The sequence below is a fragment of the Spea bombifrons genome, chromosome 9 (assembly GCF_027358695.1).
Source record: "Spea bombifrons isolate aSpeBom1 chromosome 9, aSpeBom1.2.pri, whole genome shotgun sequence".
Classification (NCBI taxonomy): Eukaryota; Metazoa; Chordata; class Amphibia; order Anura; family Pelobatidae; genus Spea; species Spea bombifrons.
This window is the reverse complement of record NC_071095.1, coordinates 32,238,863-32,310,951: the sequence shown is the minus strand read 5'-3', so window position 1 is coordinate 32,310,951 and position 72,089 is coordinate 32,238,863.

The window sequence follows — 72,089 nt, the reverse complement described above, 5'->3', positions numbered from 1 at the left end:
ACATTCAGATGGCAGGGTCAAACTTTGGCGTAAACAACATGAAAGCATGGATCCATCCTGCCTTGCATCATTGGTTCAGGATGGTAATGGTGCGGGGAATATTTTCTTGGCACACTTTGGGCTCCTTAGCACCAATTCAGCATCGTTTAAACACGACATCCTACCTGAGTATTGTTGCTGACCATGTCCATTTCTTTATGACCACAGTGTGCCCATCCTTTGTTGGCTACTTCCAGCAGGATAATGCACCATGTCACAAAGCTCACATCATCTTTAACTGGTTTCTTGAACATGACAATGAGTTCACTGTACTCCAATGGCATCCACAGTCACCAGATCTCAATCCAATAGAGCACCTTTTGGATGTGGTGGAACGGGAGATTCGCCTTATGGATGTGCAGCTGACAAATCTGAAGCAACTGCGTGATGCCATCATGTCCATATGGATCAAAATATCTGAGGAATGTTTCCAGCACCTTGTAGAAAGTATGCCACAAAGAATGAAGATGTACTTTATAAAATGCCCAATGAGTGTAATTAACCAAAATCTGGCAAAATTCCAACAAAAGTGCATCAAGAACTAATCCAGAAGGACACAAAAGAGTCCACACTAATTCCACAATAAGAAAGAGACTGTGCAAAAATAGCACCCATGGGAGAGCTGCAAGGTGAAAAATCAATGCTGACATTTGTCAAAAACATCTTGATGACCCCCAAAGACTTTTTGGATAATATTCTATGAACTGATAGGTCAAATGTAGAACTTTTTGGAAGATATACATCCCATTACATCTGTCTTACAGCTAACACAACATTCCACAATAAGAACATCATACCACAGTGGTATGGGGCTGCTTTACTGCTTCAGGACCTAGTCGACTTGCCAACATTGATGGAACCATGAGTGCTGTTCTCTACTAGAAATCCTGAAGGAGAATGTCAGGCTATCTGTTTGTAACCTAAAGCCCAAGAGCAGTTGGGTTTGCAGCAGGACAATGATCCGAAGCACACAAGCAAGTCCACCTGAATGGCTAAAAAGAAACAAAATTAAAATTTCAGAGTGGCTTAAGTGATTAAGATGCTGTGGCATGACCTTAAAATCCCTCCAAACAATTCTGCCAAAAAGAGTGGGCCACAATTCATTTACAGAGGTGTAAAAGACTCATTGCCAGTTATTCAGACATTTTTGATAAGGGTGGCAAAACCAGTTATTAGGTTTTACACTTTTTCACATGGGTGATATAGGTTTTGATTAACTCTTTTACCATCAATAAAAGCATTTTGCGTTTACTCATATTGTCTTTGTCTTATATTAAAATAGTTTGATCATCTGAAACATTTTAGTGTGACTAATAGGAAAACAAAAGATATCAGGAAGGGGCAACACTATTTCACAGCACGCTAGGTTGTGCAATTTCTGACGTGACAAGTCAGTTAGTACAGTATCATTGAGATCCTGTAACTGTGCAATACTGTTTCAGTTCCTCTTGGATGCACGTTTTTGATGGACAACTAAGTTCTAAAGAGTAAGTGGCGCCCTACTCTCTAGTACAACGCCTAGATGAGCATTGTGCAATCCAGTTTGAAGAGCCCTTGCAAAAGTTCAACTCTTACGGTTACAGGAAAAAAATGCTGAATAAATAATTCTGGATCTAAATCATCGGTCTTTTTAGTTGTAAAAATACAAGATTGCCCAATGAACGCTAGATGATCATTTGTCAACATTACTTGAGAAAAAATATATCTACAGCAAAATTTAAAAGCGGATAAATTGACTGTGTATGGTTAAATGATCCAGGGGTGCAAAATACCTCTAATCCCTATGAACTGGGATTAAGATAATTGTGTTTCATAAATTAGGGTTGAAATCTAAGCACAGGGATGGGCTGGCACCGGGGAAGGTAAAGCACATTTGACATACACACTTTATAACATCTTAATTCCCTAACAACTCAACTACCTTGCTTTGCCTGGAGCCTTTCCTCTATATATCTAATTGCACACAACGCAAGTGCTTTCTCTGTTTGCACATTGCGTTCTGTGACCCAGCTGCGTTCCTGCCTCCTTGAAGGGACGGGTCCTACTTTGGCCCTGTTTAATGAATTTGGGAATGACCTCCGGGACAATTGTCCCCTGTCCCTGGGCCAGCCCACCCCTGGGCAAGACCGCCCCCCTCCGCTCCTGGGGTAGACCACCCCTCCGCCCCAGGACCAGGCCACCCCTGTATACTATGTTATACAGAGTTTGTTTGCTTTATACTCCTCCCTAGGCATATCTGCTCCATAAGTGCTACAAACTGACAATTTAGAAAATATATCCCAAGCAGTGCACCAAATTCTATCCAAATTCTTAATACAACTTCCTTCACGGTGGGATACATTATGCCTTTGTATCCTGGGTGACATTACAGGAAACATAGATAAACAGAGATAAAATGAATTATACTTAACACTATTTTTTTTTTTTTAAATTACACCGATTTCAACATTTTAACAATTTTGACTGGATAAGCGGTAATTAAGTCAAATTTTTTCAGATCTCAATAATCAAGGGAAAGAACGAGTAAACATTTCAAATTTGCTTTTCGGGATGCTCGCTTTTTGAGGTTGCTTGCTTGACATTTTGTAGTTACTAGATGTCTCGGGTGCTGAAAACAGTATAGGTTGCATGGTAAATTATGCTAAGGTGTGGAGAAAGTCCAGGAGCTAAACTTACTCATTTAATATTATTGTTGCATTGACAAAAAGTGCCAAGGCAAATTAGTAAATCAATTGTGCATGTTTTACTGTCTCAATATTAATCAGACTGTTTGACAGATTAATAAAAATGTTCTTGCGATTTTAAACCACAAATGAACACGGAAATTTTAAATGAATCACTAATTTGAAAAAAAAAGGAATGTGTAGTTGCATAATATGGGTTCATTCCCAGGTCTGTTGGGGTCATATTTCTATGACATACTCTTATTACTGGGATATGTAATGTGTATATATATATATATATATATATATATATATATATATATATATATATATATATATATATATATATGGACAAAGGTATTGGGACATCTGGCTATTACACCAGCAGTGACTTTCATTGCTTTGCATTCTAAATACATAGAAATGAATATGTAGTTGGTCCCCCCCTTTACAGCTATAACAGCTTCCACTCTTCTGGGAAGTCTTTCCACAAGATATTGGAGCGTTTCTGTGGGTAGTTGTATTTCTGTTCCCACAAAGTTGGAAGCATAGCATTGTCCAAAACATTTTGGTATGGTGCAAGCATTAAGATTCCCCTTCACTAGAAGTAAGGGGCCCAACCCCTGAAAAACAGCTCTATACCATTATCCCTCTTCCACCAAACTTTACAATAGGTACAATGCAGTTAGGCAGGTAACGTTCTTCTGCCAATTGCCAAACCCATACTTGCTCATCAAACTCCCAAAGAGAGAAGCTTGCTCCAGAGTCCAGTGGAATAGTCCAATTTGTTAAGGGTTATTGGAAGTTATGGTGATAGGGCCATGTATGCCTCCTGTGCATCCTTCCTGCATGTACTTGCTTGTTACCCTAGCAGAAAACGCAACCCCCAGCTCCTGAGCGCTAGGTCCTAGCTTCTATGTATAGTAGGACTGATAAATACATATTTTATTTTTTGTAGTGCTATATGTAGGTATTGCATTGTGTCAGATGTGACAGTTTCACCTTTGAGGTTAGATATTACATATTGATTTTCTTTTTAAGCTAAGGAGGTCATTTTACAATATACAGGGGACCCCAGGCGGAATTCAACCCATGGCATAAATCACCTAGTAATAAAGGAGCCAGAGATACGTGTCATATAACATACTCCATGTGTACCAACCAGTTTTGTCCAAACCTCTTTACAGAAAATGAATGCATTGAAAGCCAATCAAGGAGCACATAGCCGGTGCAATCAGGATTAAATTGTCACTGTGAGTCCTTATTATGCTGGAGATACTGGTGGATACCTGTGGAATTGAAAATAAAACACACAAAAAAGCTTCAGGTAGTACCAGCACTCCTATAGGTGTCACAAAGAAAGATGACACTGCACACTCCATTATTTGTTGTAAAATATAATCTGTGACCGGACGCCCATATATCCCCTAAATGTCTCTGTCTGCAGTAGACACTCAGATAACGGCATGGATGACATCTTTCCTGTGTATCTATTTTAAAAAAAAACCAACAATTGCCACCCACGGATTCTTCAATTACTACAAATCTATAGAATGAGTGTGAGGTAGGGACAAAGTGCACTGTATATTTTAGATAACCTACCTCTCTGTTAGTAATGTCCCCTCTCTAGTTTTCAAATGTGTTTTCCTTGAATGGTCTACTGCTCGAGAATTTATCTAGAATATTAAAAGTAAAGTTTATCTTTTTTTTTTCTACAAAGGTTACCATTTCCATCTTTAGCAAACTTTATTTTTCCACATTGTATCCCTATACCATTATAGTTATTGTATCTTAAATCATGGTAACGTGTTTTACCCCACTTCATTGAATCGTGCGCAATATCTCTGAATGTAAATGCTACAGGGAAATGTATACACATAAGCATGAAAATAAAATATTAAATATATTTTTTCTAAATCCCACATACTGTACAGCTCCAATTTTATAGAAACATCCAGACAGAGCCTAGATATGAAAAACTAACGAGCCATAAAAGAGGATATGAATTGCATTTGTCCCATGAATGAAGCTGCAAAAAATATGCATACGAACGCAGCATTGTGATACAATCTTGGCAGACATACAGAAGGGCAACTTCCCTAACTTTTATAAATAGGTAACTGTGGTTAGTAATGATGTCAGACAGATATTTCCTGCTGTAGATAAGGTTACCTAAAGGATACAAAAAATAATGAAACAGACAAACACTGTGGTCAGTATCTGAGGACACATCTCTATATCAGTAAACTCATGAACTATGTGGTACGTTCAAAGGATACTGTACTTATTATGAATGTTTCCGCAGGCTTGTATATACTTTTGAATGTGTGCTTTGGTAGAGTTGTGTTTGCCGGAGCAAAGACAAATAGGACAATTAAATACAGACCAACCCTCAGTATGGGAGGTAATCAAGCAGATAATTTCATATCATGTTCCACCCTAGAACATTTTCTAACAGCAGTTGTGATTTTGTTATGTAATGTGTTACACTTAAGACTTCCATAGCTAGGCACCATTTATCTACGTGAACCATTCTTCTAAACGTAGTTGGAGATATCCTAGAAACATCTGGAGGTGAAATGTTGGCAATCACAATCAAAACCACAAACTCTGGGGCATAATATACATTATTACTTTTAAAATGTCTTGTTGCGGTGCTATGTATTTCCCCCATGACAATATGATGGATTATTTATATCTGCAGATTAATAAAGTGAAGGTTGAGATTTACACAATCTCTGTTAGTGCCACTCTAGTACAAAATAACTAGGGGCCCATGACTGTGAAGCATAGGTAGACTAAATAGTTCTTATCTGTTGTCTGCCAAGGACAGAGTTCCAATTTCCTGACAGGATTTGCCAGTAAGAAGCTGCTTTATTGATCACATGTTACAATCAGTAAAAGCAAAAGCTGCAAAAGAAGAGCCAGCCCTTACATGAGTCCCAGTGGGTCCATAGGACCCAAGTGACAATATGACATGTTCTTTTGCACCTCTCTTTCTCCATGAACCTACCTATATAGAGAGCCTCTCCCCCGTTCCTCCGAGGGGAGCCCAAAAGCTCTGCCCTTTTGTGGAAGTACATCGGGAGCAGTGGTGTACTGCAGGGGGGACTTAAAGGTGGTAGGGGTAGGTATTGCTTGTTTTAAATTATTTCATTGCTTGCCCTCACATGCCCTTGCCTGTAACTTGTGAAACTTGCGAAACTTGACTGACCACTTGATTTCTAAGTGAACAGACCCAAATTTATTTGCTAACATCTTTGCTCCAAGGAGAGTAGCTAGAAATAAATAGTATTCTCTTTTATCCTAGTCAACAAATGGTCTATATAATAGTCTATATGATATAATCTATATAATAGATTATGCTTTAGTGATAGTTTTGCTTTTCTGTTTATGGACTATGGGCCCTGGCCTTGGAAGGGTTCTGTTTTTGGGGAGGTGGGTACAAGGGGTCCACTGGGACTACTTCTTCCCCATTATACGGATGCCACATTTCCCCAATTACCAGAGACTCTAAAGACTGTGGAGCTCAGATGCAGATTTGGGGCACCTGCATTTTAAGAGAGGGGTTTATGTGTGGTGTTCTACTCTCCATCGGCTTAAGACCTACAGGACAGAGACCTCCATGGCCAGTATTTGCACCACAATCTAATATCCAGCACGTTTCAGCCAGAAATCAGGGAACCGCCCTTGTTTACCATGTTCCCAACAGACTACAACAGCGACCCCCTACTAGGCTAATGTGGGCTGAGTGCAAATACTGAGCTGTGTGAAAAGGAGGCGTTTGCTGTGACTATTGTATGTCAATTACCCCTCTTGTACTGTTTAAATAGGTCCTGTTTTCACCTCAACATTTGTGCTGTCTGATGCTTGGGCTGCTGTAATAATTCACTGTTCTTCTCGGGACAGTACACCCAGCGGGTGGGTATGTGCCTGGGAGATGGCGCAGCTGGGAGATGGCGCAGCTGGGAGATGGCGCAGCTGGCCCATCCCCCAAGCGGCAGCAGGAGCACCAGGAATGGGTTGCAGGGGGCGTCACTCCGTAGCAGCTGAGTAAGAGCCTGGGAGATGACATAGCGGGCCCATCTCCCCAGTGGCAGCAGGAGCACCAGGGAGGGGTTGCAGGCGACATCACTCCCCAGTGCCTGAGCGAGTGCCTGGGAGATGGCGCTGGGGAGTGACGTTGCATGTAAATTACCCCCTTGTATTGTTTAAATACTGGTGTGTTTTTAATAAAACTCAGTCCTGTTTTCACTTCAACATTGGTGCTATCTAATGCTTGGGGTGGGCAGCAGGGTCATGTATGGGCAAGCAGCTAGAAAGAAGGCTTCAGGAAGGTAAAGGGGTGAAGAAATAGAGAAATGAAGGAGTGGAAAAAGGGCTGAGGGAGGTTGGAAATGGTTGGGCCAAAAGCCCAAGATGATTGCGTACACCTGGGAGGTATGGCTACAATAATTTTACATAACATGGTGTAAATCACATCAAATTTGGATTTACAGAAATATTTAATGACATTTAGCCTTCCTGTTTTAGCATTACACAATGGCAGCTAAGAGTAGGCACAATGAAAACATACAAAAAAACCCTTACTTTCCTGCTCTCTGCAGAAATTCTTGAAGTCTGGAGATTAACTACCCAACATTTAGTGTAGAACATTCAAAGTACAAATGTTAAAATTATTGAAAAGAGAAATAAGGTGTTTCTATCCACACCAGACCTAAATTTTAAAAAATCCATGTTGCATTCATTTCTATTATCTTATCAGGAGTGATTCCTGGCCAGCTTGGATTACAGAGAAGTAAATAGAACAAGTAAAAATGCAAGTCTACATGCTATGTTTGTTTAATTGTGTGAAAATACTTGTGTGATTGATTTGACATTTTTGGGGAAAAATAATCCTTTATTGTTTTTTTTATACATTTTATCTTAAAATATATACATTAGAAACAAATTAAAAACACCTTTAATGGTACAATTTAAGATGAATCATCAGACTGTACATACAATTACATCCTATGTAGAAATATTGTATTGGACATTTCAGAAGAGTTAGTCAAATTTAACAGATTTCTACCCAGGATTTTGAAATCACGGCTGTGACGGAGACCTGTACTTGGACTGAGTAGCTCCGCCGTAGAGCTCTCCCTTGCCGCTGAAAGCTTAATTGCTCAAGGGATTAACCCTTCATATTCCCCAAGCACTAGCTGAGATTTAGTGTAGGGGTAAAACAGAACTTTCTTTATTGAGGACAGCCTAGATATTTATACACCGAACATAATGGGATTAGGGGTTTAATCCCATCAACTACCATACAGCCCGGCGCCTCCATACAGTTTGATAGCCAGCATTGACCACCCAACAAAGAGTCACTATTTTGGGGTGATCCTGAGGGAGCAGCATCAATCTTGAACTACCAATGGAGAGCTCAGGGCCAGAAGATGTTATGATCCAAAAAGCGGCGCAAGCCGACGTCAGGACCCTGAGCAACGGCGCCGGAAGCTTCCCTGGGAGATAGCCCAAGCGGTACCTGGGGCGGAGTTCCATAGCCGCGGCTGGGTAAACCCCAGTCCTAAAGATTGGTAATAAAACCAGCGTTCCCAAATGAGCTTCCTCTCCGTAACCACCATCGAGTGTTGTCCACCACGAGCATAGTGTAACCCCAAAGTGCTGGGACAACAGGTGTCCGTAGTGACACAGTTCTAATTGTGGGCAGGCATTGCCGTGGTCCCTAGTTCCATGAATGTGCGGCTAGGTCCCGGTCAAGTGCATTCAGCGTTTCCAGGCTTGTAGAGCACCCATAGCCGGCTAGTTCATCGGAGTCTGGTTCCGGCAGACCAGATGGGGTTTCCTGGTCACCCTATGCCCCCCAATTACCACAGGGTTACTTAGACATAAGAGGGGACTGGGCAGGCAGGTAAGGAGTCTCCCCAGAAATCCTCCAGTGCCCCCTCCCAAACGCAAAAGGGTTACAGTGACAACTGCATTTTATAATATTTGTCTACATTTTGTCTCCAAAAATTCCAGTAATCATTTAACAGCTAAGAAGCAGTAGTGGCATCCAATTTATTTTAGCTGTGATAACTGACACAATCAGAGACAATTTTATTGAAATATATAAGAAATTACCCTCTTATGGTTAATAGGTTTATAGGTAGGTAGGAATATTTGCTTACATGTTGGAGAACCAGATAGCAGTTGTCTTCACAGATAAAACACCACCTAAGGCAAACATTACTAAAAACTCCTATACACTCGTAAAATATAACACCAAAAAACACTTATAAGACACTGGAGAATTCACTAGGTGTCAAGCAGGTTCCTATAGTCACTCTGTAACTAATGGGTAGCTTGACTGATATTTTTTATTTACTGTAAATGTTTGCTAACCTAGTTTGTTTAGTGGACTCTTTTCATTGGTTGCTGCATGAAGCACTAGAGTGTCCCTTTAAAAGCACAGAGTATATCATCAGTTGTTATAATAGGCTTCTTGATTATACTTTAATATATTTTTTCTAGCAAATATGTGTTTTACAAAAATGCAAAGTTTAGCTTCTCTGGAAACTGAATTCAATTATTGTGTAACAAGCTATATTGTATGTTATATAGGAAAAGCTAGTAATGTAAAGTAAACAATAACCTTATGTATATCTGTACTCCACAAACCTTTTTCTTTTAAGTTTAAAAAAGGTTAGCTTTTTCATCCATGCTTCTGAAGGCAGGTTAATATTCTCTCCACAAAAATTAAATCCTTGTCATTGTTCGAGTTACAACTGCACCCTCACCTTGACTGCTTTTGTGAGCTAACCCACTCCATTCTGCACACCCTATAACACAACCAATGACAAACAAAGAGTTAACATCCACAAGCAATCAGATGCACAGTATTTTCCTGATCACAGATTGAGGTCTTCTAGATTGTAAGCTTGTAAACTAGGCTGAATTGGTTTGTCTTAGTATTACAATTCTAGCTTTGCCATACCATTTGAGTGTATGTATTGTAAGAATAGCTGAATGCTACTACCGCTACTACTAATAATACATCTGCACAACCAACATAATAAAATAATCTAATTATTACTAGCTATATGTTCATGATGTCTTTAGTTTGTTTTGTAGCCTGGCTGATTGTACCAGCTACAATCTTTATTCAATTGTATTCAATTACATATGGATGCTGTTCTATTTGGATAAAAAAATACCTCTAGTATGTTGAACAAAGCCTTAGCGGAACTACCATTTTATTAATTTCTCTGATGGTTTAGCCACATGACACATAAAGTTGTTTATGTCACGTGACAACGTTCCCAGCAAAGTTATGTGTCAAAAGTGGTGTTGCTGGTGGGGGGGGACAGAGGGAGTCATGGTCCTCCTACAAATTATTGTGCCCTTTAACTGAAGCGCAGCCGGCGCCTGCCTGTCAGCAACTGCCCGCCAACAACTGTACATTGGCAGCGTTGGAGGGGCATGGCCCTTTGGGGAGATCATAGATTTCAACCTAACTGGCCTGAAATTAAGGGAGTGCAAGGTTTGTTTATACAGACCTCTGTCTCCCTGCTCCCTCTTTAAGCGTGCTGGCTATTAAATCCCAAGCACAGGGATATGATGTCATATTTTGCCACCCATCACTGAACCTGAGTGCAGCGGAACAAGGAGACACACCATATCTAAAGAATGTAAGTGAAGAGGAGAAATAAATAGTGACAAAAGGGAAAGAGTTAGAGAAAAGGGAAAGAGATAGAGAAAAGGGGAAATAATTAGGAGAGATGGTGGAAACGGGAAGAGGTAGCGAGAAGGGTGGAATATTGAGAAACAAGATTAGATGAGCAATGGGGGAAATAATAAGAAAAATATGAGGTTGGGAAAAGGTGAAGAGATTATGAATAAGTGGAGAGATAGGGAGAATGAGGAGAGATAATGATGTGCAGGAGAGATGGGGACAAAGGGGAGAGATAAAGATGAGAGACAGAGAAAGAAAAGAGATAGAGAAAGGAGAGAGATAATGAGATGAAAAGAAGATGAGAGATAACAAGAAAAGGGGGAGAGATGAGATAAAGATATAGGGGAAAGGTAGAGAGAAAATAGAGAGAAATGGAAGAGATGAGATAAAGAAAAAGAGGAAAGCTAATGAAAAAGTGGTTTCAAAGAGGAAAGGGAGAGATAAAAGAGAAAATGGAGAGCTACTAAGACAGGGGAGACAGAAAAAGAGAAATGGGGAGGGATAAAGAAAAGAGGAAGACAGAGAGATGCAGAGAAAGGGAAGAGAGGTAATAAAAATAAAAGGGAGAGGAGACCATAATGTACAATCTGAGGGCTGGGTAAATCCTGTGAATGCAATCTGGCCATTTCTTGTGTATATATAATCTGGGTGCTGGGGCAAATCACGAGGTTGCAAATCCTGTGTAGGTGCAAGTCCTGTGTAGGTGCAATCTGAGTGCAGGGGCAAATCCTGTGAGTGTAATTTGGGTTCAGGGGTAATTCTTCATGTATATATTATATAGTTAAATGGGAAGTCAAAAGTAGCAATACATATGCATATTAAATATAAATATATAAAGTTGTATAACTCAAACCTACTTTTATCCCTGTCCCCCCATGTGCCCCCCCCAAAATGATTGCTGGAGACATCACTGGGTGTCAAAATTTTACCCTACTGGTTTAACCATTACAAAGTGCCAGTTTCAGAAATGATGTTTCTAAAGCTGCATTTAGTCACAAAAGTGTTAAACTGAGCGGATTAGGTAGCCCTAATAAACGTCTGAAATGCTCTGCCACAACCTAGACAAACACGCACAGGTTGTGTTTGGGAAAAGTGAACAAAAAAAAAAAGAGATATATTCAAGGTTACTGGCTTTAGGAATTTAACATTTGCTGACATACATTATCCTCCCTATAGAATGGAATGTTCAAAGTCAAATTGGGTTGTTCTAGCAAGCTCATCACAGCCACACCTGCTCAGTGCTTACATCTCATACATGCCATCCAAACTACTCTCCTGTCCATAGGAAGATTCAACAAAAATCACTGTGTAACTGCTTGTCTACACAGGTACCAAGAAGTTACCGAATATAAAGAAAGTTCGATTGAATAAAAAAAACAAAATTTATACTAACAAGGCGCATATTTTATTAGATATTTGTAAGTGGTACAAATTAAGTGTTCTGTACTTTACGTAAAGTGCAGCAAGGTGTTATCATATTAACAAACAGGTTTGTAAACTACTCACAGTTTGTGAAGGCCATTTTTAAGGGTTTTTTATGCTTGTTGAAACCATCTTAAACGGGGTCCCATGGAAAATATTTTTCTTCTTGATCATTAAATACAGTGCTGTACCGTAATACAGGTCTCATTTTGTTCTAATGCACATTACTTACCTGAAAACCTGGGGGCTGTGTTATCGTCAGTGGTATGATATTTTATGTGACTTTCACTGGTCAAACACTACACTGAGCTGATTCTTTCTGCCAACGCTAATGAACTCCACTATACATTCTATTGTTTATCGCAGAGAGTATGATAAGAAGTCAGGGTGTCTAGACTGGACTAAGATACCAGAACTAGAACACATGCAAATGGCAAATACGCAACGGTTTGAAAACATTGTATAATTCAAAGACTAGTACTGTACAATATTATATAGTGCTCACATTTTAATCTGATAGTATTAATACAATTTGGGGTTGTTGCCCTTATAATTTATGGTTGTTCGGATTAAGTATTTTAATAGCTAGTATATGCTCTAACCTCACATTTTTTTTATGCAAAATATATAGCCATATTTCCAAATTGTTAGAGATCATTTACTTATAAGAAAACCATTGAGTCATGGGTAAGGCTATGATGGGTTATCATATTTTAACTATATACATTTTATAATAAATAGCTTTAGATTCTGAGCATGTTTTGCTTTATCTCTTCTACTGCATGTTTATTGGGAATTTTTTAGGCACCAGCAAATCAGAGGCCTCCCTCTTTGGGTAAAGTAGCCTCATGAGATGTGGGGCTATCTATGAATGTGGGTGGGGGTATCAACATACATGGGCACGGTCAGTCGTGTATGTGGGTGGTCGCCGTCCCAGCCACCTTAAATTTTTATAAGGGTGACAAGCAACACACCATGAAAAATGTGGAAATACAGTACAGCACAAAGCAAAAAATGTAAATAAAAAAACGAGAACAGCAATAAAAAATACAAGAAGTTTACCAACTTTCGCAGTTCTCAGCATAGAAAAGAGAAATATACTTTTAAGTGGCCACATAGCCATGCACAAAGAACACGTACAATATGGGTACATACATGCTATAAAAGAAACAAATAAAAAAAAATCACTTTATGCACATAACTTTAGCATCTATTGCTCAAAGGAGAACTCCTACCATTTTTATATCAAAAAATAACTATTCAGAAATATTGTGCTGTTCAGCTTTAGTCTTTGCATAATATATCCTAGTCTAATCTTTGCCTGTGGTAAACAACAGAATGGCTCAGTGTTGATTACCTTACTGGATATTGTGTTTAATGAAATGTGGGAATGGACTTCATTGACATAAAGAATCACCAGTTGTGTGACCCCGCCTCCTCTTCCTCCCCTCTATCTCAGGGGAGCAATTTTCCTGTTGTACCCTCCCCCCACCAGATCCGCCAGTGTGTTGAGCACCGGCATATGCCAACGTCGGCAGAATCGCAAAAGGAGCAGTAAGGGCCTGTTGAAGGGAGGGCACGTTCACCCCGACCAACTCTGCTATTCCAGATCTGCGTGGGGGAGTCTACATTGCAGTCTACCGCAGAGTAGGCACCTCATGTAGATCTGCCCCATAGGCCAGTGCCTACCTTGCCTCAAGGTAGAGACAGCCATGCACCACAACAATTGTGGCCACCAGGTTTGTACGTAATGTTATCTATAACCAAGTTTTTGTTCAAGCTAACCTACATTACTGTATACAGCACTGTATTTTATGCTCAAGGAGAAGAATACTTTTTTCTGCAGGTCTCCCAGCATAGCTACGATAAATAAATTGCAAATGCCATAGAGACAAAAAACAGCACTGCTTCCGGTAGTATGGAAAAAATACCACAATATAATATAATACCACAAATACCGTATTGGCTCGGATATAGGCCGCCCCCGTATATAGGCCGCACCCTAAAAGTTTGGTGCTTTTTTAAAGAAAAAGTTTTTTTTCTTTAAAAAAGCACCAAAAAACATGCTGCCACTCTGTCCTCCCTCCCCGAGATACGCTGCCACTGTTCTCCCTCCCCGAGATCCGCTGCCGCTGTCCTCCCTCCCCGAGATCCGCTGCCGCTGTCCTCCCTCCCCGAGATCCGCTGCCGCTGTCCTCCCTCCCCGCGATCCGCTGCCGCTGTCCTCCCTCCCCGCGATCCGCTGCCGCTGTCCTCCCTCCCCGCGATCCGCTGCCGCTGTCCTCCCTCCCCGCGATCCGCTGCCGCTGTCCTCCTCTTCCCCCCCCTCCTCGACTTACCGGAGCAGACTCCCGGGTGTCTTGCGGGGCCGGCGAGGGACATGTACGCAATACGCGTATGCAACTTCCGGTACCGGAAGTTGCATGAGCGTATTGCGTAAATGTCTCCCGCCGGCCCCGCAAGACACCCGGGAGTCTGCTCCGGTAAGTCGAGGAGGGGGGGGCAGAGGTAAAACGCTTAGATAACCTCCCGTGCCGGCACCCCCCCCCCGTGGGAAGTGCTGGCAGGGGAGGCTGTCTGAGCGTATCGGGGATAAGGATGCAGGTCCCCTGCACCGCTGCGGGGGATCTGTATCTTAACCCCGCTGCCTGCCCGGCGCCCGGGACTGCATGTCCCGGGCGTCGGGCGCTAGACCCCGAATATAGGCCGCACCCCCACTTTAAAAACTTAAAGTGGGGGAAAAAAGTGCGGCCTATATTCGAGCCAATACGGTAACTAGCATGTATGAAACAACTCAACAAATACAAAAAAAAAGGGATCTCCGAGTTTTCCAAATTTTGCTATATAAAGAAAATATACATCTTCATTCTAAAAATAGAAAACACATCAAGATGCCTAAGACGATTTAATACGACAATGGTGGTAGCATATAAAATGTAGTTGCTTGAAATCAAGCAGTAATCTAAACAAATAAAAGTAGACAATTGATTCTTTTTCTAAATGTGTCTACATTTATTTATGTACAGGCATTTATACTGTTCATAAGATACCATAGCATTGGTCCCATATTGTAACAACCTGCAGGTGGATGTTTTTTAGTCTGAAGATTACTTTTCCCATTGTTGTTTATCAGTTGTGGAGCATTGTGTTACATAAACTGTTGCCAGGGACCACTGATTTCATTTGGCAGGACCTGTTCAATTCCATTGTTCCCTGCCAAGCAGCGTTCCTTACCTCCGGTGAATGTGCAATGTTTCAGAGCATGCTATTGCTTTAGTTTGCTATAGCAAGTTCAAGTTAAAAGTAATGATTATAGGGCCATTTTTTTTGTAAATGATTTAGATTTATGCACAAACTTTATACCGCACATTATGATCATACATTACAAAATGTTTATACTGCTAATTGGTGTGCTTAAGGTTCAAAATTTGCCATTTTACTCCCGAATGTGTATTCAGTGGGTCTGGATAATAACTGCCCAGATCCCATTGGCTTCCTATATGGTACAATCAGAGAACATATATCTATATTTTTTATTATATGTAATACATAGAAAAGTACATGTTTTCTTTTTTGTGCACGTTGTTGCTGTGGTTAGTCTGTATGAAATGCCTGGAGATATTTAGATAACTGGTGAAGATTATCTGATAAGATTATCCAACTGCCACCTTAACAAATGACAAAGGTCTTGTATTTGTCTTAGATTTGGGATAGCTTTATGCCTATCTCATGCATGTTTAAATTCCCTAACTGTATCAGCCTCTACCACCCCTGATGTGTGGCTGTTCCATTTATGTACCACCCTCTTGGTAAAGTAAAACTTCCTTACGTTACATTTAAACAGCTGACCCTCTGGTGTTAGACTATGACCTCCTGGGTTAACATTTCTCCTCCTTTTAAATAAACTTCCCTCTTGTACTTTGTTAAATCCCTTTAAGAATTCAAATGTTTCTATCGCATCTCCTTGTTAAATTTGAAAGCAATTCTCCAAGCTTAAATCTTTTTGGTAAAATAATGGATCATTTATCTATATTTTTCTCATATACTGTATAAGTCAATTGCTTTTCAATCAGGGATCCGTTCTATTCAGTTTGCAACACATTTGTTTATTCAGTCTTTTGCTATTTTCAAACAAGTCTGAACCAGTGTCAGAGCTTTTTGGATTTAGCACATCTGGTGCTGGCAGAATGTTGGAGGATCTCCAGCCAATAATTAAAGCAACGCCAGAAATGTTACACGCGATATTAAATTACTACAAACATATGGAAACGGCAACGTTTCTTACTTATACTGTGCCACTGTTCATCATGATGATATTTATCCATTGTAATTTCTACATTATAAAGGCATTAGCAATGTTGTGCTCTTATTTTATTTTTCGTATGGTTTCCATCTGCCGGGTACTTTTTTATTTTTTTATTTTTTTTTTTTACATTGTTATATCATTCCAGCCTCCTAGACATCACTCCTTAAAAGGGACACTCCTGCCATATATGTGAAACAATGTTTGTAAAAGCATTGCCACTATGTCTACCTAACAAATAACCTTTTGTGCAAGTGGCCGTCAACCCAGCTAGTGATAAATGAAGTTTGCAAAAGTCAACTTTTAAAAGCCGTATAGATTCTTAACAAAAAAAAAAAAATGATTTTGAACCTGAGGGCAAGGCCAAGAAATTTAAACAAAGAGTATACAACATGTTTGAGAAATAAAAGAGCCTTAAGTATGAATAGAAGACTTGGTGGCATATATAACTCTACAAAGTAGTGTTCAGTAAGGGTTAGTAAAAGGGTTAATAAAAATGAAATAATGAAATGAAACAATAGAATATGAGCAAACGAAAAAAAAGTATACATTACGTGAAAAAGACTTAAAATTGTGTATAAATTAATTTATTTCATTTGTATGTAAACTGTTGCCCCCCCAACAATAACCTGTGTTAAAGGCAAAAAAAGCAATACAGCCTAACTAGTTATTTCAGCCTCAACCTTACTCATTTGTAAGCTTTCTTATCAGTTATGCTTAGGTAATCTTAGTATAGTTATGAGCAAAAGAGTTACAGGGCCCAGGTTCGCATACGGCATATTAATCATAACATGATTAATAGAACTTATTATAATATATGTAGATTTATAACATACTAATGATACATATGATTTAGTATTCTTTGTTTGTCTTTGTTAGAAGTTATTTATCGTGCTTCTTATTGCATGGCACAGACAAAAATGTGTTGTTTAACTACTTGGCAATGAAACTTAAGCAAAGTTTGTCAAGTACTTCTCTCGCCTGTCTTAAGCAGGTGGGAAAATAATAAATGTCCTATTTAGAACAAGAGCAGATAGATTCTTTCCCTTGAAGAACATTGTGTTTGCTTGCCAAGTGATAAGGAATGGCAATCCATGATTGTCTTAGGGAATGGCATTTCAGAAATTCACATATATGGAGCTTCCGTTACCGGCGAGGAGGTTTTTAGAATGTGTTACGTAGGCAAAAGCTCCCTTCCAAGAATTTTTTTTTTGTTTGTATCTAGGATGCCTCTCTCTGTTAGACTAGTTGAAACTACAACAGAACATTGAGCAATCATGACTTGCTGATGCATATGTTTGTCAGATAACATCTGAACAACATACAACATGCTTCCAGGCAAAACAGAAAGGAGTAATGTGACTACAATCATAGGATTATTGCTAATATACCATATCTAATGAATTAAAAGAGTAGCACCCATCGGTGAACCTGTGTACTTGGTCCCCTAAGGTTTGTGTAATGCTGTCTGCATACCAGGGCAAATGCCTTGAATTTTTTTTTCAGTTTGAAGGACTATGAAGAGGTTTACAATCCATGTCTGTCAAACGAGTCTCTATGATACAAACAACAATAAACTTTCTTCTTTCATCTTAAGCCATTACTAGATTTGAAGGCTAATGAAGAACTTTTTATATGCAAGCAATCAGTACATAGCAGAAGATATATGTTGTTATACATAGTTGAACATTCATACCTCCTGGCTCAGACACGCCATTGGACACACCTAATAAATATTCTGTGGGTCATTGCTTGACAGCGCCTCCAACTTGCCTCCATTGGCTGAAGCCAATAATGTACTTCAGAAGTGTAAACGGCTGCTATTTATGTGTAGGGTATGGCTGCACGGATGCATTGGGTGGTTCCATGCATGTGATTTAGCAGCCACTGGCCTTAAACTTGATTAAGTGACAAAATGACACAATCCTAGATAATGTTAATTGAATTGTTCCAGAATAAGGCCAACATTGTATATACCAAATTTGCCCAGAAAGTGGCAAAATCATTACTGGCTACTCAGAATAATCACTTTACCAACAAAGGTTTCAGTTACAATCTGTACCCCATTTAATCTTTAAAAGCCATTCTAGTACAGGTCACCGCATAGTTAGGTTGTGCATCCCAGAGCATTTACAGATGCCACAGTTAACAACATCCATCTTTGTTTAAGATCAAACCTTGGCTACCCCTTGTTATCTTCTCTATCCATGGGGTAAAGATTTCCCCAGGAAGGACCTCATACTGACTTGAAATGTATTTGTGGCCAGTCAAATTTAGCTAAATACTCATTGCAGCTGAAGTCTCCTTAACGTAAAATTGTCTCCCTTCTTTACATTATATACAATTCTGTCACATGTGATGTGTGTTTTCTGCCAAATTATTTCATTACATTGGGTTTCATTAATGGCAGATGACATTCAATATTGCTAAATGTAATGTGATGCACTGAGTAGTAAAAACACATGATGCTAAATGGCAACTAAATAGGGTCAGATTGAGGGAATCATTACTGGTGGTACTAGCTAACTCCAAGCACATTTAAGGCAAATTATTAGCATGCATTCACCAGATATATCAGTGAAATATAATAAAGTGATTATTGCCTCCATACAAGCATAACATCAATTTTTAAGCCTACAGAGGTGTAATCTGACAAAATAGAAATTTTACTACCAATAACCACTTCTAGGCCATTTTTGAGTACTCAATTATAGATGTAAACTAAGGCCAAAACAAAGATCACACTAATAAAGTATACTCTACTACAGAATACATTTAATAACCATGACAATTCAATACTTTTTGTGTAGGCATATGACCTGTATAGGCATATAGAAAAGGCTTAAATTTGTTGTGGCTCTTTACTCTCATGCTTTTGGGAATTGCTTGACAAGTATAAGGAGCAAAATGATGCTGGCTGACAGCCATGGGTCTCTGGTCATTTATAAAGATAAGGAATGCAGCTGCGCTTCTTACCGTAAATATGAGTATTTCTTGTGACTTAGGCGTAAGTCATAACAGCTAAATGATTCTGTCAAGAAGATTTACTACAAAGTAGTTTTGCATGTATGAACAAAACACCACAATGCCATATCAGGCATTGGATACATTAATGCATTAAAGGAAAAGTGGACTTAAAGCTAGCTCCCAAATTATCTCCCTTGACTATGTATTAATTGGTTGTCTGTTTAACTACTTCAGTCCCAGGGTTTTCTCATCACTGCTAGATATTCCATGGGAAATTGTAAGTGACATTATTGGAAAATAGAAGCCTTTAGGAACAGCAGCAACTCAGCCATGAAGCTGAAGACCAAGTAAAGTCACAGGGTGGGGTCACTGAGTGCTGAAGCGCATGGTGTGTAAAAGTCGCCAACCCTATGCTGATTTCATAGACATGTGGTCACGCATTTAGACTGGAAGAAAGGAGATTTAGTCTAAGGCAAAGGAAAGGGGTTTTTTTTACAGTAAGGACAATAAGGATGTGGAATTCTCTGCCTGCAGAGGTAGTTTTATCAGACTCCGTACAGACGTTTAAACAGCAACTTGATGAATACTTGCAAAAACATAATATTCAGGGATATAATTTTTAAATTATGGGGAAACAGTTTCTAGATCCAAGGAGAGATCTGACTGCCATTCTGGGGTCAAGAAGGATTTTTTTACCCTAGTTTCTTGCAAAATTGGAAAAAGCCACGAACTGGGGGGGGGGTTGCCTTCTTTTGGATCAACAGCAATTAACAGATAAGGGAAAGACTGAACTTGATGGACACATGTCTTTTTTCAGCCTATATAACTATGTATAACTATGGAATAATAATTTGTAGGTTATTTGTATACTATGTATAACTATGTGAGGGTTGAGTTAAAGAGAGAGATAGCATTGTTAGGGTTTGACATGTTTGAGAGGGATTAAATTGGGTGAGAATGTGGAATACCTGTAGATGAGAGAAGAGAGATGATAAATTAGTTTCTGATGAATGAATTCTACGGTAAACTCCTATTCAGTGGCACTTAGATAGAAAGTGGCACACAGATGGAAAGTGGCCTGGGCCTCCAAGAAGCTTGTGACTCCAAAGTCAGTTGGAATTACATTATAATATTTATTCTCTCGCAATCTTCACAATACATTTATTCTTGCGATAACTCTATCCCAAAGAGCACAGATCCCACTAATCTTTTTTCCTTCTTGCCCAAAAGTGGAGCAAAATGTGACAGGATACCCAATGTCTAAATATCCATGCAGTGGTGTATTGATGCCGGACACTGCTCTAGACTTGACACGGTTAGTAAACTTACTACTACTAGTTACTGGTTGGGAACCTCAGGGGACAGTACTGAGACTGATTCCTTTTTTCATAATATTTTATTACTGACATTGTAAATGGTCACAAACGTAAGGAATTAATTTTCACAGAAGAGAAAAAAATATGCAAAATGGTAGATCACTAGTGAATAACATGGCAGCCGCAATTCAGTGTTGATAATTATAAAATATTCACTTGGGATTTACAATATAATATTAGAGGTACTCTGCTGTTAGCAACAACAGAGGAGAGGGACTTGGAAGAAATTATCTCTAAGGTAGGCAGGCAACCTAACAACGAAGCAGAAAAAACAAGAAAGGTGCTAGGTTGTTTAACTGGAGGCAGTAGAACATAGAGAGGGAGGTGGTTATGTTATTGTACAGATTTCTGGTCACATAGACTTCACCTTGAGTATTGTGTACAGTTCTGGAGACTTCATGCCCAATGTATACTCTGGAAAGTATTCAGAGATAAATTACCAAAATAGAAAAACAAAATGAGGAAAGACTAATGGATGTCAATACAAATAGTTTGGAAGACAGATAAGAGAGGGGGTATAATATTATATTTAAATACATAAGGGGACTTAACTAGTACAGGAGGGAAGTATATTTCAAAAGAAGGAGACATGTTAGAATAAGAGGTCATAGTCAGAGGCTGAGATTGCATATACGAAAGTTTGACTTTACTGAGATAAGTACATAAGTGGAAAAGTCTCAGAAGAAGTGGTAGAGATTAATATAGCAAGGGAATTCAAACATGCATGGAAAATGCATATGGCTATCTTGAATCTAAGATATGAGTCTTAAAGCAGGAAACATGGTCAGTCTAGATGGACTGAAGAGTTTTTATATCTCTTCAAATTCTATGTTTAAAAAAATATATATGGTCTTCTCCTGGTAATTTTACACAGGGACGTAGGCCAGAATATGCCACATATTAAAGAAAAAAAAAAAGAATAAAGAATTATTTAAAAAATCTGTTTAGGAGCAATTTCACCCTTATATTAATGCAATCACCATTGAACAAATTGTCATTCAAAGTTTTAATGAATAAAAAGGGTCGACTGCAACATCACTGCTTCTTGGAAATATTGCTGAAGGGCAACAAGAGAGGCAACGATCAGGATGAAAAATAATAATCTGGTTCAAAACAGAAAAACAAATACTGGCCTTATTCTCAGGGTACAGAAAAACTGGATGATCAACTATCATCAAATGTGACACAGATGGAGAGATGAATAGATAGGTATGTAGGTAGGTAGACCTAAAAGACTGGAAGCTTGTAAGAGTATTTGTGGTAATGTGTAGTCACTGGTAATGTTGTATTCTCCGTATTTGTATTAGAGCTATGGAATTTTTATAAAAAAAGTTAATGTTTGTAAGAAGAAAGATCTGCTACAACTACCTGGGCTTTACTACTTTGTTTACCTACTTTCTTTTGTATGACTAGGAATAAAAGTTAAGAAGCGAAGTGCACAGTTGAACTCAAGTGAGGAAAGTGCATATAGCTGTATTGGTCCAATAGAAGATAAGGTCTTTAGTGGGAGGGAACACCTTCTATTGGTTAGCATAAAAATATATATATCTGAAGAAAATACCTCTAAGGTTTCAAAAGCTTTTGTGACTCTACATCTTTTATTGGCCAAATAAAAGGTATCACCTTCCTCTTAAGACACCATGGTTAGCTTTGGCAATGTATGGATCTTGCGACCATGGACTTTTAAACCCTACTATCTGATTAAAGTTTGCTCTTTTACGTAGATTCTTGATATTAATTGCATTTTTGAATTGTTTCTAATTTGGTTCTGAAATATAACACTGTTCGTGTGATTAATGTTCCACATTTCCTTTACAAGAAGGTTAGTATGTAGTGTAAAGAAGACAAAAATTAAATGTTTAAATAAGGAATGTTAAAACTGATGGGTGAATGTGTTTTAAAGACAGTAGATCTATTTGATTGACATTATATGGGTCGAAGTATGCAGTCTTGCTTAAGAGCAACCTTTTACTCCAACGGTTTTGGCCAGGTGTGTGGATTGAAACATAACCTTTGGCAAAGAGGTTTTCCAGCCTATTTAAATAAGTAAATTAGGCCCATGTTAACATAAACGTCAATCTTTAAAAAATTGCGTTTTATGGAAATTCAAAACAGAAAATGTTTTTGAGCAGATTTTGGACCTTAATCCATGGAATGAAGCAAACCTGTTGGATCAGAGCCCACTTGAGTTTTAAATGCATTATACTGTACAAGTTCTTATGTATGACATTGTACACCTGTGTAATTTGTAAATGGATCATTGTAATGCTTGCTGACCTTTAGATAAAGCAGTCCTGTCAGTATTAGACAATAGACAATTTTCATTCATCAACTGTGAATTAATTTCAGCTGTATGGTATGGCAACATTATTTTGAGAACATGCTCTAGATAAGCCCTAGAACTGAGCATTAATGAAAGGGCTACATGACGGAGCATGGGAAAGGCATGCCAAACTATACATAGTGTAGGAAGTATATTTTTAAGGTAAGAGTCCTCTGTGATTTGAGCCGTACTTTGGTATTTAAACTGTAAACTGTCAGAGGGCTCAGTGAGATCATATGTCAAGTATAAAGATGCCAACAGAGCTTTCAAAAGGGCCATTAGACTGGCTAAATCTAACAACGAGAAGATGATAGCCAAGGAGAGCAATACAAATCCAAAAAGCTTTTTTAAGTACATTAATGCCACAAGATTTTGAAGTGACAATGTAGGTGTTTTAAAATCTGGAGATGATAAGTTAATTAGTGAGGATCAGAAAAAGGCAGCAATACTAAATGTCTCTGTATATAACAAAAAAGAGCCATACCTGCTGATTGGCAATTCAGCACTACAAAAACCTTAAATCAATTGTGGGAATGGCTGACTCAAGATAAAGTTTTTAAACATTTAAGTAAACTTAAAGTAGACAAAGCTCCAGGGCCAGATCAGAAAAACCCCGATGATACTACAGGAAGTTAGTCAAGAAATAGCCAGACCACTGTTTTTGATTTTCAAAGATTCTTTCCAGTCAGGAATTGTACCAAAGGATTGGCGGAAAGCTGATTTTTAAAAAAGGATTGATGGAGAAATTGCCTGTGTTTGGATTAGAAATTGATTTAGTGACAGGGTGCAAACAGTTGTTGTTAATGGTAAATTCTCAAGATAGACAACCGTGGTAAGTAGGGCTGCAACAACTAATCGATAAAATCGATCATCGATAATGAAAATCGTTGCCAACGAATTTCATTATCGATTAGTTGAATCGATTTTTATCGATTATAAAATGAGGGTTTTTTTCAGAGCAAACGCTTTGAAAAATACCCCTCATTATATAATCCGTTTCAGTGACGCACAGTAGCAGTTCCTACTTACCAGTCCCTCCCTGTAATCACTGTGACAACTGGCCCCGCCCCTTCCTTCTTCCAGAACCACATGGCTGTGACACTCATCTAGCTAAGTATAAAATTAATATTTGGGCTGCTGAAAGTTAGGGGAGGTGGGGGTTATTTAGGGGAAGTTATGGTTAATGGAGTGTTTAGGGTTAATTTAGGGGAAGTTATGGTTAATGGGGTGTTTAAGGGCAGTTATGGTTAAAAGGGTGTTTAGGGTTAATTTAGGGGCAGCTATGGTTAATGGGGTGTTTAGGGTTAATTTAGGGTTAGCTATGGTTAATGGGGTGTTTGGGGTTAATTTGAGGCAGTTGTGGTTAATGGTGTGTTTAGGGTTAATTTAGGGGCTGTTGTGGTTCATGGGGTCTTTGGGGTTAATTTAGGGGATGCTGTGGTTGATGAGGTGTTTAGGGTTAATTTAGGGGCAGTTATGGTTAATGGGATGTTTAGGGTTAAGTGGCATGTCTGGGAGGCATGTCTGGGAGGCAGTGTGACATGTCTGGGGAGGATGGAGTAGTGTATCAGGGGGTAGTGTGACATGTCTGGGGAGGATGGAGTAGTGTATCAGGGGGTAGTATCAGGGGATATAAGGCGTATCAGGCACAGTGACATATGTGGGAGGCAGCGTGGAGTGGCATATGTGGGAGGCAGCGTGGCATGTCTGGGCTCAAATGTGCATAAATTGGGGGGCTGGTTGGGAAATAAAGACAAGAAATGCATTTTATCAAAGTTTTTTATTCTGCTGTTTGTATTTAACATCATTTGTTTATTAAATTATTTTAAATAAATGAAAAATTTACATTCATTTTTTTTATCCGATTAATCGGATATAATAGGTAATAATAGGTAGATTAATGACATTTTTACATTGCACAGTCATGTTTTCACTACCTTACCTTGTCTCTTATCTATATTTAAAATGTATCAGCACTTGCAATATTTTGCAAAGTTCAAAGTTTGCAGTGTATTTCTATATATCACGTGTCGCTGTGTGAGGTCAAATTTTCCATTTTAACTGCATATTTTGGTAGTTATTTGATGCATATTTTAGTAATGAAATAGAAGCATTTTGCTTTAAATAACTGAACTGTACCCTGACCCTCAATATCATAACTTATTATTGCAGATGTCTGTAAACTTTTTTTTTCTTTAAACTTGTACAGTTTTCCGAAGAACTGCCTTTGCTGTTTAAAAACATTTGATCTTCATTCCTAGATGAAAATGCCCAGAATCTGTTTTTATCAAAGTTCAATTCAGACATCAACAAATCATCAAATGCCAACACAATTAGTAATGAATTAGTAAACTATAAGTAAAAGCATGCTAAAGTATGGTGTCTGCCATGCAGATGTTCAGCTCCCACATGTTTTGTCTGTCCTGGGATAAACCAGAATGTATACTTTGTGTTCTGTCATTTCATAACCAGCAATATTGAAAGACATATATTGACACATAGTGCTCTGAGCTAAATTCTATTTGGTGGTTAACCTCTTGGCCTTTTAGCAGAATTTTAGCATGCACGCCATGCTCTACCATTTACACACTCACACGTAAAAACAAAGCCTCCAGCTATATGTACAAATACTAAAACATATTTCATAGTATTTTTAAAGTGATGGGACCACAACCAAACATATGACCAATATTTCCAGTTTACCCAATTTTTTTTTATTTTTTTTTAAATAAAAGCTAGTCCCCAAATGTTTTGCTGCATACAAAGTGGATCATGCGTTGTTTAGATATTGAGTTAGAAAATTAGATTTCTGTCATTTTCCACCTCCTCTGCCTACCTGAAACCAGGAAACATTAGCATATACATTTCTTGCATAAGACCAGTAATGGGACCTCATAATAGTTTGACACTTATTATATAATTTTTTTCATTTTTCACCTTTTTTTGAAGCGAGTTTGATACTATCGCTCCTGGTTCCGCAGTATTTGTTTCCAAATACGCATTCCTCAGTTTTTTCATTTGGATGTTTTGTGGTTACCTCATCAACTGAACCAGTTTCTGAGTGATCTGTGAGCCACTAACCCCCTACTCCTCACTCCTGCGATTTTCCTTCAGGAATTTCTCTACACTTGTTTTTCTAGTTCACACCTGTTCAATTGCTTGTTAACGCAAATAGCTAATTAGCCACTCACATGGCAGCAACTCAATGCATTTAGGCATGTAGACATGGTCAAGACAACTTGCTGAAGTTCAAACCAAGCATCATAATGGGGAAGAAAGAGGATTTAAATGACTTTGAACCTGGCATGGTTGTTGGTGCCAGACGGGCTGGTCTGAGTATTTCAGAAACTGCTGATCTACTGGGATTTTCACACACAACCATCTTTAGGGTTTACAGAAAATGGTCGGAAAAAGAGAAAATATCCAGTGAGCGGCAGTTGTGTGGAGGAAAATGCCTTGTTGATGGTAGAGGCCGGAGCAGAATGGGCAGACTGGTTGGAGAAGACAGAAAGGCAACGGTAACTCAAATAATCATTTGTTATAACCAAGGTATGCAGAATACTATCTCTGAATGCACAACACGTCGAACCTTAAAGCATATGGGCTACAGCACCAGAAGACCACATTGGGTGCCACTCCTGTTGGGATGTGGTGGAAAGGGAGATTTGCATCATGGACGTGCAACTGACAAATCTGCAGCAACTGATTGAAACCATCATGTCCATATGTACCAAAATCTCTGAGGAATGTTTCCAGCATCTTGTAGCAAGTATGCCACGAAGAATGAAGGCAGTTCTGAAGGCAAAAGGGGGTCTAACCCGGTACTAGCAAGGTGTACCTTATAAAGTGGCCAGTGAGTATGTATATATGTTGCTTATATAGATATATATATATATATATATATATATATATATATCTATATATATATATATATATATATATATCTATATAGATATATATATTGTGACACAAGGTCTGGTAAAGTGGTAGATGGCAGGTATATTAGACCAGCCTTGGTCAATAGTAGTCTGCCTTAAAATATGTCCCAGGGAAAGATGTTTGACTACAAACTGCACTACTGGTAAGGGTCCCTGGGGCGGAGCATCTGGAAGAGCAGGGTGGGCCAGTGCTCCAACAGCACTAATTGCTGTATTGAGCCAGTCCAGAGTCTGCATTCTGGACAGGAGCTCCACAGGTGTGGACTAAGTAGCAGCTCACCTGTGGTTGATTAATTAGCAGGCAGAGGGTAAAAGGAACTGAACCTGATTCAGAGAGGAAGCCACTGTTATGCCAGCTAGGAGAGCTGATAAACTGAGGGGTGGTTTCTTTTTGCAAAGCCATATTGATGGTAACTTGTGACCTGTTTTGTTCTAAGCAAAGACTGTTATTCTGCTTACAACTGCTGCTGTTTGTTCCTTTAAAATAAACATTGAAGCTGAGCTGGATGTGTCCTGGACTTCATTTACCCTAGAAGACTGTGGTTACAGCCAAGATCCTTGACAAAAATCCCAAGGAAAAGGGAGGCTTGTCACAATATATATATATATATAGAGAGAGAGAGAGACAGAGAGAGAGAGAGTGAGAGAGAGAAAAATTGCGAAGCCCCAGGTTAATGAAGAGTCATGGCTGAATATGCTGAGAGTGCATTAAAAGTTACTTGAGAGCATTTTATGTAAATAAGGAGGTGAATAGCTATTTCTTAATTAGAAAACTCTAAATGCAAGAAAAATCGCATGTAATAGTGAGATAGCCGGATCAGCACATCCTCCTCACTGTCAAAAGAAGAGACTAGAGGGAATATAGGGGTTGATCAGTCAATAATGTAATTAATGGATTATCCAACTATTGTATTTATTATTGTGCATCGGAGTGGTATAGTATCACCTCATCTTTCTTGTATCCTATTCTATCCCAGTCTGAGATGAGATTGTGGGAAAGGTACTGGGTCAGAACTTCCATATCCAAAGACTATTCATTTTATCTGTATTTCACAGTGACTTTATTGTTTCAAGAGAATTCGTATTGTTCTTGTTTAACGATTTAATTCTTACAAACTTCTTCTTGTTCATTTAAAATATTTGGTTGCTTATTTTGCATTTTATTTAGCATTTTGTTTATTTGGATTTCTGTGGAAGCCTGTATTACATCTCCATTGACTTTAATCCACCCAATAGACTTGAATGGGGCCCGCTGAAGTCAATGGAGACGGAATATAGCCTTCTAACACCTTAGCCGCTGGTGTGCCTTAGTTCATTTTAGAATTGATAATTTTTCTTGTGTTATTTTTTTCAGTGGGTCTTTTTGAATGGTTCCTTTTCACTGGGGTTTGTGAGTTGGATATAAAGTCCAAGTTGCATTTAAAAACTCACCAGCATTTTGCAAATCAATGACTGTTTTAAAGTTGCACACACTCATGTCTTTCAAGCAAATATATCCATTTTTATTTGCCATTGCTAACAAGAGTAGGCATAATTGAATTTGCAAGTTGTGGATTTGTCCAACGTGTGCAAGTTTGCTGCTGCATCTTGCATTTTGTGCCAACTTACAAGCACATTTTAGTGAACTTGATCCAAGGAGAAATCCGATTGCCTCTTGGAGTCAAGAAGGAATTTTTTTCCCCTGATGGCAGAAAATAGCTTAATTAGGGGTTTTTGCCTTCTTTTGGATCAAGAATAGGAAGGTTAGGTAGAAGGGTTGAACTTGATGGACTTAGATCTTTTTTTCAACTTTATGAACTATGTAACTTTCCAGAACCTGTAATTGTAGCAAAGATAACTTATTTTCAATCTATACATGAATTAATTGGACATTCTGCAAAAAGTTCCTTCCTCTTGACTATTATGTTGTAATTTGCTCATTAACACCTCACTAATCAAGTTGAGCCTGTCTCATTTAACTTTGTCTGTTTCAGCTGCAAAATACCCCAAAAAACACACGCAACAGAAGATTGAACCTTTTTCCCAATGACTTTCACTGGTTTGCACCATAATTTCTCTTTACTCATTAACCACTTATATGTTGGATACATCCTGAGACAGTACATTTTGAACATAATTATTTTTTTCTTGAAAAGGGACCATGCAGCTGTCATATGCATTAAAGTACATAGATTGGCTGGAGTGTACCTTGAACCTAAGTGGAGCGTCTTATCACCATATCAACCAACAGATTGGTCCAATCAACAGTCACATTTAATTGCTTTGCAGATTACACCAAGTAATCACTTTTTTTTAAAATACGTAATACCCAGTGTGTCACAGCCTAACTATTTTTTTACATTTCCAGATTGCAATCATATAAAGGTTCCAGTACACACTAATATGTGTATAAAAGAGCATAGTGGAGTAAGGATGTGTTGGATTGCATTTTACATTTACTTACAGACTGCCAGATTCCTAAGCACTGTAACAATAGGCAGATACTCAACAATTAACAGTGAAATTAAGGCTATACAATTTGACAATAAGATTAACACATTATGACAATTTGGTATGGCAGGAGAAGAAGACAATACTCTCACAAAGTTGAAATCTATTATATGCAGTTTATAACATTCAAGTAATAACTATAAACTGCTTTGTACATTGGGTTACCCTTTCCTTTCTCACGTGAATGCATTTATATGTTATGACCTTTACATTCCTATATAATCTTAAAATATAGAATAAACCACTTACTAGCATTTTATCAGTGTTTGTATAGAACTTTTAAACACTCACATACTATTGCAAAACATACTATTGTGTAAGATTAAAAAACGTTCCATGCACTCCTTTTATTAAAAAAAACCCCCTTGTTTATTCTTAAGTGCAATTTCATTTTATACTTTATAAACATCACATAAATTTGATATGTAGTATGAAAATAAACTAAACATACAAAAAATCCATGGCTAACTAATCAAAAACTGGTGGAGCAAAAAACTCAACTAAGATGTCTCAATGTACAGTAATATTTTCCTATTAGCATTATCTATTTCATCATTACCCTTTCAAAATAACGTTTCAGGCTAATCAGAGCACTGTCAAAACACACAGTGGGTGATCCATTGGGATCATGTGGCTATCCAGCTAGTCCACTCCTGAAAAAATTAATTATGATAAAAACAAATATTACTCAAATGTCTGTGAAAGAGAATTTGTTGTAAAGGCTCTCAGATAGACACAATGCATCTATATGTAAAAATAACAAGGACTTAATCCATAAACTGAAAACTCTTGGGTAGCTAACAATGCTTTGATGTGAAGGATTTCCTCCACTGAAGAGAAAATGTTTTAGGATTGCTTACATTTTCAGTGTTTTCAGGTAATGGCAATACTGTAATTGGTGCTTTTTCTACTTTAAATGTTTCAGCCAACAAATCTATTTCCCACGCTGTTTCATCATTAATCAAACAACCTGAATTGAAATTAAAAAAAATACATGGAGATGACCCATTCAACATAATGATTTCATCCCGCTCAAGACATCAAAAGAACATTGAATGATCTATAGATGCAGTAAGTAGCTGTTACTTATTAATACATAATTCAGGAATGTTCTGTTATTGACATGTACACTGTAAAAGATGGTTTAGTTTGTAGTGGCACGCCCATGGTCAATCACTCTAAGGCATGTGTAAAAAGTTGCAATCAGTAGGCAAAATATCAGTTGGTATTGAGAGAGTTTTAGCTTTAAACTGTTATTAAACAACAAATGGGAATAAGAAGGCAAATGAGAGGAGACAAAAAGACAAAAAAATTGCCCTGCCACTCAAACAATAAGAACTCCTGCCCTGCAACCCTGGGTCCATGACCCAAACATCATCAAATATATATGTCCACACACTAAAATCCCCCAAGACACACCCAGACAAAAACACTTGTTCACTTACTAACATGCTTACACACACTAACACACCCACACTTTCACTAACATACCCTAAGACAGGGCTTGACAAATTTGTTGTGAATCCGGGCGCCAGCTAAAAAAGTTAGGAGCCAGGATTTTTTTTAAATTAACAGTTGGTTAGGAGTGATCTGATCATCATCAGCCCGCTTACTAAACTCACAGCATTTGACCGAAAGCATCCTGGACTTTCAGGTCAGTGCTGTTTTTTGTTGTTTTTTTTCTTAATTATTTTTTTGATAATTTTTTTTTCAGTGCTGATGTTCCATTGGAGCACAGCATTCACTGATATTTTATTTAGTGCCCACAAGCTTGTGGGGACAAATGTTAACTCCTGCAATTCCACGAATGTGTCATACACAATTGTGGCATTGAAGGGGTTAACGCTGCACTGTCGCTCTCATGGAGCAGGGGAGGGTTGGGGCTGGTGTCCACACTCATGTGGAGACCGAAGAACCCTCTCCCCCTGTGTCTGAAGCTGCCTCTGGCAGCTGAGACGCAATTGCTGTTCTATAGACCAATGATTGCAGGGACGAGTCTCTTTGATGACTCCTGTAGGCATGGAAGGAGTCATCAAAGGGCTTACTACTTGTTTTTCCTATTTCACTGTTGTATTTTTTCTTTGCTGCTGTGTGGAAGTAAAGAAAGGGTTAAGCACAATATGAGCCTCCCTGTCTTGACTTAAAATCAGGTGTCCATATACTTTTGGTGATATAGTGTATCTTCTACAAGTTATTGTTATAATATTTGTATTAAAGTAAGCAAGCTTGGGTTGATTGCTCCTTTAAGAACTCTTACAACAAGTTATTAATTGTGCAGCGGTGATCTGGATTTTTATCTCCAGGCATGTACATCAGGATAAATAGTTCATTCATTAATGTTTGAATCATAACATGATTGAATAACCTCAATGGATTCACCTGGAGGTTTTCTCTCACATTTAACAATGATAACATAGAAGAAATAGTTATAAAGCAATTAATGGAAACAAGTTATTGCAAACAATGATATTGTGACATGTCAGTTGTGGGTTGCAAATGTATTTATCTCACATTACAATCTGTTTAGACAAGGGAATTGCATTTTATCTAGCCTTAAGATATAATTTAGGTTGGCCCCAAGAAGTGTACACATTTTAGTTATGTTAGAGCTTTTCAGCAGGTCAATCAGAGGTGGGGTCAGCAACAATATTTTGGGGACCAATCCCTTACTCTGATGCACAGTGACACAATGATTGTTTTCCAGAATGTTTCTACTATGTTTGCGCAGCTTTTGTTGCAGGAGAAATGCACAATGTTCTTATATTCCAAGTGTAATGAATAAACCCCTTAATAACTTTGATACGTTAAGTAATCTTTGATTCTACATGTCAAGGGCCTGGCAATACCTCCAGCATCCCTGCAAGAAAACTTACTAACAAACTCCAGTTCAAACCGTAGGAATCTACTCTTTCGCCGTTTCCTTTTCCCTATGTATTCGAAGCAGTCTCTTAACCTAACAATACTTAAATAATGAATAGTAACCAGACTTTTTTGTGATCGAAACCACATTTATCTATAGTTTTTTTGGGAAGTACTGGCGTGTACCAGACAGATCCACATATAACTACATATAATTAAATGTTTTTGTTGTACCCCTCCCAAACGCAAGCCAAATCGTTTATTTTTCCTGTTTTTCATTTATTATAAATCCATGGATACATAGTAACAAGTGGATTTCTAACAGCTAGGGTGCTCGAAAGCTCATCTAGGCTTAAATAAAACAGTCGATCACCACTGATATGTGCCCCCAAGTGGTTCAATGTTAATGCCCTTTTTAATTTGATAAGATGAAAAATGTTGCCTGGAGGAAGATAATTGTATACAAAGTCATGTGATTGAAAAGCAGGTGAGATTATAGATCTTAAAAGCCAAGTTGTTGCAACAGTATTGCAGGACTCGTGCAAACTGGTCATGTAGGAGCGCAGTTGCAGTGGATACCAGGGGCTCTGTATGTATCCCATGAAGCATCATGACTGGTGGCTGGATATATATATGTCCAAAGAATACAATTGCACACCAACCTTAATTTCTTTGCCCGGTGCCAAGTAATTCATATAGATTCCAAAAGCCGGCACTCATGGGACTTTTAAATAATTCCACGAAACTCAGTTTTTCTTGTCAACGTTTCAGTCTTTTTATTTATAGACTTTCATCACGACATATACATATATATATATATATATGCAGATAACAGTCTATATTGGAGTGTGTCGGTAGAACAGGAGAAACAGGACTCGTTAACACGCGTAATAAAGTCACAAAGGCAGATGCACCACGGCAGGATACAGACTTTGGATAGTGGACCATGGAGCACAGGGCTGGAACTCCTCCAACAAGGAACACGGCTGGGACATGGTTGGGACACGGCAGGGAGCCCTCGGGCAGGGCACACGTAGTCAGGCAGCCCTCGGGCAAGGCACACATAGTCAGGCAGCCCTCGGGCAGGACACACATAGTCAGGCAGCCCTCGGGCAGGGCACACGTAGTCAGGCAAGCCCTGTCGATACCAGGAGATCACAGCCAAATCAGAAGCCAAGGGCAAGGTCAGGACAAGCTGGGTCAACACCAGGAGATCACAAGAGCCAAACCAGGAGCCAAGAGCAAGGTCAGGACAAGCTGGGTCAAAATAGGTAGAATCCAACAGGGAATAGCACGGGGCCAGGAAGCAGCAAAGCTGAATACACTATAATGCAAAGGACCAGACTGAAGGGCAGAGCAGGTATATAAGGGCAGGACTACATCCAGGTAACATGGCTCAGCTGTCCCAAGTCATTTGAAACGGGTGCTCCTGAGAGGACTGCAGGTAGACATGACAATGCATAAATATTACATAGTCGAGGCTGGCCGGGTGGAATCCTTACAGCCATTTCCCATTCTGACCAAGAATTCACACCAAAGCTCTGTTAGATCGTGTTGTGTACAATGAGAAGAGGAGCTGTCAGATCATGACTGCAGTGAACAAAGAGACAGTCATATTATGTTGGGTGTGGGAAGGTGAGGGGCTGCCATGTAAATAACACAAAAAAAAGCTAAAAATGGATACAGACAGGTAGATTAGAGAGCAAAGATAGAGAGCAAAAAAACTGTTATAAGAAAAAAGAAAGATTGTGTACCGTATTTGCTCGATTATAAGACGAGGTTTTTTTCAGAGCAAATGCTCTGAAAAATACCCCTCGTCTTACAATCGGGGTCGTCTTCTAATCAGACCTCAAATAGAGGTCTGATTAGGAGACTAAGATCCAGATCCCCCGCACCGCTGCAGGGGACCTGGATCCTCCTGTCGTCGCCCCCCCACACACACACACACACTTACCGGTGCTTCCGGAGGTGAAGTTGGCAGCGGGGGTTTGTATGCGTCCGTCGCAAATACCTTCCCCGACTGTCAGAGATCAGAGTTCCAGAGTTCCTGATGTCTGACAGCCGGGGAAGGTATTTGCGACGGACGCATACAAACCCCCGCTGCCAACTCCACCTCCTTCCGGCTGCCGCGGAATGAGACGTCAACCCGCTGCCCCGGCAATAGAGCAGGAAATTGGAAGCACCGGTAAGTAAGAGTGTGTGTGTGTGTGTGTGTGTGTGTGTGTGTGTAGGGCATTTCTGGAATGCCTTACACCCCTATATGCCACTCTGGCACTTAGGGGGTTAAAAGGCATATTATGGGGCAGAGTGGCATATAGGGAGGTATAAGGCATTTCAGGAGGCAGAGTGGCGTTAAGGGGGCATTTAATAGTGCACTCTGCCTCCTGAAATGCCTTATACCTCCCTATATGCCACTCTGCCCCATAATATGCCTTTTAACCCCCTAAATGCCAGAGTGGCATATAGGGGTATAAGGCATTTCTGGAGGCAGAGTGCTCTATATAATGCCTTTTAACTCCCTTAATGCCACTCTGCCTCCTGGAATGCCTTATACCTCCCTATATGCCACTCTGCCCCATAATATGCATTTTAACCCCCTAAATGCCAGAATGGGATATAGGGGTATAAGGCATTTCTGGAGGCAGAGTGGCACATAGGGGGTCAAAAGGCATACCATGGGGCACAGTGGCATATAGAGGGTTAAAAGGCATATCATGGGCCACAGTGCCATATTGGTGTGGCAAGCCTGGGGGCAGATGTGTGTAACTGGGGGACAGGTTGGAAAATACAAGAAATAAAAACAAAAAAAAAATATTTTTCTCAATCATAGCTTTTATTAAAAAAAATAGTTTACATGAATTAACATTTACTGGTAAAACTTTTTTCCTTTAGGGTCGTCTTATATTCAGGCTTTTTCTTTTTTTCCTAAGTTAATATTCAGATTTTGGGGGGTCGTCTTATAATCGAGCAAATACGGTAATTTTAATACATGCATCTCAACTCATTTGTTGTGAAATATACCATATTGGCCCGATTATAGGCCGCACTTCAACTTTACTTAAATTAGGGGGGGAAAACTGCGGCCTATAATCAGGCCAATGCGGTATATAGCATAAATAGACATTATATATATATATATATATATATATATATATATATGTAATCTAATATTTATAAAAATTAGATTACAGTTTCCCATTTTTCCTGTCTGCAAACAGAAGGATTTCTTAGCTTGAGGGTGAAGCATTTAATAATTTACTTCTGCTTCTGGTAACTCCCAATGTGTGTTTCTGTTTCCCTAACTTAACATAACAACAAACATAGTAAAACCTACTTACCCCGAAATACCTGCTATTATGTACGAAGATGTGATCTGTAAGACTTTTCTAGCTGTGACTGGGGGAACTGCACTGGGCCAACCACAGACAGCAAGAACTTGCCCAACCCACTTATTTTAGGAATTACATAACATAATATACTTATGTGCATCACTGCAGCAACCAATGTTAACAAAGACATAATAAAGACATGATGATGTCTTTGGTTATATTTCAGTTATGCCCTTTTCATTTGAGACTATGGTGATTACGGTTGTCAAGGGAAAGGTAGCTGAAAGGTGCTGAATTCTGACAGCTTTGTTGCCCCTCTAGCTGGCCCTGTTGACACAAGGGATACATTGTAACTTACAACTGCACCAGAGCTAACTATGCACTAACCTCTACCTTTATGTTTGTGGATATAGCTAACATCTGGTGCTGATATGCAAAGACATCTGTGTGTAGTTAATTTATTTAATGCTGGAGCCCAAAAGTTCCATGTATTAGTAGTTAACCCCTTCAATTGGCGCTGAAGTGCAAACCATCTACGTGTGTATTTAACCTCTTCAGTATAATGCTGTTATGCAAACAATGAGCAAAACTGATGGTTGGGTGCATAATACCGTGGACGCAATGTGGGGCATTTATGCACTGTAACTAACTTGCATTGTTGAGGCCTCCTTTTTCTTTTTTGCGTTTGTCAACCTGAATGGCGATACCTTTTATTAGGACAACATAAAGTCATAAATGTGTAACAGACTTTTACCCCAGGGGGCTGATTCCCCCCTGTCCCTGTTCCTCGGTTACATCTTTCTGCTTTACATGGAAATGCTGAGCCTCAGCTATACGGGAGTTGGGGTACATAGCAGTGCCTCCCAGGGCTGGATCGGGAATGAAAAGCAGCCCTGGAAACATTTGGAGACCAGCCCCATTTATTGTATCTCGTGGTCAAGCTCTTATACCCACACGCACCCCTTATACATACCAAAGTCACACTATTTGCCATACAAATAACTTTTTCTTTTTATCACATTACTTGTATTAAAATAACAGAAAGCAAAAGTGTTAAAAGGCCCTAATAAATTAAATAAATTAGACATAATGGAATCAAAACATTTGCTACTGCAAACATTTTTAGATGAAACATTTTTAGATTCTTGTAAGAATCTTTTGGCTATTAATACCACCACAAATGTTCTAGCACTGCATCACCCAATGAATACCTCATCCCGAATACATTATTATTATTATTATTTTAATGTACACAGTTCATGGTGCAAAGTGGTCTGCCAGTATGTTTATGTAAAAGGTCCTCTCAAGGGAGAAGGACTGTAAAACCAACGGGAATAATGAAATCAGTTCTTACAACTAAATTGGGTTTCACTCTGAAGATCCCAACCACCATTCAAGTTTCTGCGATTAATCCTTTGTGATAAAATATGCAGATTAAAATAAGAGTAAATAACACAATACCTTTACTTTTCCTCTCACTGATTTCTGGGCCTATAAAATTCAGGAGGGTGTTTTATCTCTGGATATTTATTACTATAGTAAGTACAGTGCACACACTGACACCCAGACACACACACCAGGACAGCCTCTGCCACACCTACACACCCAAATACACACGCCAGGACAGGCTCTGCCACACCGACACACCCAAACACACACACGCCAGGACAGGCTCTACCAAACCGACACACCAAAACACACCACGACAGGCTCTACCACATCGACACACCAGGACAGGCTCTACCACACCGACACACCCAAACACACACACCAGGACAGGCTCTACCACACCGACACACCAGGACAGGCTCTACCACACCGACACACCCAAACACACACACACACACACCAGGACAGGCTCTACCACACCGACACACCCAAACACACACACACCAGGACAGGCTCTACCAAATCGACACACCCAAACACACACCAGGACAGGCTGTACCACACCGACACACCCAAACACACACACACACCAGGACAGGCTCTGCCACACGGACACATCCAAACACATACCAGGAAATGCCACACCGACACCAAGACACACACCAGGACAGGCTCTGCCACACCGACACCCAAATACACTTGTGTATTGCCCCCCCCCAACAAATTCAGGAGTGTATTTATCTTTGGATATTTATTACTACAATAAGTACACTGCACACACCGACACCCAGGAACACACACACACACCAGGACAGCCTCTGCCATACAGACACACCAGGGAAGGCTCTACCACACTAGGAGGCAAATTGAAAATAGAACATATACAAAAAATGAACATATAACATAACAGTGCTGTCTAGACAAATGTCAACTATCTTGCAGTTTAGTCTAGTACAGAGGGGTTCCAACATCCATCATTTCTGCAACTGCATACAAAAAATGAATAATTTTGAAGTGTACCTGGGGCATTGTGACATAGCTGGGTTCTCCAACTTCATCATAAGTAAGAATTCTAGGAGGATGCCTTACTCTAGTGCTCTGTCTCGATTCTCTCTGAGGAAGTCCACTATGCGCCTGGGAGTCCTCGGCTCCTGCCACTTGGGTGAGGAGATCATCATAGGCTTGAGGCCCTGGCTTTCTCATGATACATGAGTCTCTTTCTGAGGTCCCAGACACAAAGCTGGGGCTGTTTGGATCCAATTTAGAGGAGGCTATGCAAGGAAAGGAAGGCAACTGCTAAGAGGGCAGCTATCCACCATTCATCACTGGGGTCAGTGGATTCTGGGACCTCTTCTTCAGTTCCTTCTCCATGACTATCCCGTACTGTCTCCTCTGTTTCTCTCAAAGGTAATGAGATCCTTTCCTCACTTTACTGTTCTGTTCTCTTGAAACTCTCCATCTTGCAGGTATAGCACTGGTAACAAGTGATTCCTATGCCAGGCCTTGATGCAGCCCTCTGGCCCTTTGATTCTATAGACAGGAAGTCCTGGCAATTTGGAGACCACCTCAAACAGAATGTCTTTCCATCTATCTGCAAGCTTATGTTTCCCTGGCACTCCCAGATTTCTATGGAGAACTTTATCCCCAGGTTATATCTCTCTATGTTTTACTTTGGCGTCATATCGCCTCTTGTTTTGGTCGTCTAGCTTAGCGGCAGCCTGGTTAGCCATTTTATAGGCTCTCTGAAGGTGCTCATTTAGTGAATTCACATATTGATAATGGGAGGCAGGACTTGACCCGTCTCAGATCAATGGGCAAACGTGCTTCCCTACCAAACATTAAGAAGTACGGTGAAAACCCTGTAGATTCATACCTGGTGCAGTTGTAGGCATGCACCAGAGCTTCTACATGTTGGCTCCAAGCCCTTTTCTCCACATTCTGCATAGTACCCAACATATCCAGAAGAGTTCTGTTAAATCTCTGAGGCTGAGCATCACATTTTGGGTGTGAGGGAGCAGAACTTGACTTATTAACTTCGAGTATGCTCAAGAACTCCTTGATCAGTCTGCTCTCAAAATCCCTTCCCTGATCAGAGTGTATACGATTGGGCAGTCCATAATGCAAGAAATACTTTTGCCACAAGGTCTTGGCTACCGTCACTGTCTTTTGATTTCTGGTAGGAAATGTTTGTGCATATCGGGTGAAATGATCAGTGACAACAAGGACATTCCCGATACCAGCAGAGTCATTTTCAATACACAGAAAGTCCATGCAGACCAGGTCCAGGGGACCAGTACTTTTATGATGGCTAATGGGAGCATGCTTTACTGGTAGAGTCTTCCTCTGTACACATCTTTTGCAAGTTTTCCACAATCTCTCTCATTTTGGGCAAAAAAAATCTCTCTTGCACTAGACCATATATCTTGCTTACCCCAAGATGTCCATGCTGATCATGTAGTGCTCTCAGAACCATTCCCCTGTATCGGTGGGGAAGTACCAGCTTCTTGTGATCAGGGTGGTCATGGTATTCAACAATCTTATACAACAACCCATTCTCCAGATGTAATGAATTCCATTCCCTCCAGAATATCTCTTTCTGGCCCGAGGGAAGAATGGTTAAGAGATCAGGATTCTTTGCCTTGATGGCCTTGAGGACATTCCCTATCTACCAATCTTGAGCCTGAGCTCTCCGCTTATCTGCTTCTGTGATAGCTGACCATTGTTGTAAGATAATGGGAGCACTGGATGCTTCTGGTACAGCTCATGGAGAACCGCTAATAGAGTCTACTCCTCTGAGCTCTGCAACATCTTCTGGCTTCTCTACAAACATTGCCATATTGCACAGAGCCCTCACTCCAGGTCCAGGAACCTCTTCCCACTCCTCCTCGTCTTGGCAAGGGGGAAGTCCAGGTCGACATGACTAGCATCCACATGGAGCACATATGGCCTTTCTGGAATGGCATATGCCAGCACTGGGGCCTCTGTGAGCTTCTTTTTCAGGGGGACGAATGCCTCCTCACACCCGGCAGTCCATTTCTCCCCAAAGGAATTTTTAGGATGCAGTATCTTGGAGCCTTCTGAGTCCAGAGAGCTTTTAAGAAGATTGTATAGTTTGTGGGCTATCTTGGAATAGCCCTCCACAAACCTGCGATAATACGCACAGAATCCAAGGAATTACCTTAATTTCTCCAACGTTATCAGGTCTCGGCCAGATCACAACAGCTTCTGGAGTATTGCTCTCCATTCTCTTTGATACTCAAAAAATAACTCAAAAGTTATGTAGGGACAAAACAACGTCATTTATCTTTTCAGGGACCATGGAATGATGATGATGCACAAAGCCATCAATTCTTTTTGACCCAAGGAAAGAGACTACCAATAAAGTAAAGTTAATCATCCCTATGTCATAGGGTTTTCAACTTTATTTTAACCCTTTCGCACCCATTCCAGAGGGAGCAGAATGTAGCGATGGGTATATTTTGGAAAACTGTAATTACCTTCCTAGTGGAGAATGGGGGGAGGGGCATTGTCACTACGTTGGTTCATAAGTGAATTTTAAGAGTTGAAACTAAGTTCCAGAATTTTCAATTTGTAGGCAAGTCACAGGTTAAAGAATTTGTGTCAGTATAAACTGGAATGTTACAATAATTCCAATGAAGATGTGAAAGCCAAGAATGTGCAACATGCATTTCTCAGAATTATATGACCACAAAGTTACTAGACATTTTACAGACAGAGCAGTAGCTGAGGTTTTACTGCAGCATGTTGTGTGTAACTTGATGATATAATTCCCAAACAACAATTTGTAGAATGTGTTTTTCGGGAAACATGTTTCTTGTTACAGCTGTTTGTATGTATATAGGATTTATCCATATACTAATTCAATTAAACTAGCTATGACATACAGTTCAAAAACATTTAATCCTTTTCTGAACCTTGTGTATAAATTTAGCAAAATATCTAATTATTACTATAAAGCATATACTTCATTGCTTAATGCTGTCCTTTTTTCAAGATAACAGATAATAAAAAAAAATTAAACTTATAAGGGGACACACTTCAGACAATCAAAAACATGGAACTCAAATCACAATTACTGACCACAAATGTACAAATGAGTATAAACAAATGGAAGTCCTCCCATGAAAAGTCATATAATTCACATTTACAGTGTGGGTTGGACAAAGTTTGTGAACCACTAAGCTAATCACTTCAACACAAGCTAATTGCAGTCAGGACTTAACAAACCTGGAGTCCAATTTGAGCCGTCTGGAAAATATACACCGGTCAGCCATAACATTATGAGTCATGAGCGAGCAAGACTCATTGATGCATGTAGGGGGCGAAGGCTGACCCGTGTGGTCAAATCCAACACATGAGCTACTGTTGCTCAAATAGCTAAAAAAAATGTCTCAATTATCACTATACTTCATTTAGATTGGAAGCACTTAAGCAGGTCACTTTAAGTTCACTATTCTTGCCAGAAACTGTGTATGAAAGTACCAAGTATGACAGTACAAGATAGATGGCAATTAAAACTATAAAATGATGGCAATTTTAAATCAAACAACATAAATATTGATCATAGTTACATCAAATGTTAAGGAAGCATAATAAGAAGACTCTTGTCTAACCTAGGCCACAGACTACAGATACAACATCATATCCCAACGCTCTACATCATTTGCCGGCGCATAGGGCTTAGGGCTTAGGGAGCACCAAAGCAGAAATCTGTAGTGACATACCTTTGCTACCAGGATAGAATGAAAGACAGAAGATGAAAGACAGAAGTTGGAAGAAGAGAAAGGTTAGAGATGGGGAGAAGGGTGATAGGAGATGGAGAGAAAGGTGGGTTAGGAGATGATGAGAAAGGGGTGTTGTAAGAGTAGGTGTGACCCAGAATGTTTGTGTACATGGATAAGCATCCATGTGTATGTATATACAGCATATGTGTATTGGCAGATGTGTGTAAGGGCAGTGTGTATGCATGTTTGTAAGCAGGCATGAGTAAGGCCAGTCTATGTGTGTATGCGTGTGAATAGGCAGGCAGAGTATGTGTATAAGTGTGTATGGTCAGGCCTGTATTAGGGCAGGGTATGTATATATATGTGAATGTAAGGATGTATGAGCAGTGCATACATGTGTGTATGGGCAGGCATGTGTAGGGACAGTGTATTTGTATGTCTGTGTGTATGGGCAGCTGTGTGTATAATCAGGCATGTTTAAAAGCAGTGTGTATGCGTGTGAATGGATAGGCATGTGCAACTCCAGAGCCTACCCCTTGTGGGACATGGCCAGGACTACCCACTGACATTACTGGAGGAAAGGGCGTGACGTGGGATGTGTAAGGACTCTGCGACCTGGAGGATTTGGGTATCAATGCTGAGAGCTAGCGCTTCTCCTCAAGTCTCCAGAGAAACCAGGAGAGTTTGTTAACTGCTTTATTTGGGGAATTTATGCTAGATCGTATAGCTAGATGCTTGACTCAACATCAAGGATCTCCCTCTAACCAGCTTAAAGACAATCAAGGGAGTGGGAGGTCTGTTAATGCAGACCTCCGATCCTGCTCCCTTGCGATGTGCGCAGCAACTCATGATTCGCTCATAAGTTACTTATGCAGTGAGAATTTCACCTTTAAAATAGACCATGGAAGTGGAGTCAAAAGGGGTGGAAATATATAGCTCCACTCCCTTGCAATGTGAATTTTTTCAGCTCCACCAATGTCGCTTTATATGGACTGTGTGACAGAGCAAAATGCACATTAGGAGAGAGGCTTGTCTGTAAGTAACCCTCTTGTGTAACTAATACTATATTATCACACTGTAATGTAGTGTTATTAACCATGTGCGAGCTGTACCAAAAATATAGAATAACAATTGAAATTTAACATTTGCATATTGTGCGCACAAAATTTTGGCTCTGGGAAAATTTTTGCACAAGAGAAATTTTCTGCACACACCACCTAAGAAAAAATAGAGGGAACATTGGTTGCTGGTTGCCCTTTCGTGGTTCCAGACCTGTGAGTGTGTTTTTTACTGTGTTTGTTTCCTGTGTATGACCTGGCCTGCCTGATACCCATTCTGGTTCTTAACGCCTGCCTGATTTTGGACTATGCGGATTTCTGGACTCCTGACCTCGACTTGTGTGACCAACCGTTCCGGCTCCTGACCTTGGCTTGATCCACAATTACCTGCTTGTCTTACACTTTAGCTTCTTGTTATTTTCTATTTTTAATAAATATTTTGACCAGTACCCTTTTGCCTCTGTCCAGATTCATTGGTACCCTGACAGTTGCATACCCAAAGGCAGCATAACATGCCTGCCCCCTACTTTTTGCGCACTGATAATCAGCAACAAAAGCAAACATTTTAGATGGATAGTTATTATGAAAGCCTATTGAAAACACACTTAATTGATAAGTTGCACATTTTATTATTATACAATAGGAGGACCTGTCCCTTTAAGTAAAACCTTATATTTGTTGCTTGAGTCAGAGTAGCTTTTAAGTGTCCGCATATAGATAAGTTAGGACTGTACACAATTGGCAAACTGGAATGATATCCAATCTGTAACTGGTAAAACAGTGCTGTTAGCTATCAGGGAGTGTGCATTACCCTCTTTAGGAAACAAAACTTCTAACATTGCCAAGAAACAACCTTGCTGTTGATAATGAAAACGTCTGTGAAATATTTGGCCTTATTACCAGCAAAGTCTGTGCCTTAAATGACCTCCATATTTCAACTTCATAAAAGTGTAAGTCAATTTTGCGTGGATTTGATAGGTCAGTCAGGAATATCCTCAATACATGATTTGTAAGGGGAATAGGAGAACAACATGGTAAAAGCTCACCATAAGATATTTTATAATAACAGATATATCGCTTATCTCAATATCTCTCCTAATCAGACAAGCTACAATAATAGAGCAAATAAACACAAGTATGAAGATTACCATAATAGTTTAATTGGAACCATTAAAATGTGTTAAATATTAAATATCTCACAAATATCCAAAAGCTTGCTGGTCTGGTGGCAACCCCCCCCCCAGGTGCCACTCATTAGCAGAGCCGGCCTTAGGCGTTGTGGCGCCCTGTGACGCTGTGCGGACTACTCCTCTGGCGCCCCCCCTCACTGCGCCTTCAAACTACCCCCCTCAAACTACCCCTCCCCTCTGCCCCTTCAAACTACCCCTCCCCTCTGCCCCTTCAAACTACACCCCCCCTCTGCCCCTTCAAACTACACCCCCCCCTCTGCCCCTTCAAACTACACCCCCCCTCTGCCCCTTCAAACTACACCCCCCTCTGCCCCTTCAAACTACACCCCCCCTCTGCCCCTTCAAACTACACCCCCCTCTCCCCCTTCAAACTACACCCCCCTCTCCCCCTTCAAACTACACCCCCCCTCTGCCCCTTCAAACTACACCCCCCCTCTGCCCCTTCAAACTAGCACAGGGTGATTTAGACATAAGAGGAGACTGTGCAAGTAAGTAGTCTCCACAGGAATCCATTAGTGCCCCCCTCCCAAACAAAAAATATACCCCCATGTGTCCTCAGCCTTAAGAGGTTACCATGACAAGCTCAACTACTCCATGGACCTTAGGAGAGGCACCCACACTAACACACACCCAGACACCCACGCTAACACACATGCACACAGACATTCAACACTAATACATACCCAGACCGTGAAACTAACACACATGCACACACATACCTAGATACTCCCATAAACACCATCAGATGCACACACTAACATACCCAAAGGCACATGTTCACACACTAACATATTCAAAAGCTCAGTTGCAACCCTCTGCATCTGCCAATGCTACTTTAGAATCTCAAGGTAGGAGTGTGGGAGCATCCTCAATGGGCTGCACGGTTGAACCTCTTTTCCCTTAAAGTCCAAAATTAGGTGGCCTTTAAACCCTTTGTTTTAGAATATCATTGTTGCTTCCTGGAATATTGCTTTTTGGGTTCTGTTGATAATTTGATTTATTCTTTGCTTTATTCTTCACAAAGTTTTTTGGTAATAATGTAACTCAATATATGCAGTAGACGTCAGAAGCTACAGTGTATATTGCATACAGTTCACCATTTTTGTGACATAATTTGCAATTTGCTACCAATTATAAAAAACATGGATGCACTTTTGAGTAATTTTTAAATTAAAAATTCATGTTTTACAAAGTGTTTTCATAACTAAACAGTCATAAATTCTAAACATATATTTTTTGTTGCTGGGAAAAATTTAAATTTTCAACAAGAATAAATCCCTGCAATTCCATATTTACAAAACCCACGATGACAGGATGCAGTTACACTGCAGGAATGTTCTTTAAATGTATCCAAAAATATAGTATATCTCTATTACACTCAATTATGAAGATAAATTATAGCTGGATAGAACAGAAACCTGTAGCAATAGTTCATCTTCAAAAGCAGGATATTGTTAGCATACTTGATGGTCAAGAAATGTGAGTAGCTAAATATTTCACTTGAATGCTATAATACTGTGTTACAAAATACTTTAAAAAAATCTTCCTACAACACCAAGATTAAAAACAATATTAGGATGATGCGGATCCTTATGATGAGGGCGCTTACTGCCCTCACATTTGTATTTTCAAGAGCATCCCATGTTCATTTGCAAAGTGATTTTTAAGGCTCTGGGACTCTAGCGAACCACAATGTGAGCAGTTATCTACAAACAGAGAAGATTTTGTGAAAATTCCTCCAAGAGCACATCAAGGAATCATCCATATGGTCACAAAAGAACCCAGAATAACATGTAAAGAACTGCAGGCCTCAATAGGCTCAGTTAAGGTCAGCATTCACAATTTAATAATTAGAAAGAGATTGTGCAAAAATGGCATCCAAGGGAAAGTTACAAGGTGAGAACCACTGCTGAGCCAAAAGGACACAAAGGCTTATCTCACATTTGCCAAAAAACATATTTCTGACCCCAAGACTTTTGGAATGATATACTGTGGACTAATGAGTCAAAAGTAGAACTTTTTGGAAGGCATGAGTCTTGTTACATCTGGCGTAAAACTAACACAGCATTCCACAATAAGAACAGTCAAACACCAGACACTTTGCTGCTTCAGGACCTGGGTGACTTGCCATTATTGATGGAACCATGAATTCTGTTCTCTACCAGAAAATCGTAAAGGAGAATTTCTGGCAATCATTTAGTGACCTAAAGCTTTAGAGCAGTCGTGTTATGCAGCAGGACAATGACCTGAAGCACACAAGCAAGTCCACCTCTTAATTGCTTAAAGGAAACTAAATGAAGGTTTTGGTGTGAATCTGATAAAGATGCTGTAATGACCTTAAAAAGGCAGTTAATCCTGAAAAACCTCACTATGTTAAGGACAGAGCTGTTTTTGGACCCTTCGTGACATTTCTGCGATGCTCGGGTTTTAGTTTTTTTTTTGCAAATTATAGAGCATTAAATACATGTAGCATATTGTTATTTCAAAACCATTTTTTTCAAATCTGGTCATACTGCCCCCATGTCCTAATTGGGAAATTGGGAAGCCAGTCAGTTCAATTAACCCTAATCAAGCCATATATGTTTGAAAATTAGACACCCCAGGATTTTTCAAATGCTATTTTTTTCCGGTGCACTAATTTTACTACCCGCCTGTCAAACTTTGTGGTAGTACTTTTTTGCGTTTTGTTTTTTCACACACATTTTACTTTAGGTATGTATTCGCAGCTCCTGGTATATATCACTGTCAAACACATGTTCAGCAACATCTCCTGAGTACAGTGATACCACCCATGGATGGGTTTGTTGGGTTGTTTGGGGGGGTAAGAGCCCACATTTGTAACACGTGCAATTCAGTTTTGTCATGTTGAAAATTCTGCCCCATTTCATTTAAGTCCCGGGCAGGGGCGCCGAGCGGTTGCTCGTGAAGTTTTCTGCCACCGCTCGCCGCCCCTCACTGTCCGTGACTCCCGCTCCCACTGCAGGACTCCGGCAACAAGGTAAGTAAGGATAGGGGGGTAGATAGTGTTAAGGGGCAGGGGGGGAAGGCAGCGAGAAGGGGCAGAGGGGGTAGGCAGTGAGACGGGGCAGAGGGGGGAGATTTTTTTCCTTTCTTTTTTTTTGGTATGGGGGGGCGCCAGAGGAGTAGTGCGCACAGAGCGCCAGAACTCTTAAGGCCGGCTCTGCTAACACCACACACTCTAACACTATAGGCTAACATACACACTCATGCTAATGCCATATTGTAAAAAAACATCATACACTCTAGCACCACACTCAGGCACATGCATGCGCACACACAGGCTAACAATACTGTAAGGCACTTACCTCGGGGAACCGGTATTCCCTCCTCACAACGGTACGAGGCAGCCGCATGCTCGCACGGCGTCTCATGAATATTTATAAGGCAGACTTGTCTCTTGGATTCTGCAGCGTCGCTATGGAGATGGAAGACGTGGGTATTTAAAGCTGTCTTGCCCTTATGCCGGTGCTCAGTTGTACTGTGGCTCCCTAGTGGATGTTCCTGCTTCTCAGCATTCTGAGCATTTCCTGTGTACCTGATTTGTTCCGTGACCTGACCCCGGCTTCTTATTCAACCACCTGTGACCTCTGGTACCCTGACCCCTGTTTGTTACTCGACCACCCGTGACCTCTGGCATCCTGACCCGGCTTGTTATTTGACCATCCATACTTACGGTAACCCCACAAGAGTGTCCTGTTATCATCCCCAGGCCTCCCAGTGCGTGTTCTGTGTAGAGCAAGCGTGTTCAGTCCTGCAGTTCAGATTCCTTCCAGTAAGACGTATTATAGACCTCACAAATATACATATATAAAATTACAGACGGAATCTGGCACTACAGTACTGACTCTTGAACTATACATATACAGAACTATACATACAGTATACATACTTACAGACTGACTCCAGCACTCTACACACACACACTGACTCTGACACTACAGTATACACATACACACACTGACTCCAGCACTATACATTTGCACATATAGACACTGACTCTGACGCTACAGTACACACACTCACAGCACTATACATTTACAAACAAACGCACTGACTCGCCCCTTCTTTTCCCCTCACGTTGTGGAGACCAGCCACCCCGCTGCTTGTAATCTGTCATCAAGAATCTGGCACCCTATACTTTCCTGCAGAGGCACAGTGAGGCGAGTGCCGTGCATTACGCGTCCCCACTGGGAGCCTCCCAGCACTCGCTACACCATGCCCCTGCAGGAAAGCATGGAGTGCATGATGGCAGCCCTGCAAAACCCTGAGCGCCAGGAAGTGGTTTCTAGTCGCCATGGCAACCTGCCGCCTGGGGTTTGTCAAGCTCTGTCATAAGGTATGTTTTAGGGTGGACCATAAGGCAGGGCGATGGGTTGATCATGGGTGGAGAAATGAAATGGAGAGGGGGAGGGCTGTTAGGAGGGTATGTAGTCTGTTCTGGGCCCTAAGATGCCTGATGGCTTTCCTGCAAGTCTCATCTTACTTTCAGGTTAGTGATATGCCTATTCCATACATGTTTTAGAGCACTTACTGACCTCTATTGATCTCTACAGTTTCTGCTGGGAAGCTGTTCCAGCCTTCTACAATCCTCTCAAGAAAGTAAAGCTTCATTACATTACATCTAACCCTATTTTCAAGATTCTTGAATTACATACATTAGTATTATTATTATCTTTTATATAGCACCAACAGTTTACGCAGCGCTTAATACATAAATTCAAGGGATATGACAAGACAAGAATTGACAGACTAAGACAAACCAATACATTCAGTGGAGAGAACCCTGCTTGCAAGCTTACAATCTAGAGATACATCCCTGGGGTTCAGCCAATAGAGGTTTGTAAAAAAAATATCCACTAAAAATGTATGAAATGTAATTAATGCCTTGCCTTTATATATTCCAAACAATGCAGTCATTCCTTCTAACTTTCTATAGTGCTGTACAGGTCATGTATGTTTATTTAACTGAGTGATTTTAAGTAAAAGCTTTCATTTCATGTAATGGAAAAATGCATTTCCTCAACAGATTCATTCTGTCTTGAGACTCAGAAACAGCTGAAGATCATTACAGTTACTTTGAAACCCAATCCAATACCTTCATTTGGCAAAACTATCCAAAATCTTGTCTATTTAAGCACTACTGCTCTTTCACACACACACACACAACAGATTATTGTTACCTTTTTAGGTTTAACCATAGATTTGTAAGGCATTGTTCTTAATGTCTTATAATAAAATGGTTTTAATAAAAAAAATTGTATTCTGTGGGCCCTGATAAAGTAAGGTCTTTCAAATATACTTAGGCAGTAAGGGCAATGACCTAACTTCTTAATGTATTCATATCTATTAAACCTGGATCAAAATGTCTGACTGCTATAGATTGTAAGCTTGTTTGAGCCGGGCCCTCCTCATCTGTTGTCTCTGTTAGTCAGTTTGTTATATTACATGCTACTTGTTATGTCCTGTCTACCCATTGCGCAGCGCTACGGAATTTGATGGCGCTATCTAAAACAATAAAAAATAATAATAGTAACTATATGACTGCACTTATTCTACCTCTATATTTTTTTTTACTGTGAACCACTAAATAAATTAAAATGATTATATATATATTACTTTACATTTATAAAGTGCCGGCAGATTCTGCAGCGCTGTTACAGTCAGTAGAACAATTTAGAAACACATACAATAACAAACTGGTGCAAAGGAGAAGAGGGCCCTGCTCTTGCGAGCTTACAATCTAGTCAGTGGTTGAGGGGAGTGAGACAATAGGAGAGGACTGCTTGGATGGGGATGAGTTGATCTGGTTCCGATGAGGTGTTGAAGCTGTTGATTGTTCAGATGGCTTGATTATGATAATGGTTGGGAGTAATGGGAAGGAATGTTATACGCTTCCCTGAACAGGTGGGTTTTCAGAGAGGTTTTGAAAGTTGCATATGAGGTAGAAAGTCTGATGGAACAGGGAAGGGAATTCCACAGAAGGGTTGCGGCTCGGATGAAATCCTGAATTTCGGGAGTGGGAAAAGGTAACAGTAAAAGATAGCCACAGGTCATAAGGGGATCGAAGGGGACGGGTAGGGAGGATAGAGAAGGGTCAGAAGTTGAAATTTGATTCTGAAGGGTATGGGGAGCCAATGAAGTGATTGGCATAGTGGAGCAGCAATTGGCATACATACAGTATATGACATTTCCTAGCATACTTTTTCAGCAGATCTCACAGCTTAGATGGGGGGGCATTGACCTGCAACCCTACATCCACCAGACCATCATAGACAGTCCTTCTTCTAAAGCAAAGTTATAATAATCAGTGTAGTTATAACATTAGAACAGCTGTATTTAAATTTTGAAACAGAAAACCTGAGATTTTTCTACTCATACTCATACATTCTTATATAAAGGATACATAGACGGACAGTTGTTGATTTCTTCTTACTCATTACAATTTTACCCATTATCTCATGGCTCCTAATTTTACACACTAGTGACTCATACAGTTCATTAATGTGTTTATAGATAACTTTCAACCATTGCATTTTTCACAGTGGGAAAATAAGGAGATTCCCACACTATTTTTGTTTCTCCAAGGTCATTAATCTGTAAAATAAATTTGAGATTTTTATACACGAGATATATTTGACATGACTCAGAAAAATGCTTAAAGTATGAGTGGAAGAGTAAAAGGCATAAGGCATTATGAGTAAAATTATTTATTTTGCAAACAATTGTTTCATACACTATTTTAATTCTTAATATATTTTATGGCACCCATAGCCACTACCTTCAGGATTAATGAGGAATCAAAGCCTTCATAGCCTGGTCACCAGGGATTTAGGACTCAGGTCACAAAAAAGGGCCCCTACTCAAAACATTGAGCCTAAATCTAAGATATATATTACAGTATTAAAATGGAAGAGAGGGGCAGTATACTCATTCTTTTTTGGTTTGGTTATTTACAAGTTTTTGAACTGCTTTCAGTTTTCTCTGTATATTTTTATCCTATACAACGTTCTATATTTTAACCTGATCACACTTATTTGATGTCCTACATTCTTCCATGTTTGTTTCACTTTTTACTCTTTATGGTAACATGTATGTGTTAAGTTGCTGCTTAACTCAAATTCTTTTGAAACTATTCCAAGTAGTATTTTTAATTTTCAAGTAATACTATATTTTAAAATGCAATGCCTTCTATTATATCCATCATACATTTATTGGACAGTCTGCCATCTTTTTAAAAATTATTTAGCAATGATCTGTCCATCTGAATTATCCAATACATCTAGTGCATGACAGCAGTTGCACATCTACAGGTCATTTCCCTAATAATATTGAGGCACGCACTGATTCAATCCCTGTCTGACTGACTTTGTGCTTACTATCGGGCTATAGGTTGTTTGTGCTGCCATGCACCCATCAACTTAAATCTACCGCTACCTGTGTGTTTGTCTAGTCTCTTCTCGGGCTTTCCAGATTTGGACAAGCAGTCTATTCCTGGGTATTCCATGATGCAATGTTTGGACTAATTGATCTTGGCTTGACACCGATTCCGATCCTTGGCTGTTGCATGAATTCTACCCAGCTACTTGTAAGTCCTGGTGGCTGGAACCCCCTGGGTCTACCTCTTGAGAATTGCAGCTACTGTGGTGCAGGTCCTACTCTGTCTGCATTGAGGATCACATCCTTGTACAGCACTATTGTGTCTGTACCTTCAAACATTAATTTAAACAATGACTTAGTTACTGTCTGCATTTTAAATATCTTTAAAAATACCAGAAAGATGGGTAGTCAAATCCTATATGTTTTTAAGCACATCACTCATTTTCCTAGCCCCCCTGGGCTACATAGTTACATAGTTCATAAGGTTGAAAAAAGACCAAAGTCCATCAAGTTCAACCTATATACATATTGTGTCCCTACTGTGTTGTCCCAGGATCCTTAGTTTATTCTAGCAACCTATGCGAATTATGTTTCCAGTGCACCAATCATGCACCTCATGGGAAGGAACCTCGGGACACTGGCGCTTTCTAGCTCAACATGTCTAGCTAACCATCTACTTTGCCTATATAGTTGATTCAGCCCAGCTGTCCCTGTCTCTCTAGAACCGGGTAAATACCTGATGGTTGCTCTGTGATGTCATTTGAAGGAATTTGCTCAGTTCAAAGCCCCTGCCATACATTTGTAGATACTCCTTGTACTCCTAGAAAGATTCCATATATTAGGAAAAATAATTACCGTATTTGCTCGATTATAAGATGACCCTGATTATAAGACGACCCCCCAAAATCTGAATATTAACTTATGAAAAAAGAAAATGCCTGAATATAAGACGACCCTGTAGGAAAAAAGTTTTACCAGTAAATGTTAGTTCATGTAAACTATGTGAACAATTGTTTGTTAATAAAAGCTATGATTGAGAAAAATATTTTGTTTTTATTTCCTTTTTTTTTTTCAACCTGCCCCCCCCAATTCTGCCCCCAGGCTTGCCACTCTGCCCCAGAAATGCCTTATACCCCATATATGCCACTGTGTCCCACGATATGCCTTTTAACCCTCTAAATGCCACTGTGCCCCATGATACGCCTTTTAAACCTCTATATGCCACTGTGCTTCATGATATGCCTTTTGACCCCCTATGTGCCACTCTGCCTCCAGAAATGCCTTATACCCCTATATGCCACTCTGGCATTTAGGGGGTTAAAAGGCATATTATGGGGCAGAGTGGCATATAGGGAAGTAAAAGGCATTTCAGGAGGCAGAGTGGCACATAGGGGGTCAAAAGGCATACCAACTTACCGGTGCTTCTGAGTCCCCATAATATGCCTTTTAACCCCCTAAATGCCAGAGTGGCATATAGGGGTATAAGGCATTTCTGGAGGCAGAGTGCTCTGTGAAATGCCTTTTAGGGGGTTAAAAGGCATATTATGGGGACTCAGAAGCACCGGTAAGTTGGGGGGGCATAACACAGGAGGATCCAGGTCCCCTGCATCTGGGTCCCCAGTGCTTAGTCCGGGAAGTGTGTAGAGCTCTACGCGATTGTATCGCGTAGAGCTCTTCACGCTGCCCGGACTAAGCACCGGGGACTCAGAAGCACCGGTAAGTTGGAGGGGGGGGCATAACACAGGAGGATCCAGGTCCCCTGCATCGCTGCGGGGGATCTGGATCTTAGTCACATAATCAGACCTATTTGAGGTCCGATTATAAGACGACCCTGATTATAAGACGAGGGGTATTTTTCAGAGCATTTGCTCTGGAAAAAACCTCGTCTTATAATCGAGCAAATACGGTAATATGTCTGAAGAAAACATCGGGGGAGTTTAGTCTTATTGCTCATAATATGTTATACTGTAAGCAGTCCTTTATATTGCTGGAATAAAAAGCAAACCTTTTCAGCATACATTGAGAACCAGACCAACACATGAGACAATGAAGTGATGTAATGTGGTCAAGTTTATATTACTCTGCTGGGACACATGAAACAGTATCAATGGTTACATTATGATATAGTAAAAGTACTAGAGCCTTCTATGTTGTAGAGAAAATCAGCTAAACCTGATATACCCCAAAGGGTCAGCAGGGAATTTAAAACTGTAATAAGTGAATTGTTCTGTTTTTGCCGCCTTTACTTTGGTTAACCCTGGTAGCTAGTCTAATTTTTGTAAAGATTGAATGAATGTAGCATTGTTCACAATGCTTCTATGAAACAATGGCAACTTGAGAAAGCAGGCATGTTGCATTTTGATCAAGACCACACAAGTTTTAAGAGACCTTAAATGAATCTTCTTTCATCAGTTCATTAAGTACATTCATAATAGCACGTGGAACTCTGATACGAGCAAAATATAATTTTACCTTTTACTTCATCATTACTATGCCATACATTATTAGTATACATACTCACAGACTGACTCCAGCACCCGATCAAGTTTGCTATTCATTGCCTAATGAAGCTGAATTAAAAGGACTGTTGGCGCTGCTGTTTACTTGTCTAATACTGAGATGCGGATGGTTGAGGGCGGATAGACTCCTGACCACGAGCCACCAAGTAAAAATATGCTGGACTGGAAGTGCCAGAGACAGTTTGGGATCTGGAAGCCCTAGGGAGTCCTGTAAGTTGGCAGGTGGGGTCTTCATGGATGCATCCTGGTGCTGAAGCACATGTTACTACAATACCCAAACCAGGGAAGACCCCAACTGAGTGCGCAAATTATAGGCCTATTTCTCTTTTGAACACTGACACGAAACTATACTCCAAGATTTAAGCAGACCGTCTGAAATGCTTTTTGCCAACCTTGATTCAGAATGATCAAGTGGGTTTCATTAAGGTCCGTCAGCCCTCTGACAATACACGTCGGATTGCTAACATCATTCACTTAGCCACCTCTCAAGGGCGGCCATGCCTCCTTCTCTCCTTGGATGCAGAGAAGGCCTTTTATCAGCTCCAATTGGGTTTCTTAATGGCCATCTCCCTGAAGCCTTTATAATGGTGGTTGCTCAACTATATATTCATCCACATGCAAGGGTTTGTGTTGCTGGATTTCTTTCAAGACCTTTTGATATTTCTAACAGCACGAGGCAGGGTTGTCCTCTTTCCCCGTTATTGTTTGCATTGGCAATGGTACCTCTTGCGTTAGCCGTACGATCTAAAGTGGATATCAAGGGATTTGTATGCCACTCGGTTGAGGATGAGGTTCTGCTAACCATCACAGATCCTCTGACATCTTTACCAGCTTTACATTCCCTCCTCGAAGATTTTAGCAACATCTCATATTATAAAATCAATTGGAGTAAATCTCAAGCTTTGAACCTAGGCTTCTCTGCAGGTACAGTCACGCAATTATCCAACGCATTCCCGTATGACTGGAGATCTGAGTACCTTACATATCTGGGTATCAGACTCACTAAATCTAGCCACACCCTTGCTACGGTGAACTTCCAACACATTTGGCGGGCAATTAAGGGAGATCTCCAAAGATGGTCCAAGCTGGAATTGTCATGGACTGGTAGAATTGTCTCCTTCAAAATGAATTCTCTGCCGAAGCTGCTCTATTTCGAACACAGATCCGATGTTACGCTTCCTTACATGGAAGCATGGGAGAATGAGCTTTATTGCTCTTTTGATGTACAGGAATGGTATACAGCCCTGGAGGTGATGGAGGTATCTAAAAATGCTATCCATTTTGACGGATCATAAAGTCATCTTCAGATGGAATTACGTCCCCTCCAAGCTATCTAGGATTTTTCCGTCTACTTCTCCTTTATGCTGGAGACTCTGTGATCAAAGGGGAACGATGGCCCATGTCTGGTGGGACTGCCCTTTGTTGACAAATTTTTGGGCGGAGGTCTTTACAATTATTAACAACTTGCTCCCGGTCCGGATTGCTAGCTCCATTTCGGTTGCCCTCCTAGATATGCTTCCTCCTAACCTGAGCTCACCGTGTCTTAAGCTTCTGGCTCATGTCCTCTAAGCGGCTAAAAGTTGTATTTCCAGAAAGTGGAAAAACCCTGTGCCTCCATCACTACAGGAGGATTTATATTCTATGGCCACTACTCTTACGTATGAATGCATGTTTTTCAGTCGACCTGGGAAAGGTGGGACCAATTTTATCTTGATACATTTTGAGGTACTGCCTCTGGTTTCCTGGTTCCTGATAAGCGAACTCGTTGAGGTTGGAAAGCCGTCTGTCGAGCTATCCATATGTAATTGTTTTTTGCATTTTTCCCCCTTCTTCCCTCTGTCTTTCCATCCCTTCCTTCCCTAGATAGAGTGTATGTTGCAAGATCAGATTGGGTTTGAAAAATTACCCATATTTCTTTATATGCATTTGTATTTGGGTTGGTCCTATCGCTACTCATGAGTCATGTATATTTATTTTCTATCATTTGGTATGTTTGGTCTGTTTCTAATTACGTACTCAATATTTCGATGCTCAGTGGACCTTGTTTTATTTATTCATTCATTACCGCATTGTCAAGATCTGTGATGATGATGAATGAGTTATGTACTGCTCTTTTCTCTTGTTTTTATCCATGTTCTTATTATTTTATAAAATTCAAAATAAAATTTCAAGTGACAAAAAAAAACCACTATGCAATGCTACGACATTGCCCACCAGAAGAGGAAGCTGTGGTTTTAAAGTGTGGGAGCATTTTGAGGCTGTGGGAGATCGGCGCACTGCAAGATGCAAGTTGTGCCATAAGTTAGTGAGCAGGGGTAAGGTGAAAGGACATCTCACCAATTCTGTGATAAATCTAAACCTACGTACACACCACAAAGGAGCTTTGCTTCAGGGTGAAACTGAAGGCATTGGTTATAACAGCAACCTACAACAGCTGCCAGCAGCAGCCGCCAGAGCAAAGTGCGTGGTGAGGCCTCAACCTTCTCGAGGCATTTTCCCACAGACTGATGGTGGTCCTGAAGCCATTTAAGGATGTGACCAAGGACTTACTTACCTACCTTAAACATGCATGATTTCCTGGAACAAATTAGGCCTTTCTGGGAGCCAGATTACATGTGAAGCTGATCAGCAGGCTGATGGCTTCATGCAAGCCATCATGGACACCCTGGAGTACATGCTGACCACCCTCTGTGACCCTTAAGGGTAAGTTGGCACTTTTTTTTTTAAACTTGGTGGGACATGCTTGTTTGTAGCATGCATGAGATGCAGCACAAAAGGGGCATGCTAAGCAAAGGAAAGATGCAGGAGTTAGAAATGGAACTTCCCAGCAGCAGTGGCAGTAGTGCCAGCCACATGTCCAATTATTATTATTTATTGTTTTATATAGCGCCATCAAATTCCGTAGTGCTGTACAATGGGTGGACAGGACATAACAAGTAGTATGTAATATAACAATTTGACTTACAGAGACAACAGGTGAGGATATGCCCTCCATGCCAACTGATTTTATATGATTAATTCATTGTCTAATTTGAATATATATTTCTAATAAGGCAACATATATTCTTTTTCTACCTTATTAGAATGTATTTTTTATGTTCTGTCATTTGTTAATATAGGTATTTGGAATGTACTGTATATAAAATGTATATGTGTATGTATATACAATGTGTGTGCAAGCAAGAAAGCAACCTAAAACTATTGTAAAAAGAAACTCTTGGCCTGGACCTTCCCCTTATAGGCACATTGGCCTGCTGAGTACAGACAGGTGCCTGTAGGGTTCAATCCCAAGAAACATAGAACCTACATCTGTTAGCTTCTCCCCTAAAACCGCAGTGTCTCGTGCATTAGTCCTAGGGGTGCAGTGACAAGTCAGTTTGTGACTATAGTGATATAATCTGTACCATAATAACTAGGTAGAGCTAGAATATGCTAATGATATGGGTTGGGCTGAGTGGGTGGTCCTTTGAGGCAGAGTGTGTGGTAGATTTTCAATTAAGTAATTAGTTGTTATGCAAAGTGTCACATTCAGTTTAAGTAAAAGGTGAATTTACTTAAAACAGGGATTTAGGTAATCGTATGTGTATGTATTGTTTGCCCCAAATGCATAAAATGCGCATATGAAGCCCAACAGCAGACATATACTCGGAGCATCATTAAGATTGGGAGGGAGATGGAGATATTAACATACCGTATTGGCTCGGATATAGGCCGCCCCCGTATATAGGCCGCACCCTAAAAGTTTGGTGCTTTTTTAAAGAAAAAGTTTTTTTTCTTTAAAAAAGCACCAAAAAAACATGCTGCCACTCTGTCCCCCCCCGAGATATGCTGCCGCTGTCCTCCCTCCCCGCGATACGCTGCCGCTGTCCTCCCCCCCGATATGCTACCACTGTCCTCCCCCCCGATATGCTACCACTGTCCTCCCTCCCCGCGATCCGCTGCCCTCCCTCCCCGCGATCCGCTGCCCTCCCTCCCCGCGATCCGCTGCCCTCCCTCCCCGCGATCCGCTGCCCTCCCTCCCCGAGATCCGCTGCCGCTGTCCTCCCTCCCCGCGATACGCTGCCGCTGTCCTCCTCTGCCCCCCCTCCTCGACTTACCGGAGCAGACTCCCGGGTGTCTTGCGGGGCCGGCGGGAGACATTTACGCAATACGCGTATGCAACTTCCGGTACCGGAAGTTGCATGCGCGTATTGCGTAAATGTCTCCCGCCGGCCCCGCAAGACACCTGGGAGTCTGCTCCGGTAAGTCGGGGGTGGGCAGAGGTAAAACGCTTAGATAACCTCCCGTGCCGGCACCCCGCCCCCCCCCGTGGGAAGTGCTGGCAGGGGAGGCTGTCTGAGCGTATCAGGGAGTAGGATGCAGGTCCCCTGCACCGCTGCGGGGGATCTGTATCTTAACCCCGCTGCCTGCCCGGCGCCCGGGACTGCATGTCCCGGGCGTCGGGCGCTAGACCCCGAATATAGGCCGCACCCCCACTTTAAAAACTTAAAGTGGGGGAAAAAAGTGCGGCCTATATTCGAGCCAATACGGTATATTGGCAGCAGGGGCTAATATTAATATTTATTGCCAGCAGGGTCTAGTATTTATATTCATATTGGCAGCAGGGGCTAATATTAATATATATTCGCTGCAGGGGCTAATTTTATATATATTGGCTGCAGGGACTAATAATATATATTGGCAGTAGGGGCTAATATTAATATATACTGGTAGCAGGGTCAAATATTAATATATATCGGCAGCAGGGTATAATTTGTATGTATATCGGCAGCAGGGTATAATATAAGTATATATCCGCAGCAGGGGCTAATATCAATATATATCCGCAGCAGGGGTTAATATTAATATATATCAGAAGCAGTGTGTAATATTTCTATATATCGGCAGCAGGGTCTAATATTTATATATATTGTCAGCAGGGGCTAATATTAAAGAATGAGAAATAACTGCCTAACATGTGTGTGTGTGTGTATATACATATATATATATATATATATATATATATATAGTGTATATGTACCGTTTTATAATTGGCCCCCCTACTTTGGTCCCTGGCCCCCCATGTGCCCCCCCTAAATATGAAAGCTGGAGACGCCACTGGTAACAGGTGGGTGTCTGTGACAGGAGGATATAACTGACAGATACCGGCAGCACAAAACTAGCATACTGTAGCAGGAGCTTGGAATTCTGAGGCAATTACTGAGTGTCTTTGGCAGGAATAACTCAACAGATGGTTGTAGGGCCATCTTCAATATTAACAGGATCAAAATGTTTTGTTGTATCTCTTATTTGCACCTCATTTATGACTTTTTGCTTTTTTCTGGTTTTCAAGTCCCTCTACAATTTGTCCTCTCTTGTCTGCCCTTTTAAATTCTATTCTTCTCTATATTCTATTCTGCTTGAATTTTAACAATTTCCTTTAACTACCCCCACCAGTTACCCAGAAAAATTTGCCACTGCTATTTACTGCCTGGGCCTGATCGTCGAGACACAGAAGTCTGTGTGGTGTCTGTAAAAATGGACACCTTGCTGACCACTGCTCAAGGGGGAGCTGCATTGGGTACTGCCCCTTTCGCCCAGCGTTAAAGACAACCCTGGATGTCTGTGGCAGGAACTAACAGGACAAAGTGGAATCCTTTGTCCTGGAATCCTCAATAGACAGTTGCTTTGTAGCAGAAACTGGCAGACTGAAGCAAGAGTTTGAGCACAGGTACCAGGGAAATAGGCTGTGGCATAATCAAGGTCAGGCTATCAGAGGTTGTCCACAATAGAAACAAGAATACATAACTGAAGTGTTAAACAAGAAAATTAGCAAAGCCCAGGTGAAATATCAGGCAATTAAACAGGCAATTGAGGGAACAAATTGGCAAAACATGATCAAAGCCAGAATCCAAGTAGGGACTTTGTACACCAACAACTACCTCTTCTAAACCAAGCAGTATGAGTCACATCTAAGCCGACGTAAACAGTACTTCCCTTTACTAGGCAAGTGCATATGGACGTGTACAAAGACTATTTTGTGAACAAGTCCAGCTTAACTAGCCAAGTCTGTAGTCTAGCATGTCAACCTCTTATCAATTTTTTTTTTATTTATATAGCACCGTGCTATTTTATTTATATAGCACCTGTATTATTCTGCAGCACCTTATAGTAAGATTATAAATAAAAATTGCATATTGAACTATAGACAGAAATCCTGGATCAGTAGAGATTACAATTTAAATCGCTACAAGTTGCTACTAATTTCAATATGCATGAATTATAAAAATTTTAAACATTTAGCACCCTAGAACCAAGCTGGACAACCCAGTCATAGACCCAGTCATTCCGCTAAGGTATCACTTGTTATTTTACCTTTCAATATCAGTGGTTATATAGTACACAATAGCAGATTCATCATGTTTAAAGAAACAGTATCAACCAATGAAGCTTAACCTACTTTATTTCTAACACATAAATGAACTTTTAATTTTTGACGAAGGCACATTTGTATTGAATTGTATTGAACATTTTTGTACAAAGAAATCATTCGCAACTAGTTTTGAAATAATAAAAGCAGATCTGTTTAAATAATATGATCTCACATCTAATTTTTTTCTACATTTTGAAACAATGGCTTTAATATATATATATATATAATTTACCATGGCCATATCATTTTAAAATGTTTTTAAATAATGGTTATTAAAACAATAGTTCCATGTCTGTGAAATAATATTAATCTTTGACATCATTTAACAATTCAGTTGATCAATTGATGATCATCATGACAAATAAAAATGTAGCTTTTTTTTTCTCTTTTGGGTTTGGATAGTTAATAGTGTTCCATAATAGTTAATAATATGACTTGATTGTGAAGCTACTCATTTACTTGAGGTGGGGGCATAAGATGAAGGAAACTCTCAGCCTTTCCTGCAGATATCCTTGAGTGATTTCTCTCATGCTATGTGTCCCTGATCAAGACAGACTTTAAGATTCCATTTTTGATGGAAAACAGAGGTAGATCTATTCACTAAGTTGAGTGACTGCCCTTGCCTCGAGCCACATGCACTCGGAAAACAACTTTCAGATTCACTTCAGTGCTGTACAATGGGTAAAAGAGCCACACAAAGGGACTAGCATCTGAGCTAGACATGTACTGCTCCAATACGCCTGTAGGAAAGAGCAACCTTTAAATTGCCCTTAACCAACACCTGAGTGCCACACCATTGCTACTATTTCATCTTTAGGCGATGGATAGCTCCAAAAAATTGTGAGTACCACTTTTTTATCTTATTTTTATATATATACCTGGAGTATAAACATACTACACCATTGTGCTACTTTTCTTTTTTCTATTTTTTATTGTTGAAGCGCAACCACTACCCCCTTTGTGAATGTACTAATAGGCCTGAAAATTAGTTTCAATTAGAAATAGACAAACAGATGTGGCCACCATTCAAGAGATCTTAAAAATACCTAATAGCCCATCAAGCTACCTGTTGGCTGAAGCTCATTATCCAACCCAGGTCATGGGTTCAAACCCCTTCAAGGTGGGCGAGATGTAACAAGCACCCATCACAAGGATAGTAATGCATGATATCCTAGTTAGGAACTTAAGTAAATTAACTATATTATAACAACTGTATAATTTGTTTGACAAAGAATGTTATTTAGCATGGTATGTGTCTCCGAAAATAATGAACAATGAAAAGTATCGTATCTCAAAGAGGGTCCACTCATTTTAAAGAGTTTGGGGTAACAATAAATGACGCTACTAGAATATTCATCATGGTCTTGTGAGAATAATGGCTGTAGTATCACGTTCCTTGTGAGAATAAATGTGCTGAATGGACTGCAATGCAGTTGTATTGTGACCCTTCTTATCTAAACTATTCTGTGAAATGGAATGTACTGCAAGGCAACATAACAGAGAGCTGTGAAGGGATCTACATACAATCCCTTGCTTTTATGTGTCATCCTATTCTATATACAACAGTAAAATTAGAGATGAGCTAGTGGTGTCATTTCACTGTAAAAAAAAAAAAAAAAAAAAAAAAGTCCTTTCAGTACAAATCTTTCCTTTTCCCACAAGGATCTAATTCACATGTTGCAGATTATTTTGTAAGAAAAGGGAAAGGGTCAGTATTTTCAGAATATAGACTTCTTCATTAGGGAAAAGTACATTTTCACACATATAATCAGACATGCAAGTAACATAAAATTACTCTTATTTACATAGGACATAGTACATAAGGTTGAAAAAAAGACCTCAGTCCACCAAGTTGAACCTTCCATCTAACCTTCCTACTCTTGATCCAAAAGAAGGCAAAAAACCTAATTGAGCTACTTCAAATTCTGCCATCAGGGGGAAAATTCCTTCTTGACTCCAAAAGGCAATCGGATTTCTTGGATCAAGAAGCTCTAATATATTAATTCTATTTATAGCCCTGCATGTCATGCCCTTCTCCCATGGCAGTGAATTCCATACTAGAGCCCTGCGCGGGACTGCTTTTTTAATCCCGCTCCCGCCCGCTCCCACTGTTTTTAATCCCGCTCCCGCCCGCAATGTGGGTGTTCCGCTCCCGGCCGCTCCCGCCACATTTGTGGCCAATCCCGCCCGCTCCCGCCACATTTGTGGCCAATCACGCCCGTCTCCTTACCTGATTTCCCGCGCAGTCCCGCAGGGGTGCCCTCGAGTTGTTCCCTCACAGCGTCTCTTCTCTTGCTCCGCCCAGGAACAAGGAGGAGCCCCAGAAAGACCGCCCGCAAGTTTCCCACGGGACCCGCCTCCCAATGCAGTCCTCTATTCCATACCTTTATTGTCTTTACTGTAAAGAATCCCCTCCCTTGTTGTCTATGAGATCTCCGCACTTCCAGTCTCAGAGGGTGACCTCTTGTTCTTTGTTCATCTCTAGTAATGAACAGGTCACTGAAGAGCTCTTTATATTGGCCCTGCATATATTTATATAATGTTATCATATCTCCTCTAAAACACCGTTTTTACAGTGTATATATTTTTAATTTTTTTTAGTCTTCATAACTAGTCTTCATCCAAGTATTGTACTACTAACCCTCATCATCAACTCCAAGAAAATGTCCTAATCCATTGACAAGTCCTCTGTGCCTCAACATTCTTTTGTGACAGGCAATCTCACTTTGGCCTACTGTATCCTGACAGCTGCATGCATGGAGACTGTTGTTGATTTCCTTAACAGCCTTCTACCTTTTCCTTTTAGGTACAGTGCCTACACCCTTGTTTTCATTCTCCCTATGATCTGCCCCTTGGCCTCTTATTGAGCTTGGATGCCCTCACCTGAAAAAGTAGCAAGCTCTTGCATGCCTTCCTAACAGCTCAAGATTTAGTGAATATGCATTATTTTTGCAAACGTTAGCATGTGACCTCAGTCGAGTATGCCCAGTGAAGTTAAGTCTTAACATAACTGACCAACTGACCACTTATTGAATGAAACTATTAGACAAGATAAATAAATGAATGTATTTCTTGCCCTACATCATTTAAGTAGAAAATGAAATTGGTAATGGCCGTTTGATACCTCTCCAAATTTATAAGATCAAGTCAGAGCTTTAAACTATAAACCTATAGTCAATGCTCAGATATTTAAGTCAACGTTGCTTTTTCAAGTGGAACAAGGCAGATTCACTGCTGGTTTGCAAACCGTGCCACCACACAAATGCTTCTGTCCCAAACACTCCAAAGACCAAGTAATAACTAATCACAGGGAAATACATATACAAACCCTTATGTTGGCCTGTACATTATTAAAGACGATCCCAGTGTTTGCCAACCCACATCATAAGATTCACTTGTCTCAAGTTTAGACAGTGATAAGATAACCCCTGAATCCTGCTTTAGAGGCAAAGTAAAACATGCAAGTAAACAAATAAAAACATACTTCAGATGATCTAGTCCAGTCATCATACACACTTAAATGGATGTAATATATGCATTGTCCCTCTAAAGGTTTGCAAATGAATTCCCCTCCCAAGCTCCCAAGCTAAATGCCCTGCAGAAGATGCATTTACCCAAATGCCTCTCCCTGCACATCCCATGAGTGCATATTAAAGTCACCACAGAGTACTTTGATATGGATTCCTCTATAGTAGAGGTGTCAAAAAGACAATATAATAAACCTTAGGCTCTTGTTCAAACTTGAGAACCATTTCCCTGCTAAACTATGATATTAAGTTATACATCAAAATACTAGCCAATAGAATTGGTCCCATTTTACCTCACTTACCTAAGAATGACCAAGCAGGTTTTTTTATGGGTATCAACTAATTGATAGTATTTGAATGTCAAAAGGTTGTGGAAATCTCCAAGATGTAAGCTGCCTCCTCATCTATTTCTATACCCAGTCAGCGTTTGACAGATTACACAGCCAAGAAACTTATGCAACCACCCCTTAGAACCAAACAGGGTACACTGAATGAACTGAATAAATAACTAAACAGAAGAGGTTTCTAAAACGTATGCTTTATTAATTGTTAATAAAGTAAAAATATCAGATTCCTATAATAGGACAGGGTATCCCTATAATTGCCACTCAGCCGATATTTTATCGGGCCCTGGGAAGTGTTTTGTCAGCTTACTCCAATATAGACTGTTAACTGCATATTTATGCAGCCTCTTGTGTCTTTATTTACCTACCTACCAGTCATGATGCATCGTGGGGTACAGACAGAGCCCTTGGTAACTCCTGCAACTGGGCTCCTACCCAGCCTGCTTGCCAGAGTCCTGACACACCTTCTTTTCTTTTTTTTCCCCTCCTTTATCTTTCTTTCCTTTTTATCTCTGTCCTCTTCTCTCCCCTAACTTGTCTTTCATTAAAGCACACCCCTGACCACATCTCTTCAAAAATTGTCTGGGAAATGGTTCGGCAAAAGATGTTACACAAAAGACTTGTACTTTCAGGTTCAAAAATTGTAAGTTTAGCAACATTTGGCAATTTTGTCAATTCGCAGGAGTGTCTGAAAGTGAGAAGGGACCTCAACAAAACTAATGAAAATTGTTTTTTCTCTGCCACGGGAGCAGTTGGTGGAGAAGGTAGAGAGATACTGAAAGAGTGAATATGAATGAGAGTGTGAAAGATCCAGAGTAAGTATGAGAAAGTAAATGGTGAGTGACAACAAATTTAGTTTTCAAATGGAAAAAGCCTTCCGAATTTTGTCCAAACTAAAAGACCAGGAAACAAAATTTGTTGTTCAAAAGTGAACAGACCAAAAACAAATCGAAAAATTTGTCCAAATCGGTTTTGGTCCATTTGGACAAGTCTACTTCACACCTTTTTTTTTTTTGCAGCTGTACAATTACAATTAGTACAAATTACATGTGTTTAAATTGTCAGGAAAGACAAGACTTGGGAGATGTGATATAAACATTGAAATCATTAAAAGGTATTTAAGAAAATAGAAGACGGAGGTTTATTTCAGAGGGGCCATAATTTAAAACTAGTGGGTCAGAGGCATTAATGTAATGCAAATAAGTTTTATTTTACTGAGAGGGTGGTGGAACAGCCTCCCAGCTAAAGTGTAAAGTGGTACAGTGAGCAAATTTAAACATGCATAGGATATCAATAAAGTTCAATTTTTAGATGGTGAATGCAGAAAAGTGTTTGCCATTATACGCAAGTGTGTCGGCCTCCAATGGTTAGGTATCTATGCCACCGGCATTTTAAGTGAAATTGGGAAATGGAGTAGAACCAGTGACATATTTTATAAGCCCAGTCATCTTTGAATTTGTTGAATTTAAAGGGTTTTTTAAAAATTTTTTTATTAAATAGGGTTTAAGATGCCATTTTAAAAATAAAGGCTGAAAGCATTAGCATGGGGCATTGCTTTGGTTTTTTAAGTGTGTAAATAAGCACTTCACAAAATACGATAATTCTGCTTGGCTTGTTTAATTTATCAATCCCCCTGGGAATGTTCAGACATATTCAAAATACCCCATTGTGATAGTGTCAGTCTTGCCTAGTCCAGTTTGCAGACTCTTTCATAGAAGGCTGCTGCCTCAGATTTGATTTCACGAACAAAGAAAAGGAATCTTGACAAAGGCCCTGTTTGGCCGAAAAGTTACTTTTTTTGCTTTCTCTAAATAAAGTAACCTAAAAATTGGAAGCTGTTTGGAGTGCTGGGATTCCTTTTCTTTGTTTGCGTGCTTCAAGAGGGTTTATGCTGTCCCTTTTTTCCTGCTAGCACCCAGCTTCCTGGGAGTTGAGTGCAGAACCATTTTTTCTTTTTTTCAGTTTTGATTTCAGTGATTCTTTCTGGTAGGAAATATAGAAACAGAACTTTGGTTGCAGGTATATCATCTGTGTTTGTTCCAAATTGTGGTGCAAACTGCTGATCTTCTGCTAATGTTGGACTCCCTTAGGGTACAGTTTCTCAGTTGTCATGTTGTTAGAAGAGCCATGTGCAGAGTTTCACAGGAGAGTTATCCATGGCAATAAGTATTGCAAAGTTTGAACAACAAAGTTTGGCTTGTAGAGAAGAGGATCCAGGTCCCCTGCAGTGCTGCGGGGGATCTGGATCTTAATCTTGTAGTCAGACCTCTATTTGAGGTCTGATTATAAGACGACATTGAATATAAGACGAGGGGTATTTTGCAGAGCAAATACGGTACATAAAGGATCAAGATGTATAGTGTTACAATAAATTATATAAAATACTATTTAATTATCTAATTAAATTAATAAAATATATTTTTTTCAAATGCACATTGTTTTCTGTTTTTTTTTTCTATTTTTACCAATCATCTAACCTGTAACTATATATATTTTTTGGTTACTATGATTCTATGGACCAATGTTTGGTATTGTTAACATACAATCATATATTTGATTGATTTACACTTAAGAAATATTCTGTATTATTTTTATAATTCTTTAAAATATAACAGATGATTGACACACTTTATTTATATCCTACTAAATAAGGGTTAACATATACACAGTACAGTATATATATTTCCACATACGTTTTCACGTACTTTGATTTACTTTAAACTATTTATTTTGTTTCCTACAAGTATATATTTTTATAGATAATGGTTATCAGCAGTGGTAATTATACATTTAAAAATATCATGTCATCAATTGACATGTTATAAAGCACATTTCCTGCATACCATCTTTAGCTTATGAGTAATAAGCGTGAAACACTTTTAGCCTCATTTAACCTGTATCCACCTGTTTCTGTAAGCATGTGAAGTTTCTAGGTGAAATCTATCCAGAGATTTAATGTAAAATGTAAATCATCCTCAACCATTGCTTTACTATCGCCTCTCCCCTCTGTCGGTCTCTTCACTGCCTTCCTGTGGGCTTCACAATTCATTTTAAAATCCTGACTCTTCCTTTCAAAGCTATTCATAGTGGTTCCCCATAGTGGTGTTACTGGTGCTTTTAGCTATGCTGCAAATGCTGTACTTGTCTTTATACACAGGGATGAGTCTTTAGATCAGTAGCGTACCTAGCGGGGGGCGGGGGGGGCGGTCCGCACCGGGTGCCGCTCATCAGGGGGGTGCCAACTTGCCGGCACCCGGCACCCCTCCAGAGACGGACAGTAATGTCCGTCGCTGGAGGAGCAGGCTAGCAAGAGAGCGGTATCGGAGGTCTTTAACAGACCTCCGGCTCCCTTGAGTGATTTTAAGCCGGTTCCCTAGAACCGGCTTAAAATCACTCAAGGGAGCCGGAGGTCTGTTAAAGACCTCCGATTCTGCTCCCTTGCGACCCGCGCGGCAACTGCTGCTGTGCAGAGGGCACTGTGGGCGCGGCTTCAGTGCCGCCGGGATCTGACAACAAACCCCGGCGGCACTGAAGCCGCGCCCACAGTGCCCTCTGACCCGGAAGAAGACAGAAGAAGAGGAGCGAAGAGGAAGACTGCTGTAAAAAGAAAAGACTGCTGTAAGAAGAAAAGAAGTAGAAAAGAAGGTAGGAAATCATTCATTAAGACTGAGTGACAGTGAGAGTGGATTGGTATGTGTGGAATCTGTGGATTGGTATGTGTGGATTGGTATGTGTGGAATCTGTGGATTGGTATGTGTGGATTGGTATGTGTGGAATCTGTGGATTGGTATGTGTGGTATGCAGGGCCGGCCAAAGACTTAACGCCGCCTGGGGCGAAGTTTAAAACGCCGCCCCCCCCCGCCGACGCCGGGGGCATTTTAAACTTCGCCGACGCCATACGATCCCCCCCCCCGGTACTTACCTTTAAACAGTCTCCCTGCTCTGCCACGGTGCCGCCTTGTAATGCTGAGCGCCGGAAATTGACGTCACTTCCGGCGCTCTGCATTACAAGCTGGCACCGGGACCGAACAGGGAGACTCGCCGCAGAGGAGAGAGAGAGTGGGGCGCCGAGCGGGTAAGCGAAAACCACTCGGTGCCCCTCTCTCTCTCCTCCGCTACAAAAAAAAAACAAAAAAAAAAAAAACGCTTGGGGCGGCAAAGTGCCGCCCCTTCTAAAGTGCCGCCTGGGGCAATTGCCCCAGTCTGCCCCATTATAGGGCCGGCCCTGGTGGTATGCGTGGAATCTGTGGATTGGTATGTGTAGAATCTGTGGATTGGTATGTGTGGAATCTGTGGATTGGTATGTGTGGTATGTGTGGTATCTGTGGAATCTGTGGATTGGTATGTGTGGTATGTGTGGAATCTGTGGATTGGTATGTGTGGAATCTGTGGATTGGTAAGTGTTGATTGGTAAATGTGTGAGAGTTATGGGTGTTATGCGGTACCATTTCCAATGTCTTTTTCATTATAATTATGCTCTAAAGTACATCATAACTCCCATCACTCTATACTGTTCCGTACAGTGGCAGAGCTGGGAGACAGAGGCCTTGCACCCCCACCGCAGGGTGCTGGTCAGGTTCTATGTGGGCAATGTGGACGCTGGCTTTGGGGTGTTTTATCTATAACTTTAATGCTGAGTTTTTATGTGAATTCCAATTGATCAATACCTGAAAAGCTGGGTTTGTGTGTTAATGTGTTGGTCTATATCTGCTATGCTATGTTTCTATACATTATTTATGTTTACCAGCAAATACAGGATTTGTATGTCTTATTCAGTTGATCAATACCTGGGGTGTTGTTTCCATGTGTTGTTTATTTGATCTATACCTTCAGTGCTGAGTGATTTCCAGTTGATCTATACCTGCAATGCTGGGTTTGTGTGTTCTGTTGATTTATACCTGCAATGCTATGTTTCCATACATTATTTATGTATACCTGTAAATACAGGATATTTATGTCTTATTCAGTTGCACGTGCTGTTTCCATGTGTTGTTTATTTGATCTATACCTGAACTACAGGGAGTAATTAAAAGAGAGTTGTGGTTTAGTGACGTAGGGGACAAATGGACTTTGGGGATGATTACGGGGAGAGGACCTCGCAATGTCACGGTGCAGTCAGAAGAAGGGAAGGCTGTACTGACTCTCACAGTCTTCCCCTGATCTGCAGTTGAGGGCAGTACAACATAATCCCTATCACTATACATCGATCTAGACATTTACAATAATGCAGCATAACCCCTACCACTATATACTAAGCCAGACACTGAAGTGGTAGGCCTACACCACATCGATGGCTTTGTATATAGTGATATGGGTTATGCTGCATTATTGTAAATGTCAGGCTCAATGTATAGTGATATGGATTACGCTGCCCCACCGTCAATGTGTGCTCAGTATAAAGTGATAGGTGTTATCCTGTATCACCGGCAATGTGGGCCTCAGTATATATTAACAGTTATGTTGTACCACCGTCAGCGCGTGCCTCAGTATATAATGGAAACAGTTATGTTGTACTACTGTCAGCGCGTGTCTCAGTATATAATGATAGCAGTTGTGCTGCACAACTGTCAATGTCTGCCTCAGTGTATAATGATAGTTATGTTGTACTACTATAACTGTCTAGCTCAGTATATAAAGATAGCGGTTATGCTGTACCACCATCAATATCTGGCTCAGTTATAGTGATAGGTGTTATGCTGTTCCACTGTAGTATCTGGCTCAGTGTATAGTGATAGGAGTTATGCTGTTTCACTGTAATGTTTGCCTCAATATATAATGAAATTACTTAAGCTGCACCACCGTCAATGTCTGTCTCAGTATAGAGTGATAGGCATTATGCTGTACCACCGTCACTGCCTGGCTCAGTATATAGTGATAGGTGTCATGCTATACCACAGTCAGTGTCTGGTTCATATGGTATATATAATCATGAGTCGACATGGGAACACCACTATATATGCAAATGCTTAAATAAAAAGAGAACAATGTTATGGTGACTCCTGATTATAATATCAGATTTTTTTTTAGTTTATAGTGTCTTTAGCTGCTTAGCCAGTACTTAATTTGTAATGTTTGTCACTCATTTGTTAGGTCTTCTTAGAAACTTGTTGTGTTTGTTGTTTTTTTGGGGGGGTTATTAAAGAAAGCACTATTATATGTTCAGTAAATGTTATTTAAACATATTTATTTTACTTATAAGTTATTAATTTATTTTTTCAGATTTCTTGTTGTTTACAGTTGACATACAGTTTACAAATTGGTGCAATAAATATTCTTGCCAACATAATTTTGTAGATGTCTTTACATTTGGGGGGGGTGCCACTTACAGGATCCGCCCCGGGTGCCAAATACTCTAGGTACGCCCCTGCTTTAGATAACACGGAGTACTAGACTTCCCAGTTTTCACAGGATGTACTTAAACCAAACACAAAGTACAAAGTAAAATACATTGCAATATGAAGAGACTACAACGTGAAATGGGGTTATAACTAAGGTTTAGAAGAAAAATGTTAGAGAGAACAACATTTGATCCTAAACTTTTGAGGTCAATTTAATTTAAAAAAATAATGTCAAATCTTTTTACCATGTGAAATTTTCTAATGGTTAGTAATGGAAAATTTCTATCAGTCAAGTCATTTTGTGCCAGTGAATCAGACGCAGCATTATTTGAACCTCACTGTGTAGATTCTGCCATATGACATCATCTATGCCTTGTTCCCATTGTCTGTGACATTGCACAGGACATGTAAGAAAATGCAAGCCTTTCATTGATACTCATTGTGTATATATAACATTGCATTGGTCTTGCTTACTTTACTCACTCAGCTGTCAGCAAGGTAGGTTGATGTTTTGAAAGAAGGAAGAACTCTGAGGCTTATTTATGATAGCTTGTTACTCACATTCCTGGTACATAAAATGTTTTCTGACAACAACAGACTAATATTTCCACTTCACACTTGCCAAAAAATCCAAATATTAATATACAGCAAGGGAAATGTGTTACTTATATCATTAAATATCTTAAATCATTCCATATCATATACAAATTGTTTTAATCCTCACAGCTACAGATGGTCAAACAAATATGAAACATGCAAAATGTCTGGGAGACAGAAGCTGAAAGGCACAGGGACCTGAGATGCAGCAGACTAATGCGAGTGAAACGTAGGTGTAAGCATGAGGGCCAAAGAATCAATCCACAGAGTGAGACAAACTTTGATCAAAACAGGATACAAGAGATGATGTCCAACATCAAAGTCAAAGGCCAGGAACTAGAGAAAAGCATGGAAATGTTTCTTCAAAGGAAAGAACTGTAGAAAGGCTGAGCAAGAGGTGTTTGGAGTTTTTAAAGGCTGCTCAGTATATAGACGACCAGACATAACCCCACAGAAATTATAAATAACCAACATTTTGCTGGAGACATTTTCTTGGTTTAGCCATTCACAATCACACTATGAACTTGCTTTCCTTAGCAGAACAAAAAACAAACTAAGAGAAATGTTAGAACGGGCGGTCATAATCTAAATCTAGAGGATCGGAGATTTAGATGTAATAAAAGGGTGTTTTTTTCACTGACAGGGTGGTAGATAAACAAGACAGCCCCCTAGCAGAAGAGAGTCTAATACATTAATGAAATGTAAGTATAGGATACACATGAAGCTATACAGAATCTAAGACCAAGGGCTGATTAAGGTCTGAGTCATCACATCAGAAAATATGTGGAGACTGGCTGGGTCAAATGGTTTTTGTTTGCCACCAAATTCTATATTTCTATGAGTCACCACTGATTACCTGACGTCAAAGGCTGCAATGGACCTCATAATGAGGTAATGGTGTTTTTCTTTGCCCACTTCCTAGACCTGCCCTGCCCACTCTTTGTCATGTTCCCCCTTCTCCGACTACATCACTTCCAGGAAATGCAGAAATGCATGCACTTGTGTGTTGCACCTGAGTTCCACATGGGTTTCCGCATGTGTGCCACCTACATTACACTTGTGTTTGTTCCACTTATATATCATGTGAGTAATTACTTATTTCAGCTGTTCGTCAAATCAAGATCCATATATAATGAGTTTGTTCAT